We start from the raw sequence: 72,089 nt of genomic DNA, 5'->3' as shown, positions 1-72,089 counted from the left end.
GTGATTTTCTCATTTTCTTTGAATTCCGAAATATGTAACCTCCGACCTTCTCTAGGTCTATATTGTCAAACTTCAGAATGAGTCTAATGAATTCGCGTATCCGAAAGAAATTTAGAACGAATCATTTATTTAGTTCACTGTATAACAAGCTATCGTTCTTATTACATGACTGAATAGATATCATAAGTAATTCCCAATTATACTGTTCGGTCGCCCACACTGAGAATTAAACATGCAACTTGCAAGGTAATTACATGTTCAGAGTACACTAACTGCTGCTTCACATACCCTTGCAGAACTATATTACAAATTTGAGGAACCTAAAACCTACTTATATTTCTATATGTAATGTCAATATTGATTACACACGCATACACACTAAAAACACATCAATATATATATATGCATATATATATATATATATATATATATATATATAATCCTCAACAGAAGATGACCTTATAAAAAGAATAAACAACCACAGACTTCCCGAATAAGCCTGACGAATCATAGAGAGGATGAAACGCCGAATATTCAGTGTAGCTTAATCGGAATATATATTTTATATATTACTAACTAGCTCTACTTACGTATTGAGCACTTTTGAAGTAAATACTTAAAGTTCACGCATAAATCTATACTTTCGTATATTGATTTTATGTGAGTAAATGAAGAGGCTATACTTAGCTCCTGAAGCAGTCGAGCACTCCCCAAAGAATTTATCTCACCACATTAAAACTATATATGGAAAGAGTTAATTTCGAAACATCCCCACACCCAGCATGCATAGCTATATTATTAAATTAATCCAAATAAAATGCAATGCCTATTGGCTGATAGGAAGGGACACGGTGGATACTAGAAAGCTGATTGGCTAACTAAAACCCTCAACAGAAGAGGACCATATAAAAACGAGAAACAACCACAACATGCGCGCATAAGCCTGAAGAATCCTAGTGGATGAAACGCCGAATATTCAGTGTGGCTTTATCGCCATATATATTATATATATATATATATATACATATTATTACTTTATTTATTACAATATATATTATCTATTATTTATAATAAACGGTCCCCATATCGTGTAACCTTCTCTACTATAACAACTTAATAATTCATCGTCATTTTGTGTATATGCACTTCAACGTCCCTACCTGTTTATAATTTTATCATTGTTCCATATAGATTAATGGTTTTCCGTTTCAGTCAATGAATGATTAGCCATACCTGACTTTTATATGTATGTATTACGACTTTCGACATGTTTCGATGGACGATATGTGTAAACTGCTTATATTTTTTTTCAAATTTACAATATATCTTACACACATACTTAAGGGTAATGATGTTTCCAGTAGGAGACCCGCACCGTAAGATTGTTTGCCAGTAGATTGTAATCGCTCCTGACTAGTCTCTTCTCATCTGGATTTAAAATTATTTGACATTCTCTTAACAAGTCGTTCATCTATGGAATACACACCGTGGTGGTATTTCAAGTTGTATATTAATTTTCTGCTCTGGAGAGTTGTTTGATGGAGAGTTTCTCTAAAACTGCATATCTCCTCATAATATTGGTTTGCTATATATGATTTCTGCCCGATGCTATTAGAAACAGATTGTTGTTTTCTTTACATGAGACAGATTTTAGAAGTTTTATTTAAGATGGTGTCTAGTAAAGATATGTTTTCGGTACATAGATGCCACTCTTAAGAGGGCAGCTAATCTAGAAATATTAATTTGCTTTTAGAGCATTCGAGTACTATATATAAAGACGGGGGTATTTCCCGTAATCTAGAAATGTTTCCTAGTTGGCAGAGATTATGAATGTGTCATCTAGATGTTTAAAAAACAATGTAAATATTATTATAGTTGATTATTACACCATCTCGTAAAACATTCCTTATAAAAATTGGCTAGTACTGCGGCAATATTTCTGCCGATATATACGACCTTGTTTCTGCCTATGTATACGAAGTCACGAAGTATGTAGCTCTAGACAAAAGGTCAAAATTTCCTCTATATTGTCATTTAGGATGTAAGTGCTTTTATTCAGTAAAATATGTGTAATCGGTCGTATTAGTATTTCTGTAAGCATCTTATTTTGTGAACAGGTTTATTATATCTACACGGCATCAAATGGATTGAATTTCTGATGTACGAGGAATATTTTCGAGAAGTTTTTGTGATTATATTCACCAATAATCTTCTCAATGAATGTCATGCTGCCCTTTTTGATGTGACCAGAAGCATAAATAGAACATTGCCTTTATGAGGCTTGAGAGACAGAAAGGCGGGGGAGCTTGATATACCCCCTGTATATCGCTTTACTGCAGGTCAGTGTTTGTTAATTGTGAAAGTACAATGAAACACACAAAAATGAAAATTAAATATACGGGAATAACATTACTAGCTGTTTATGTGCCTGATTATTGGAAGCTGTGAATACATATCTCAGGATTTATACTGATTTTTCTATTTTCTGATAATTTGAATGTATTGCGTCTACAAATGTGAGTGTTCAGTAATAACAAAATATTCCAACTTTATTTTTCTATTTAAAGTAAATACATAACATATCCAATAAAAAGATAAAGCAAAAACAAGAACGAGTTTTACATTACTTTGTTTAAGGGAATATTTATTTATATTTTATTTAAGTAAATATTTATGTATAAACATAGCTCCCATGAGTCAAAATCATTTTGATGACCTCTTGTCAACTGACCATATTAATCAGCAGATTTCACATGATGTGATGCTATAGGAAACTTCAAACATTTCCTTCAAATTCAATAATTCCAGGAAAACTGAATCTACTTCATAATCTTTCATCATTATTATTGGCCAGAACTATTCTACTATGTTTATATCTGGAGAACAACGTCGCCATGTCATTTAAAAATAAAATATAAGACTGGCTTGTCAGTGTGCAACCTTCTGACACTCGAAATGATCAACTTAGTTTATCGCAAATAATTTCAGCCCAAAAAATCACACCTCCACCTCTCTGTTGACGACAGATCGAAGAGAGAGTAAGGAATACACAAGGCTTCCAAACTTTGGCCCACCCCTTTGGTAAAGCATTGGTAGTTCTGGCCGCGTGGGTGAAAAGAACATTTTCGCAGCTGGTTCTCATGTATTTCTCAGCAACGTTAAAGTGTTTCCTTATGAGTTTGGTTTAAAGCAGGTCTTGCTATGGATTAAATTCTTAATTCAATTTAGTTTAAGATATGATAGCCTGTTTTTGGGGGCAACGGCGGCATTCCAGGATTGTCAAATATAGCAGTACTATTGTTGCCGTGTGCTTGATAAGTTGCCGACAAATTTTCCTAACACCACGAACAGAAACGGACTTTCTTGTGTTTTTTGTTCTTCTTTGGTTTAATTTTGGATGTTCAACGAATGAATACAGTGCACACCTATCTGGGTTAAGCTCCTTCGCTAGATCTAAAAAGAATAAACTTCTACAAAGTCTGCAACAACACATTCATTTACACTAGTAGTCAGTCGATTTTCTAAAATATTATTTAAAATACAACACGACTACGGGAAATTAGGCAACACGTTATGCCATTCCAGTGTACCCCATTTAATTTCTCTGCGTTTCATTTGCATTTCCAAATTAAAAAAAAAAAAACAATTGACCTTCAATAAAGAGATACACAGGGTTAAATACAAGTCTTTATATCTGTATATGTAGTTGTCTCTGCAAAATTGTAATGACATCGAGTAAATCAGCATAGTCGAAAACATAAACGTAATCATTCTAAAGAAAATTGTTTCACCACCACCACAAATCGAAGTGAATCAGTCCAGAAAGGAAAATTAAATTAAATGTTGTACATAATTCCAAATTGGTTAAAACACAAGCATATCACAAATAATTATCTCCCTATGTAATGGAATTTACCTTAAGACTGTAGTGTAGGTAATCAGTGTAAATATCGGTAATTGGGACTAAAAGCGACATTTTCATTCAACCCCGATTGCAGCTCTTTCGATTGAGATAGGGAAGCAAGAAATAAATACAATACTAACAGTATTCTTCAAAACTACTTACTTCTATATTTGAGATCTTTTTTGTTAATGTATTTTTTCAAAGATATTCACGTTTGGATTATTTTTTTCAAATATAGTTACATTATTTTAATGTATAAATTTAACTAAAATTTACTTACATATACTTATTTACCCCTGGGCAATCTATTACGATCGTCGCCGATAAAAATATAAATGTTTTATGCAAAATCATTTACTGGATGTTATTTGTAAGGGATTATTATCCAGTTGCGAATCGTGATATAACAATATATGTCTAATACGTGCATTTAATTCCGGTGTTGACTGGGGGAGGTAGAAGAACTTGATATTCTGGGGAGAAATATTTAAAAGCATGCTTGTTACAGACTGGACTAAAACAGGTGTATCGACACTGGAGAGAAAATACGTATCTGACAGGAACGATTTGTGTTAATAACATGCCGCACGAAAGGGCATGTAAAACGAAGATGCAGACTAATAAACAAAAGTATAATAACATCTTTTTTTAAGTAAAATATAGAATTCAAGTAAAAACAAGCTGAGCCGAATTTCTTTTCTTTGCCACTTTGCGAGACTTTTGTGCAATATCTCGGTTACACAGACATTATTCGGCGGCATTACTTCCAGACTGTTTTCTCTAAAAATGATTAAAATGAAAAACGGTTAACCACGACAAAAATATATACACGCAGAGGAGGAAAAAAACAACGAGCTATGCCGATACGGAAAACTTGGAGAAAAAAAAAACTTTGCATTTATCTGAGTAATATTGTCATATTTAGGTTTTTGTCTATTTACTTTTTTCCGTCGGGATATTTTTTTCGTGTTTCGGCAGTCAAATATTTGTTGTGTACGGTTTTTTATTTGGAAATTCGTTTAACGTCAATATTAATTTGAGGTAAGTTCTTATATTGCGAAATGATTATAGTATAGGGAAAATACTTTCATGAGCAGCTGCTGTATCGAATATTCAGAAAACAAGACCCCAAATTCGAAGCAGCTTAGATAATTGACTAATTTACTCGTATGTTTAAGCCATTGTCTCAGATTTTTTATCTGTAATTTTTGGAGTTGTTTTCGGTATATTGTCATTTTGAGTCATATACGTTTTACACTAAACGCAAAGTATTAATGTCCAGTAAACGTTCTAGATAGGTAGAATTTTTTAGGAGCATTAATCGCATCTTTTCCCTAAATGATGTTAAAGATCCACATACTACTTTAAGTTTTAAAAGTCGTCTAAAATAAAAGTTTCTAGAAAGTAGATATTGCCAGTAATTTATTTTCGATAATTGAACGATTTCTAAAATTATACAGATCGCTCGCACAAACCTTCAGAATGCACTTTGTATTCTGTAAATAAAGGGAAACGTGTTTTGCCGCAGAGCTTAAACAGGAGAAAATTGTGAAACGTAATTTCCGATACTGAACTCGTTATTTATCAAACACATCTCTTTTTGTTAGATATATACAACTGAGCAGAGTGTAAAATTACTTTCAACAAAATACCGAAGCAACGAGTTGAATTCTTGGAGCAAAGGCGTGATTTGTTTGATGTTAAATCTTTGACATTTAATCAACCTAAAAGGGCACTGATATGTATGATAAACTCTTTATACTGATATGTGTTCCTTATCGACAAGTGAAAGAGACATTTGTTTTATTTGAAAGGTTCACGAAAGAATGTTCAGCATCGACATCTTTTAAGCTGCTTTCATTTCATTCTGATTGATTTCATCGTTGACCTGTGTGGTTGTCAAGTAAGTAGACCAACACTATTGTACTTGCCACGAACGCTATCTCTTATAAAACTACAAAACACACACACGTACAGAGACACACAAAAGTAAAAACAAACGAAAACAACACAAACCAAATCGATCTCTTATTTGTTATACAGAATTCTATTTGCATTTTGGAACAGAAAACTGAGATATTCGTCACAGAGAAAACAATACCAAATTGAAATCAAGTATAGCGAATGGATTATATGTGAGGAATACAATGAACACTGCATAAACGAACCAAACCCGCATTATTATAACATTTTCAGTATATGCATATTTATATATAAATGATAAGAAGAAAAACATACAACTTAATATGTAAGATAATACGCTAATTGTGCAACAAAACTAATAGTTTTATTTAATACACTATACATTATTTTGTCTCATGAATAGGAATAGCTATGTGTTTGTTTGCGATAGAAAATATCTTAGGTTGAAAGTTATTAAACGTAAATTGTTATGGATTACTTCTGTTGATTTTTTATTTACTCACTCTTTTTTATCACTGACTATATTTTAATTTATATATATATGTATACATATATATATATATGTATATATATATGCATATATATATATATATATATATATATATATATATATATATATATATTTATATATGGGTAATATGGGTGAGTTAGATCCAAATAAGGCACAATATGCTTAATCTGTTTAATTGAGGTACACAGAAAATGGCTACTAGGGTTGAATTATAAATATTAAGAAAGTGGGTATGAACACGTACAACAAAGGGCATTTCCTCAAATATTACATACTTAGTAATTGTTGGCAGATGTTTTGATGGCCAAAATTTACATCGGTATGGTTTGATTTGGCTTATCATATATTAAACCAAGAGTACAAATTGATTTTATCATATATTGTGAAATAACCAGAACATTACATAACTTGATATTTTTTATAAAACCACGAGTTTTATTTAATCTACACAAGTCTTTAAAGCGGTGAGGACACGATTTAGCTTTTATGTGTGGATTACTGAGGAAGTGTTAGAACAACAAAATGTGCCTTATTTGCTCGGTGGGGGAGCAAATAAATACATATTTTCTTGCCCTTTTGGCCAAGATCAAAGTGTAATATCCGCTCCGGCAGATACTGCAAGCTAAGACCATATGTGGGGGTAACACCACATTTCAGACCTTGGTCAATGTAGGGATCATCCTACAAACCCAGAGTTACTATCCAGCTCCCATTTCCCACATCTCGGGAGCAGGCCCACTTTCCCCTCCCCCTCCCATCTCTCCACATTAACAAACGGCCTTGTGCCTAATTTGCTCAGTGGGGAAGCAAATAAATACTACTGCAAGCAAAGACCGTATGTGGAGGAAACCCCACATATAATACCTTGGTCAATGTAGGGGCAACCCTTCATACCAACTGTGTCTATCCAGCTACCCTACTCCCCACGTAGCTGGTCCTCATTTCCAATTCACTCCTCACATTAAAAATCGGCCTTGTGCCTAATTTGCTAAGTGGGGAAGCAAATAAATACCGACCCCACATATAAGACCTTGGCCAATGTAGGGGCAACCCTACATACGAATTGGTACTATCCAGCACCCCTACTCCGCGGGGAGTTGGTCTACATTTCCCTTTCACTCCTCACATTCAAAATCGAGCTTGTGCTCGGTGAGGCAGCAAATAAATATCAACCCCACATATACTGACCTGGTCAATGTCATTATCCAGCTCCCCTACTCCCCGCGGGTTGGTCTCCATTTCCCCTTCACTCCTCATAAAAAAATCGGCCTTGTGCTTAATTTGCTCGGTGAGGAAGCAAATAAATACCAACCCTTCATACAAATTGTCGCTATCCAGCTCCCTTACTCGCCGCGGAGTTGGCCCCACATTTTCCCTTCATTCCTCACATAAAAAATGGCCACTTGTGCCTCATTTGTTCGATGGGGGGCAAATAAATACACTTTTCTTGGCCTTTTGGGCAAGATCTAAGTATTGTACCTGTCGTGGCAGATACTGCAAGTAAAGACCATATGTGGGGGGACGACTCTACATATAAGGTCTTGGTCAATGTAGGGCAACCCTTCATTCCAATTGGGATTACCGAGCTCCCCTACTTTCCGGGGACTTGGTCTCGATTTCCTCCTCACTTCCCACATTAAAAATCGGCCTTGAGCCCTATTTGCTCAATAGGGGAGTAAAAAATACAGTTTTCTTGGCATTTTGGCCAAGATCAAAGTGTAGGATCTATTCCAGCAGATACTGCAAGCAAATACCATATGTGGGGACCGACCCCACATATAAGATCTTGGTCAATGTAGGTGCCACCCTTCATACTAATTGGCACTATCGAGTTCCCCTACTATCCTGGGAGTTGGTCCCCATTTCCCCTTCACTCCTCACATTAAAAATCGGCCTTGCGCCTAATTTGGTCGGTGGAGGAGCAAATTAATTCCTACCCCACATATAAGACCTTGGTCAATATAGGGGTAATCCTTCATACGAATTGTCACTATCCAGCTCTCCTACTCCCCGGGGAGTTACCCTCATTTCCCCTTTCACTCCTGACATTAAAAATCGGCCTTATGCCTAATTTGCTCGATGGGGTAGCAAATAAATACCATTTTCTTGGCCTTTTCCCCAAGATCAAACTCTAGTATATGTTCTTACTACAGGCTGTACTTACTTTTGTTACTTTGTGATATAAAGTGGGGGATCACTTTCCTGTATGAATTTAATTTAAACTTATCACCCACTTTATAACCAGTCAGTCTCAAAAACATTCACGTCATTCCCCCAGGCCATTCAATTTGTCTCTGAAGGAGTCCAGTTATTTTTAAGCATTCAAGTCATTCTTAAGGTAATTCAATTCATCCTTAAGTTCATTAAAGTAATACTTAGTCATTTACTTTTATGTATTTTAAGTCATTTCAACCAATTATTCGGTCAATTTAGTTTATCTTTAAGAACTTCATGTTAATCCTACATTCACGCATTCATTCATTACACGAGAACATGAGACTAATGGCCATCGGCCTTGTTCTTTAATACGTTCCAAACAATATTCCTAACCCTGCAATACTTCTATTCATGACATGATATTAAATGAAATGGGAAGTAGTAATGTTAATTTCAACCAGTAATAATAAATAATAATAATTTTTTAGCTACATCTAGTTATAATATCCTTGTGTACCTAATTCTCACAAACCAACTGTTGAATTTATTCGATATACCAATTGTATTGGTTCATTATGTATCATGTGTTACGTCATGTTTCCTATATTTATTTGATAAGCTTTATACATGTGTTTCCATATCATTTAATGTCAATTCACACAGTCCTTAACCCATTCTAGCAAACGCTTATATACTTCGAATGCATTAATTAATAATATCCAAGTTACGCATATACAGATTTTAAACTATTGTTACAATGTATTTGGCACAGTCCGACTTTGATGTGATAGGATGCCATCTAAGACTTAAATTGCAGAGATACTATGTACGGAATTGAACGGAAAAAATGTTTGTTTACACTACACTTGAACTTTTGAATTTCAGTACAGTCTGTAAATAGTAACCTTGGAGGGGATTCAACATTCTAGAGGTTCTTGGGAAGAAACTATTACAGTAGAAGGCTTTCTAACAGCTGTCAATCTCTACTGTGTAGGGTCGAGATTTTGCTGTGTGTCAGGTATGCGCAAGGTATTTACTTCAAGGTGTACCAATAAAATATGTGTAAAACAGGCAAATGTATACAAAATTTGGTACTAGTGCACTTATTGATATGTGCTGAAATAATAACGTTAATATTTGAAAAAGCCATTCTTAACATGTGGAGTGGGAGGTTGTTCTCTACCAATTCTCTACTTAAACCTTAAAATTGAATGAAATAAAACCTATCATAAAACTTCAATTAAACTTGGGAATGCGATTAAAAAATAGCGCATCAGCAAGTGCATTAGCACCCAAAATTAAATCGATAGGACAGCGGTCTAAGTTTAGCTGAGAGTGTCGTGGTTTCTCTCTCTCTCTGCCTATCCCTTTCTCTCTCCCTGCCTACTGCTTTCCCTTTCATTCCCTTCCACACACACTCTTTCTCTCTCTCTTTCTCTCTCTATATATATACATATATATTATCTATATATAGTATCTATCTATCTATCTATCTATATATATATATATATATATATATATATATATATATATATATATATATATACATGTGTTTAGGGGGATCGGTGTTGTTATTTTTTTTTTGCATTATTAGAATACAAAAGCATCGAATGGCCTTCGTAAAATACATTGCAGCTTAATGTAAATTTCAGAACTAAGTACCTAATTATTTGTTGATAGGCACAAATGAATGTTTAGTAAATCTGCGAAAGAATTTACACTCACACGGCATTTGGTAAATTGTTTGATTTAAATCATTAATGGATTAATATTAGACAAGATATAGATGTTTGTATAATATTAGAGAGATTTGTCTCAACATAATAAAAATAATTTTCCAATTTAATGATAAACATATTAAAGATTTGAAATATTATTATATTTGTAATGTTTAAGAAACAGCAAGCAACAATCAATAGAAATCATATTGAACATAAAAGTTCACTAGAGAACATAGAATTTTAAATGTGTGATCGCATACTTACAACAGTACTGGTTAGGATAACATAATAAATTATGATTCTTGGACAGAAATCCTACAACTTGATAAATAATTATATGCGGAGGAGTCGCGCCTAAACTTATAACCGATCATTAAAAATAGTATACATTCATGCATTTGTATGGGAACGGTTCCTTGTCTCAAATAAATAAAATGATCATTATAAATGATGTGTGTTGGTATACGTGTCTATATTTACATTAATATGTGTTACGCTCAAATTAACACACTAATCATTGTGATTTTTTTCTTTTGTATATATGTAAATATATTTGTATGGGTATGATTCTCAGTTAAAACAAATTAAACAATCATTTTGCTTTTATGTGTATATGTGTATATATGTGCATTGACAGGATTCACGCATAATCAAATTATAAATGTCTGTACGTGTTTATAATTAATATATACATATAGATAAGTTTCCTTCCAAAACCAATACACTGCCTATTATATTTTATTATGTGGATGTGTATATATATTATTATTTCAAATAATAAGTTCTACACTTATACCCGTTCCTTATTAATTGTATGCATATGTATATGTTTATATACACCCCCACCCCCATATATATATATATATGTATATATATATATATATATATATATATATATATATATATATATATTTTAATTACATTTTCACCCCAAACAAGGCACATTGCCACTTTGGTGTAGGGGGCTACTATCAGGGGGAAACATCTACTGGGGTACTATGTAGGGATTAGGGCAGCGAGATGTTGGTTCACGTTGCACTTGAACTTATGCATGTCAGTACAGTTGGGGAAGCAGTGACCTGGAATGGAATTCCAAAGTCTAGCAGTTCTGGGGAAGAAACTACTGGAGTAGAAATATCTTTTACATCTAGGGATCTCTACAGTGTGGGGGTGGGAATTTGCAGCTTGTCGGGTCTGTCGAGGGTGTTCACGTCGTGGGGGCACAAGTCCTTGCAGTTCTTCAGAGCATTCACCATTATAATACTTGTAGAACAGGCAGAGGGATGCAACGTTTCGACGATGGGACAGAGGCTGAAGTTTAGATGCCAGTTTAGGGCCTATCAGATTTGCGACTCTCTTTTGAACCCTGTCAAGGAGCGAGAGACTAGTAGCCGATGCACCGGCCCAAATATGACAGCAATACTCCATACATGGGCGAATAGTGGCCTTATAGAGGTACAGGATACTTTCGGGTGTTAGAAGTTTTCTAGCACGGTAGAGAGAGCCCACCTTCCTTGCAGCGGCCCTGGCAATGCCCTCGATGTAATTGTTCCAACTCATATTTCCTGTGAACGTTAGGCCAAGGAGCTTGAGAGACGTACTCTCAAATAAAGAGTCGTTGGCCATTGCTATAGGTGGTAGAGAAGGTTTCTTGTAATTATTGAATGAAACCAGTTTTGTCTTGGTGGTATTGAACGTTACCATCCATTTTTGTCCCCATTCCACTACAGATTGGAGGTCATCCTCTAATGTTTCTGCTATTACTTTAGATATATGTTCGTTTGTTTTCCTGTCGTACCTGCTATAGAGTGTGGTGTCATCAGCATATATACCCATCTCAGAGGCAATCTTGTCGGGGAGGTCATTTATGAATATCAGGAACAGCAGAGGTCCAAGGATAGATCCTTGGGGCACTCCCGCATTTATATCATGCATATATGTGGGTGTGGGTTTGTGTGTATGTGTGTGTACGGATATAATAGCTCCTTTACTAATTAACATATCATTATTATTTATTTGCATAAATATATCCTTATATATTTGTATAGGAGGATTGCTGCCTTAATCAGCACCCGACTTGTATAAATATTACGTATGTGTACGTGTTAGTTATTTGTATTTACATGATTAGCGCAGAAATAAATAACCTATCATTATAAATTCATGCATTCTTAGATATTTATATATTGTATGGATAACATTCGCGCCTAAAATTATTAACCGGTCATTTCGTATATTTGAATGAATACGAATTTTCATATTTGTATTGACAGGATTGGCGTTTTAAATAATTAACCGATAATTATTAATTCTACGTACATATACATGTGTTATACTTGTATAGAGATTAACTCATTTACCTATAATTATGATCTTTTTAAAGTGTATATATTCATATTCATGTATGGCAGGTTCGCACATAAATTATAAAAATAAATATACATTTCATGTGGCTGTACTTATATATATATATATATATATATATATATATGTGTGTGTGTGTGTGTGGGGGGGGTGTGTGGGTGTGTGTCTGGGGGGCGTGTGGGTGTATGTATATGATTACTTAATTTAATCACATAAATTAATATACGAAAGTATAAATTATAGCGTAAACTTATTCAACAGTGCTCAATACGTATGCAGAACTAAGTATTAGTTATAAAATATAGATGACAATTAAGCTACACTTAATCCTAGCGTGGATGAAACGCGGAATATGCTGTATAGCTTAATTGCCATATATATTTTATAACTTACTACATATATATATATATATATATATATATATATATATGTGTGTGGGTGGGTGTCTGTGTGTGTGTGTGGGTGTATACAACCACAGAATTGGCGCATAAGCCTGAAGAATCCTAGAGTGGATGAAACGCCGAATATTCAGTGTAGCTTAATCGTCATATATATTTTATAAATTACTAACTAGCTCTACCTACGTATTGAGCACTTCTGAAGTAAATACTTAAAGTTTACGCATAAATGCATACTTTCGTATATTAATTTTATGTGAGTAAATTAAATAGTTATATATATATATATATATATATATATATATATATATATATATATATATATATAAAGAGAGAGAGAGAGAGAGCGAGAGATATATAGATAGATAGATAATTCATTCCCTAACTAAGAAATCAATCATTGCGATTTTTTATTGTATATATGTTTATATGAATAATATTTATGTCCAAACAAATTAAGTTTTCCTTATTCATAGTTTATATGCGTATATGTTTGTATATTTGTATGGACAATAATCGCTTTAAAACTTATTAACCGACCGTTATTAAATTTTAGTATATTTATATATTAATTAATTTATACATATGATTCAAACTAACAAACTATTATTATTGTTTATATGTATCTACGTTTACAAATGTGTAACGATATTAATCACACTTAATCTAATTCCCCAGTCATTAAGATGTTTAGTGCGTGTGCATGTTTACATGTTTATATGATACAATTTCGCGCCGTTAATAATTAATTGATCAGTATATATTTGATTTAAGTTTGTATTGTTACATGTGTATATGTTTATATCTTTTATACTTAAAGTTTAAATAATGTTTTACTGTATGTTTTTTTTCATTCAATTGTAAGGTTAAAGTACAGGATAGGTACAGAGCGCTCTTCCCGTCCCATGTAAAGAATGTTTTTTTTATATAATAACGTTATTATTTCAGCACGGATCAATAAGTGCATGAATACCGAAATGTGTATATTAAAATAAGAAATTCATCAGTTTTAATCAAAATTCAGTATTATTTAATTCAGCACAATTACTATAAAAATATGCATCGAATAAAAATTGAATTTAAACACTGTAAGAATATGTTGTATCTACGAGTTTATACACTGTAAAGGAAAGCGTGTAAAACTAAAATTATGATTTTCAATTCAAATCTCCTCGCATTAAATACGATGCATATTATTCGGTAATCATCACTTTATATTCGTGTTTACAATGTATTACTAAAATATTCGGATATTATAAATACGTGTATCTGGTCAAACATCGAGTATACACATCTAATATTAGGTACAATTTGTAACGTATGCACACAATTAAATGTTGAATACATTGTCAAAAAGTTAGATCAGTAAAACAAATGTGCAATGCATGCATTATACTATCAACACTTGTTATAAACATTGTCAATATAAGCAAACAATTCCAGCGTTAGCGCTCTGCATATCGTTCTAAAACTAAATAAGGGTACAACTATATGCAACTGCGTATAAGTAGATTTATATTATGTCTTTTTTGAATGAGTTTTACATAATGTTAATTGCATTGCATCGTGAAATGTCTGTTTTCAGTTTAATCAATCACAACAGAAAAAGCAATAAATAATAGAAGGCTCATAATTATTAGTTACATATGTAAATAAAAATTGGATACTTATTCCTACAATTATATTTTGTATTACGGCAATAAATACAATTAAAGAGATCTTCAAATATTTAATCATCTGTTATAGTATAAACCCTTTTTCTAAGAATTCAAAACACAACAAACATTGGTGTAAGCAACACTCCGTTTTTTTTTATTTCTCCTGTTGTTCTTGCTTATGGCAAATAGAGAGAGAGAGAGAGAGAGAGAGAGAGAGTGGGAGAGCGACAGAGAGAATTATCGTGGCGTCTACTCGGTTGACAATAAAATCTCCAACTGCATTCTTTTTCCTTCTGTGTCTTTTTCCTGCCAATCTTTTCAAAACATCCACGTAACCAGATTCCTTTCTGTTAGCTTTTTTCATAACAATAATAAGGTCTGTTTATATTTGGGAGAAATATTGAAACAATTCCCGTTTAGCTCGTCAATTTCTGACACTTTATCCGCAGACGCGTGCCACATTTTAATTCATGAACATACATATATGTATATAAACCTATGATGATTGCAACGTCTTGTCAGACGAGGACCACTCCCTCAGACATTTAAAATCCATGAGCCCAAATGCCTGAGGGAGTATCTATGCAAAGATGATGTTACAGAGTCTTAGCTTTGTACGACAGCTAAGTCTCTCTCTCGGTTAAAAATGTTGAGATCCAGCAAAAAGCAAGAGCAAGATAGCCAGCAACAAATTAAAGTGCAGACCAGCTTAATTCGGGTACTGATCTTCCGCTTTATGGTTTTTTAAATAAGAGATTTGCTTCTCCTATAAAGGTTGCCTTCACCACGGCTTACGGGAGCCCTCTATACACCTATACACACATATATACTAGCATGTCAACCCGGCTTAGACCGGGTCATTCGTGTAACGCATCGTGTTTGGTTTGTTTGGTTTGTTTTACGGCATATCACCGTTTTTCAGTTGATGTAATGCTGAATCCAGTAATCTTAGAAATACTTTTAATAAAATAAGAGACAATGAAATAGAGTTTCGTTTTATAGTAAAAATCAACTTTATTTGGTATCCTCGTTAGTAGCGTGCACAAGAGAGAAACGTGTTAGTAGGTGAAAGTGTTCTTGTGTAAAGATAGGTTTAATTTATTGCAGGTTTGTTGAGGAGAGAACACTTGTTTAAAGAAGAAAGAAGGGGTAAAGTTTTCAGTGTATTTACGTGCATATTTCGACGGATCGAATGTATTCTAGAGCCGTGTAACATAAAATTAGCGTTAATCAAAAACATAGACGGATCACGCATCCCCCCCGTAAATTAACAGTGAACGAGGCATGACAAATGACCAAGTCCAGCATTCGACCCCCTCTGCCGGTCATTTAGCCCCCAAAGTCCTCAGGGGACATCAAATCCTTGTGAAAATTAACAAATGATTCAATTTTACGTCTTAACATATGTAAATTTGTGTTTTGCACCATGCAAAAAATAGAAATAACTAAGTCCAATATTTGCTACCCAACATTTAGCCCCAAAAGTCGCCAACGCCGTAACATATTTTAATTTGTGTTCAGCATCTGGGAAAACTGCTAATGAATTAACATACACAGAAAATTTTGGACAAATATGGCAAAATAGTCCCAAATATAGAGTGATTTAATTAGCCCTTAAAAAGCCCCTGAGGGATACCGAAGAGATATCGCGAAGCAAGCAAAAATATATAGAACTCAGTTAGTTACAATATTGCAGAAAGTTTTATAAATATTCACGGCATCAATTTTTTTAACAATGAAAAAAGTGTCAGTTTTAGCCATTTTAACACAAAGAGAACACCTAGGGGGCAACCAGTGATTTCCCGAAAAATATGTTATGTCACTTTTTTACACATATCATGTTTAATGCTTGTGTAAAATGTACAAACATTTCAAGGCGAAGTTATTGAGAAAAGTGCTGACAGACGAATGGACAAACAGAAGAACGGCCGAACGGAGAAGACTGAATTTTCAGGTACAATCTCTTTTTGTCGGGGCACAAAAAACATAAAAAACAAATGTTATGAATAAGATATAATTGATGAAATATATAGTGGAACTATCGTAAATATATACGAAAAAATTGGACAGTGGTTTCAAACATGAGTTGCAATTACGTAAATAATGCACTATAACATAGTTAAGCTCGGATGTACTCGAAAAATGAAAAAAGTAAATGCATTCTGAAATGTTATCCCGTAACAAAAAAATTGTTATTTTTCTATTTTGGTTGCAATCGGAAAGTTTATTGAATTCTGCTTCAAATAAACGAATGGATGTCTGACGGACTGGATAAAGAACTTGTTTATGTGTGGGCAGCAGTTTTATAACAAACGTAGCCGAAATTGGCAGGCGTTGGATGAAATCAATGACCGAATTAGTTCTCAAGATTCACTCGAATAATCCGTAACAATTCGCTCTATTCTCATCGATATATTATCAGCGATAAATCTCGTGTTATCTAAAAGGCAAACGCAATAATAAAAAAATAAACTTGACAAAGAATGGAATGGATGTGAAATAATTCGTCATGTTAGTTATTTTCTATAATTTTCTAAAAGAATGAGCAATCCTTAAACAAAACATTGCAAAATCAGGTGGAAAGTAATACTCAGGCGTATAAAAATATTGATAGGTTTATTATGAAGAAAACGTGATGAACATTTGAAATGAGGAAAGAGGAATTAATATATATATATATATATATATATATATATATGTATATATATGCGTGTATATATATATATATGCGTGTATATATATACGTATAAGTAAAATTAAATGTACATATATATGGTAATATAGGTCAATGTAAATGCGCACCCCCACCTAACCAAACACACACACACACAAACACACACACATACACACACACACACACACACACACATATATATATATATATATATATATATATATATATATATATATATATATACTCGCAAAAGTACCCGTCGTTGAGTGGGTTCAAAAACAACCTATACAAAATGGACTGTGATCTATAAAAATAGGATCGGTTATGAAAAAGAAGGCTTGTAAAGAGATGGCTCTGAATTTGGGGGTATCAAACCAAAGTAAAATATGATAAAAGTAACAATATAATAGATACACCCCATAATTTATTATACCATAACTGTTCACACTGCAAGACTTATCACAGTATTTTGTGGATCTATATTAAAAACCCTTGTTAAACGTTTTGATATATTTCCATCCTATGCGTTCAGGCGCGAACGAACACCCATACCATATTTCTTCAAACTGAATATATATATATATATATATATATATATATATATATATATATATATATATATATATATATATATATATATACAAACACAGATACATTTTCAAATATTCATCCCAAACATTTCAAAAGGTTCCGGCTGTACTAATAATTAATATACTTATTGTTTTAATGTACAATGCTTCGAGTATACTTAGCCTATTTACATTTCTCTCACTCTGCAATACTCTTGTATCTTCTACCATAATTCTTCTAAATTCCAAATGGTGGCAGCCATATCCCTTCAAATATTGTGATATGGATCCAGAGTCAGATAGGTGAAGAGCCAATCTTCGCGACAATGTGTTAGTTGTTGAACCAATTTAGCTACGAATACTGGAGATACACTCTCCTATTGGGCAGCTAAATTTGTAAACTACATTGGTCCTTTCCAACAGGCCATTTGTTTGCGAAATGTTGTTTTTCATTGCAAGGCTTGTTGTCTGTATGTTTTTTTTAAATAATATTTAATAAATTTGATTTTTTTTACGAATTTTGGGAGTCACAAATCTTCGGATTATATTTTTAAGAATACGCTCATCGATTTTTGAGTTTTTGTGTAACTGGTTACGGTAATATATATTAACAGGTTGATAATTTTCTTGAATATTACTGGTTAGATTCAAATTACTAATGGCTAGTTTTATTTCATTATCTACAAGAGGGTTAAGGAATTGATTATTTACTAACACTGGTTTTATATTTTTTGAACTCATTAAGGGATAATTTTCCTGGAGGAAATCACCTTTACACGATTTATAACGGAATGGACACTCGTTTTTAAAATTTAAAATACACTAATTAACAGATGTAGGTTTTTTAAAAACGCAGGTGATGAATCTATCGCTACTAGAGTCAATGAGAACCTCTAAAAACGAGATGGTAGTATTAGTACTTAGTTCATATGTAAAGTTAATAACTGAATTATTCTGACAGATACCCTTTCAATATTTTATTTCCTCTCTGTTATTGACAATAATTAGTATATCGTCCACATATCGTACGTAAATAGAAGATTTCTCTATTAAATTAAATACTTTGTTTTTACTAAATGTTGATCTCAATACGGAACCCATTGCCACGCCATCCACCAGCCATCTGATAAAAATCGTGATTCTCTCGTCACCATTACTGATCATTTTTTAAAGATTACTGACCTCATTTTAAATGGAGGAAGGGTCGGATTGTTATATATGTTCTCTATGATAATTTCAATGGGTTCATTCACTGGTATATTTGTAAATAGATTTTAAACATCTAGAAGCGGTGATTTTATTATCGATTTCAGTTACTTGTAGAATCTGCATAAGTTCTTCCGTAGATTTTACACTGTATTTACAAGGTAAATACGGTGTGATGAGTTCGTCGATTTTTTTTAGTTAAGTAATATATTGGTGTCGTCACCTGTGAAATTATGGGACGAAGTGGGAAATTATTTTTGTGTGTTTTAATGTTGCCATATAAATATCCAGGTTTTTAATCTGCAATTAATAGGGGGAGTTTAAAATTATCTATTACAGCATTATTCGCGATTATAAGTTAAGCAAAGAAGCATCAAATAAATATATTAATTGTTAGTGCAGCCGGACCCTTTTGAAATGTTTGGGATGAGTGTTTGAAAATGGATATATGCATGTATATATAAATGTGTTTAATATATGTAAAAAAAGTCCGCTCACCTAACTTGTAACAAATTACCAAGTGACTAGGAAAAAATGTATATATAAGTGAATTAAAAAAAAAAACACAATTTCTGCATTTACTCCTACAATATGCCTGAGGATGATAGAAGTACTTCTGTCGAAAGCACTCGCGATTATGGATCCAACATATACAATTTCGAAAGGAACACAAAAAGAACTATTCAGAGATTGGAGAAGATAAAAAGGAACATTGTAAAACAGATTAAGTCCGTGCTATTCAATAATATTTGTCAAAATGAGAACACGCTGCCTTAATATACACAATATATATATATATATATATATATATATATATATATAATTACAGACACACCCACACTCACACACACACGCACACACACAATATATATATATATATATATATATATATATATATATATATATATATATATATATAAACATATATAATCTGTTTATTATACAGACGTTCTTTGGTTATATCTTCATATATGTTTCAATGGAATTGCAATACAATCAAAATGGAGACCGTCACTAGATCAAAAATAGCCTTATTGAAACAGGAATAAAGTTTTCAACTGTTTTCTATAAAATATATGTTTGGGTGATTAACGCTCTGAAAGTAACTGGGGCATATACTTTGTGAGTGTAAGCAGTATGTTTTTTTTACAATAAACATACTATATATACTAGCTCTATTCTACACTGAGCAATATAAAATAATCACTAAACTTCTTTAGATTTCCATCTAGTTAACCAATCTATACAAGCATTATACATGCATTTATATATACATATATATATATATATATATATATATATATTCCTTGTACATATGAATTATTATACGGATTTCGGCATTTTGGATTATTTTCGACCATCTTACAATTACGGGAGTTCCTTGGGTTGTACTTGTGCGAATGGACATTTTATTATCTTTCTTCAATATGCCTTTCATGAATGTTACCGTTATTGGATACTTTACCTTTAACCAGACTATCATTTCACATGAAATCACCTTTTTCTTCACCATACTCTCTATGCTTCACATCTCGTTATTAAGTAAGGTATTTGATTTACTTGCAGTTTCATCAAATACTTTTGTATGCAAGATCCGATCCTGGATTTTGCTAATTCCTACCCTCTGATAAAAAGGAAATTATGTATTCGAAGCTCCGCGTATTAAGGATTATCCCCTTTTTAAGTGTCTGATTTTCAGATTAAATATGTTTTTAACACTTTTTCAAAGGGTTTTTAACATGATTTATTAACTATTTGCTCTTATTATAAGTGGTTCTCCTATTTGGTTTTATCGAGCTTTTACATCTGGTTCAGATTAATTTATAAAAATTAATTATTTAATATTTATAATATACTTTATTTTTACCATCTTGGATCCTTTGGGAGAATTTTACTGTAATTTTATTTTTTTTTATAAGCTCCCGTTTGGTTGAGATTTTACTCCCTCCAGATAGGCTTGAAAAGGAACACATTCCTCTGTCTGCTAAAAATACCTACATTCTTACTCAACAAGAATATACCCAGAAATTTGACCTCGTTTTGAACACTTTCCTAAAACATATAAGGTGGAAGGTTTATCACATGACATAAGCATTAACAATACACTGAAAGCGCCTGTTTCCTCTGAAGACCAATCTCACCAAGAAATTTTAACATATGAACTCCATATCAACTCTCATAGATGACTGAACAAAATCGAAATAATTGCTGCCAAATTTTACCGATTAAACACCACTGCCCACCCGAATACTACCCTTACCTTGAGGAGTTGTAGAATTCCATGTTAAATTTAGCGAAAAAAAATTTGTGTAATAAACAAAAACACAATTATAATCTGGTTATTCGAAAAATTAATAAATTTACCGAAATGGTCATAAAGAATAAACATATATTTGCCCCCGCTGATAAGACTAAAACCTACTATACACCTGTACTATCCTACATATAAAATACTTTTGTATAAAAACTTAATACATCTTACAAAATCCTCTCTCCTTAGACTTAGATTCCCTTAATTCTGAACATAAACATTTACAACTTCTATGAATATTCATAACGTCTCTGAAATAAGTTCTCTGGGTACCCCTATATTAAGCCTCAAGGTTCATAAACGTAATTTCCATGACAACCCCTCCATCAGATTGATCTGCCTTTTTTACTCCGACTTAGGTGATGTAAGCTAAATATGTTAGATAGAATTAGCCTTTTTATTAAAAAAAAAGTAAGTTTCCCCCTTTGGCTAAATTCAGATTCCGTTATAAATTGGTGTGTCTCCCTTAAAAATAAATACCCCTTTACTTCATAACCATTGGCATCCAAAATCATTATCGATTAATTTATCCGATCCTTTAAAATAATGCTCAGATTTTTACTTAAAGAAATTCTTACTTTACTAATTTAGAAATTAAATTAATTCTCCTAGCGATAAAGTCCCTTATACAATTTAACAATAAGATTTGGACTAGAAAGGACACCCTTTATATTTTTTATATCTTGATAGGTGCTAAAGATTCTGATGAAGTTACCGATTTAGTTGGACCCTTCTTACTGAAAGAACTTAAATACCACTTTTAACATATCCAAGGGGGCCTTTATAGAGAGTATATCTTTCATACTACAACAGCCAGGCCAAGTGGGTACAACGTATAAATTAAAAGAATACATAACATTAACTAACTTTGCCATTTCAATAAGTATCGAATCAAACAAAAAAAAACCCTGAAATTGTCTACATGTTTCACTTAATCTTAACACCGAAATTCATACCCTATCATAAACCCAAACCTACGTGTTCATACGTCCATAAATCTTCTAACCACCCTAATCAATTATAAAATTTATGGTACAATCCGTCTCTAGAATAATTTCTGGTCTTTCTGCTGATAAAAACCTCCGTATCAAAATGCTCCTTTCTTTAATAATGATTAAAGGAACTCATGACACAAGAAAGATTAAATACAACCATTATGCGTCTCCTGGTGACGACCTTAAATCTGTAATCACACACAATATGACTCGTAAGAAACCAGTTCAAATAACAAGATCTGGCGCTATCAATAACAATGAAGCAGTCTACATATATAATCCAAACCAAAATATAAATCGTAATACCTCTAACTCACCCAGTCTCATCAGGAGAACAAATATTTGGTGTAATCCTCTATTTAGCATAAATGTGAAAACTAATATACCGAAGGAACCTTTAACATTGTACACAGTTCTTTAAAATCTCCACCCATATATAGTTCTATTTTCAATAAAAAAAAACTCAATCAGCATTTCGTATTACAACAATGCCTAATTAAGCACAAAGAATCTTAACATCAAATAACAAAAAAAAATAATTCGGCCCCAACGAAAACCCTTTCACAATTAAACCCCAAACAAACTGAAATTGTAATACCAAACATATTTCCCACTCAATAATGATTGCATCCATAAAGATGTTATATATCCATGCACAATTACTGAGCTCCACGCAATCCTCCCATAACAGATACTTATATTTCGTCTTCAAGTTATCCTTCTTCCCATCCTCCATCTGGTATAGTTACTAATCCAATATACAACTCGAGCACCCCCTCTATCTATAACCATACAGCTAGCAATAATAATAATAATAATAATAATAATAATAATAATAATAATAATAATAATAATAATAACAATAATAATGAGAATCATAATATTTCTCCTAACAGCCATCCTTACACTAACAACACTCATTATCCCCTCCAAAACATTCGTCGTACTATCATTGTTCCACCCTTTGTTGAACACAAAGAACACAATTCAAACTATTTAACCAATACAAATCAGCAGACCTCGAGCTTTTAATAAATTGCATACCTATATCGGCGTGCTTTTACATTTATTAAAAAAAGAATATCAAACAACATTTGTTCTTTTAACAACCATCATTCTAATGATAACCAAGGAACTTCTCCAACCAATTTGATTTTAAAAAATAATTCTAATAATACCCCCTTATCAATCAAATATACTATCATAAATAAGATAACTCTTATACTCCAGGCTCTAAGTTATCTCGCCTCTGCACACACAAATCTATGCCTCTAATTACTTTCCCTCAAAGTAACAATAATATACATTCTAAAAACGAACTGTTCCCTTTCTGTAAACATACGTCCAAATTTAATTATGGTAATTTTGAAATTACATAGCTAATACTTTAACCTTTCAGATATATATACTTTTTCTTTAACGTTATCGTTTTTTTTTCTACATATTTTCTTAATATTTTATAACTAAATAATCGTTTATTTTAATTATTTATTTCTTCTTTGTTTGTCTGTTTTTATCTATAAATTCCATTTTAATCTTTACATATCCTTATGGATCACGTATATCAATCTAGCTACACATTCGTATCCTGTATGCATATTTAATTATATTTTACTATATGTTTTTACTTACATACTTACTTGCTGTATCCGAAATTTCAAGATACCGACCTTTCTCTCCCCTTAAAAACTATTTATTTTTATATTTTATATTTCTTTTCGTTTTTATCTATTTTTTAATTTTTATTTATTCATTTATTAATTAATTTATTTTTCCCATGTAGTGTCTTTTAATAACTCTTTCTGACATTTTCTTAATTAATAACCTGTACATTTCAGTTGACATCTTTTTTGTCCTATAATTTTCGCGCCTTTGAACGTCATCTTGTCTGGGTCATCTAATATTTTCTTTTCTATTTTATATTTAATTCTATCACTATTTACTCTCTTTTTCTTCTCCACTGATTTTGCTTAATTACACTTTGTATCGGAAGCCGTGTTAAACGCATATCTTAATTTTCTTTTATTAATATTATTGGACATTTCACCACTTCTCCTTGTACATATTTCTGAACTATTCCATGAATTCGGTTTTTATGATTACCTTGGACAATCTTACAATTACGAGATTCACTTTGAGTTTACTTGTGTGTAAATGGAAATTTAATTATCTTTATTGGATTTACATTTTTTGGATTTTACAGTCATTGTATACTTTACTTTTCAGCATACTATCATTTCACGTGAAATCACATTTTCTTCACCATATTCCCTCAGCTTCAATTTTTGTTATCAAGTAAGATCTTTGACTTAGTTGTAGTTTCATAATGCACTTTTGTATGAAAAATCCGACCCCTAAATTCTCTAATACCTACCCTCTGATGAGAAGGATAATATTTCTTACAATGCCCGCGTATTAAGAACTGATCACTTATTAAGTGCCTTGTTTTCAGATTAAATAAGTTTTTAACACCTTTTCAAAGAGTTTTTACATGTTTTATTAAATATTTGCTCTTATATATATATATATATATATATATATATTTAAATAAGAGAGTAGTCACCAACAATGTGTATTTTTTAACATTATTTTATTATTCCGTGTCTTGGTTTTTCATTGAGAATTATGTTTGGATCATTGTAATAATGTTTTTAAGTCATTGAAATCGTTTACGCGCGTTTCAGACGGTCTATGATGCGTCTTCGTCAGAAATTATTTTCAAATGTGTAAACATGGCGATTTTCGTAGTTAGTTTGAAGGTTTTCCAAGGGTGGAGGCTTGTAAGTGTTTATTATACGTTGGTATGCTGGATTTTTATTGCTTTTTTATTTGTTTTTTTTTCCAGGGAGAGTTTGACCTCGCTGTAGTCAGTCGCTATCTCTTTCTGCTAATGTGTTTTTCTTTTCCTTTAAGGTGCGGTAGGGGGGTGTATATATGTGTGTGTATGTGTGTGTGCGTTCGTGTTTATGTTGGTGTGTGTGTGCGCGTGTGTGTGCGTGTGTGTGTTTTCTTTTATTGGTTTGGGAATGTATATATTGTTTTATAGTATTTTGGGGTTATTTGCTTCCTTAGGAAGGCGGCTGTGGTCCGAGGGCGTTACTAATGTGTATGTGGGGGGAGGGGGTACTGGCTCTTCTGAAGTAAGGGTAGGGGGGCTTTCATTCTATGTTGATATTTATTTTTTGATTCTTGGATTTTAGTATTGTGATTTTTCGTTTTAGTCTTATATTATGTTTGTTTAGAAAGAGGGGTGTATTTAAAATATGGGATTTTTAATGTTTCTATTTATTTGTCTACCTATGTGGGTATGGCAAGACCCAGGATCGGTTCCTAGTGTGGGGAAGATTTTGTTTCCCCAGAGGCGGGCAGTGGAGGGGGTGTAAGTATGGGAGGGGGATGATAGAAAGGATGATCGTCGTTTCAGTCATGAGGGGGTTCTCCTCCCCTGACTGAGGAGGGAGCGAGGTGTTGGAACAGATATAATACTATGGTTCTAGGTGTCGCCTAGTGTTGTTGGTTTCGAGGTTAAGTAGGGTTGGTATTGTTCAGTGTGTTGTATTAGAGATAGGGGTGTTATGTCTGTGTGTGGTTGTATGCGCGCACGTGTGTGTGTTTTAATCTGTCGGTTCTGATCTATGTTTGTGTGTGTATATATGTATGGTCTGGGTGTGCATGCGAGTGTACCTTGCATTTCATGTTTTGTGTGATGGTATTAGGTTCTGTTCAGTTCAGAAGTGAATTTGGTGATGACATTTTTTTCCTGTGTAAGTAAATAAAAATAATTGTATGTTTGGAAGATTGACATTATTTTGAAGCTGTTTCCGCTGCATGTGTGTACGTGTTTTGAAACATAGAGGTTTCTGTTATCTGCAATTTTGATGTTGTTCTTATGTAAGACCACTCTATTGCTGACATTTTTGGTGGCGCCTATGTAGGATTTGTTGCATGTTGTGCATCTTAGTGCATATACTACATTTCTGGAGGTGCAATTTAGATCCTTTTTTATTTTGAATGTTTGTGCTGGGTTTTTGAATGTGTATGTGTTACCTTCTATTATTATGTCACATAGTCCACATAACGGTTTGTTGCATTTTGTAACTCCTTTTGTAGTATGTGTGACGAGTTTTGAGGAAGTTAGGATGTGCTTTAAGTTTTTGGGTTGGCGTTTGCTTTTTATTATTTTTGTTGTTTTAAGTGTGTTGTTTAGTTTGTCGTTCTGATTGAGGATGATAAGGTTATTTTATTATCTGTGTGAATAGTTCTGTGTTGTTTGTGTTGTGTGTAGAGACGTATGCTAGAATGTGTTCTTTGTTGTGTTCTTTTGGGGTTCTTAGTTGGTCTATTGGAATTTTTTCAGCCAGTCCAATACCTTTCTGTATTAGAGGTACTGGGTATCCTCTTTTCCGCAGTGTTATTTGTAGTTCATTCAGTCTAGTTAAACGGAGGTGTCTGTATGTTACTATGGTGCAGACTCAACGTGCTAGGGAGTAGGGTATTGATTTTTGACAGTTTTTAGGATGGTGGCTTTTTAAGTAGAGGTATTGTTGAGTGTCTGTGGGTTTGTGGTAGATGTCTGTGATTATGTTGTTGTTTTTTATTGTTATAAGGATGTCTAGGAAAAGTAGTTCTCTGGGGCTTGGTTCTAGTGTGAAGTTTATTTTTGGGTGTAGATTTTGTAGCAAAGTGTGGAGTTCTTTGATATCCCCCCATGAGGTTCCACACACCCATATATATATATATATATATATATATATATATATATATATATATATATATATATATATATATATATATATATATATACATATTAGAGAGAGGAGAAATATTGGTAAGAAATTATGTATACTGAGCGAGGGGTACCCGGCGTTGCCCGGGTGTTTGTAGGGGTGTGTTATGTTATACAAAAAATAACCCGGGGGGGTAGGATCGAAGCCGAAACCCTGAGGCGAAGTTTGAAAATACAATCGGCCAGCCAAAAGTGAAAGATGTTTGAAAGTAGTTACAAACATCTTTCACTTCTGGCTGGCCGATTGTATCGGCCAGCCAGAAAAGAAAGATGCGTTACGACGACGTTACGACGACGACGATGACGATGTAAGAATTTTTATAAGCGATGTAAGAACAAAAACAAAGTTTTAATTAAGCCGGGGGGGTAAAACACAAAAGAAAGTAACGCAAGTCAATTGAACGATTAAAACAGAAAAACGAACGAGCATTACGTGAAAAATGGCTTAAATAATACAGGGTTCAATATTTAAATTTAAAAAATCGGAAAAAAACAAAACATCTCACCACGATTCGAACCTAAAAAGTTTAGATAATTGGCCAAGGTCTTAACTACCTCCGCTAAAGCGGCGTATATAAAGTTTGTTCGGTTTATCAACTATTTAAAGTAAATCAGGTCACGACGTCAGGACGTCATCTGACGCATGCGTTGTTGACACTCCCCCCTGTCTATTTCGGGGTGAAAGAGTTAACGTTTTTTCTCGTTTTCTCTCTAGACATCCCTCTCTCTCTAATTGATTGCATCTCTGTCACTCTCTCTCTCTCTGTTTGCCTCTCTCTCTCTCTCTCTCTCTCTCACACACTTCGGATTCCTTACTCTAAAGACTGGAAAATGGCGTCTGGCTATTTTTATTTTTAAAAACTTCGTTCGTTAATATTTCTTGTAAGCGTATTTATTTGTAATTAACATGTTTGTCTTGTTATTTTTCGTTTAACTATCGTATCTACCTATTTTGAATGGGGTAATAACTTTGGTAACGTTGGCATAGCGTAGAAGTTAATAGTTTAGATTTACTTAATTTTTTTACCGACACCAACATTTTTAAATTGTAAATTAAGACCGCCATTTGATCTTGCTGACGTCAAGATCACGTGACATGACTCAGCGGGTTTTAAATACAAGTTGACCCAAAATAAACGCCCGCCTGTATACTTTATGTAGAAGAGTTGGCGGCCGTATTTTTTGGGGGCAGTTATAAAGCGAATTAAAAATATGTAATGTTTAACATTGAAATGTCACTTTTTTGCCCCCCCTGCAGAAAATCGATTAGTTGACGCACTTCTGATGATCACTTTGGGCCAATTTTTCGATATTTGTCGTCCGGAAGGTGAGGCTGTCATATGAGATCAATTATTGTGATTCTTGGTTGTGTCTGTTGAAAGTTTTTAGCAGACACACAAACATACACACAAACAATCACACATATATTTTCGCTTTTATATATATATATATATATATATATATATATATATATATATATATATATGTGTGTGTGTGTGTGTGTGTGTGTGCGCGTTGGCGCGTGTGTGTGTGTGGGTGTAGACTTATTGATCATTTTGCAACAAAAAGATGAAATATACTCTTAACCATTCATGTCAGCTTTTCATTACCGGCATTTTTTTATCTTCATGATTCTAATCAGTAGGTGAGGGAATGTGTTAGGAATCGAGATAATGATCCGACGTCTAAGAATCGGTATATCAGATGATTTTGTATGGGTTTTATATCTTATAGTGGGGAGATCGTGTATCCATTAAGAAAAATTAAAGTTGCCGATAAACATAATAGCGGCATGAGAAATGCCTTCAAAAAGTATTTGCTTTTTTCGAATATAAAAAATATATCATCGAATATGACTAACTTCCATGAGCAAATGATATAAACATTATATATGTACTTGCTTACATGAGTACACACACACACACACATATATATATATATATATATATATATATATATATATATATATATATATATATGTGTGTGTGTGTGTGTGTGTGTGTGTGTACTTATGTAAGCAAGTACATCCATAATGTTTATATCATTTGCTCATGGAAGTTAGTCATATTCGATGATATATTTTTGATGCTGAGATTTGCGAAATAATATGTGATCGCTTTTCGGACAGAAATGTGTCCGTTAAAGGATCTAACTTAATAACTCGAGTTGAGCCCAAAACAATAAATGCTAAGGTGTTATAATGGGGTTCAAAGTTTAAAAATAAGTGACCCAGTTTTATTGCTCAGCATACACCTCCAAACACCCGGACAACGCCGGGCGGCCATGCTAGTATGTATATATATATATATATATATATATATATATATATATATATATATATATATATATATTCAGGCAAACATTATTAAAGAAAACATGTATATATATATATATATATATATATATATATATATATATATATATTAGTGTATTTAGGTAGCATTCCTTTATTCAGGCAAACAACAGAGATAACTTGCTTAATGATTCTTTTTTTTATTTTTTTGATCTTTCGTGAGATTTTTTTTAACTTCAATATGGAAGGAATTACAAATGTTTCATGGTTCACACGAGCGCTTTCGATTCTTTCTTTCTATATTGGATATACAAAACACGATTTTCTCGTCGATTAACGATGCATGTGAACAGTACTAGCTCAATATACCAGCATTTTACTAATCATCTTAGCTGTTCCCACTCTAATCTAAGAAACGTCCTCGTGGACAACACAAGGATTTTTCAAGGAGAAAGTAATTGTAAAAAATTAAAAATACTTGAAGCACTATATATAAAAAAACCAGCACCCATCTATAAATATCATTAATTTTGAAAGTAACAATATTGTGCTGAAATGTTTAGCATAACAAGTATACGACTGGTTTTACTAACATTGCTATTTATCATCCTAATTTTTAATCGAGTTTTTTATCACTCGTAAATGTATATTTTTATCGACTTTTCATTGACTCTTTTTAGCATTCGTAACTATATATTTCACTTCTATTTTTAATATTTTATCTTCACCTGATTATGATTCAAGAAACAATCGGAATCGCTCGTGTGAACCATGGACCATTCTTTTTTAATTCAATTTTCACGCCAAACAAGGTACAGTGCCACTTTGAAGCAGGGGGCTACTATCAGGGACTTTATTAGCGGCGGCATTATGAAGGGATATAAGTAGCAAGATGTTTGTTAACATTACACTCGAACTTCTGCATATCAGTGCATTTGGAAAAGCAGACTCCCGGAAGGGAGTTCCAAAGACCCGCAGTTCTGTGGAAGAAACTATTAGAGTAAAAGACTTTCTTGCATCTAGGATCTCTACTGTAAAGGGATGAGACTTAGTAGCTTGTCGGGTTTGTCGGGGGTAGTTACGTCGGGGATGTACAAGTGTTTGCAGTTCGTCAGAGCATTCCCCATTAACGTATTTGTAGAACAGGCAGAGGGATGCAAAATCTCGTCGATGAGGCAGAGGCTGAAGCCTAGATGACAGTTCAGGACCTATCAGGTTGGCGACTCTCTTTTGAACACTGTCCAGGAGCGAGAGACAAGCAGCAGATGCACCAGCCCAGATGTGACAACAGTACGCCATGCATGTGCGAATGGTGTCCTTATAGAGGTATAGGATACTGTCAGGCGTAAGTAGTTTTCTAGCACGATAGAGAGAGCCCACCTTCCTATCAGCAGCCTTGGCAATGCTCTCAATGTATCTATTCCAGTTCATATTCCCTGTAAACGTTAGGCCGAGGAGTTTAAAAGAAGTACTTTCAGGCAAGGTGTTCTTGGCCATTGCTATTGGTGGTAGAGAAGGTTTCTTGTAGTTATTGAAGGAAACAAGCTTAGTCTTAGCAGCATTAACTGTGCCCAACTATTTTTGTCTCCATTCCACTATAGATTGGAGGTCATCCTCTAGTGTGTCTGCCATTTCCTTGGATATGTGTAGATTGGTTTTCCCCTCAAATCTGTTATAGAGAGTGGTGTCATCGGCAAATATACCAATCTTCGAAACAATTTTATCAGGGAGGTCATTTATAAATATCAGGAATAATAGAGGTCTAATGATAGACCCCTAAGGTGTTCCCGCATTTATGTCATATTCTTTAGATGTACGCCGTCGAGGACAACTTTGATTATTCTATTACTTAAGAAGAATTTTATTACATTATGAATTCTTGCAGTGATTCCATATGATCTAATTTTCCTTAGAAGACCATCGCGCCATACCTTGTCAAAAGCCTTATATATATCAAGGGCCACCGCTCTACCCTCTTCTGTTTTGTCCAATGAACGATATATACGTTCAGAAACTACAGTTAAGATATCTGCTGTTGAACGGGCTTTTCTGAATCCATATTTTTTGTCAGTCAGGAATTTAGCAGCTGTTAGGTGCTGAACTAGGGCTTGATTAACTAAGGACTCAAATATTTTGGTGAAAAGCGGGAGGAGGCTAATGAGGCGATAATTTGGTGGGTCAGTTCTTTCGCCAGAATTCTTGAAGACTGGTACCACAGAGGCGGTTTTCCAGCAGTCGGGAAAGCAAGATTCGTTAAGGCATTTATTTGTAAATACCTTCCATCTTGAAGTTAAAAAATATAAGGGAAGTTCAAAAAAATGAAAAAAAGAAACATTAAGCAAGGCATCTCTGTTGGTTTTAATAATGTTTGCCTGAATGAAAGAATGATGCCTAAATACACTAATATATAATTATATATATATATATATATATATATATATATATATATATATATATATATATATATATATATACTAGCAGTTCCGCCCGGCTTTACTTGGGCCTTATGTACTGTTCATAAGTTTATGTGCATACGTATATAGTAAAAAGTGTGATTATGTAAAGTACCGCCTTTCTGTATAATAGTATGTCTTAACTACTATAGAGAAAATACCGATAGACATTTTCACTTTTACAGATATACTATCCTTAGAGCCCGGCGTTACCCGGATGTTTGGACGTTTATGTTGAGAAAAAAATACGGCGAATTGTTTACAATTTAACCCTATTATAATCCTAAACTATTACTTTTTGGAGCTCAAATTCAATTATTCAGTTAGATCCATGTGCAAGGAACGTATATCAAATATTTCAAGTGTTTAGAGCCAAAATTGTCGGAGGAATTTTATATAGTTCTCAAAGGTCCAATCGTTGAGCTTTGACCAGTTACCAGAGAAATTTCTTGCGACCAATCGATCACAAAGATTTGCCCAAATCTAAGTACCCTGTTATGAAATTTCCAGTATGTAGACTGAAAATTGAGAGAGATATGTGTAGAGAAATGTACACAGACAGACACACACAAACACACACATAGGCTCTTTAACTTTTATAGATATACTAGAATTTCATCCCGGCGTTGCCCTTTTGTGTAAATGGGTATGTTGAGCAAAAAAAAATAAAGGAGGGGTAGTAGCAATGCAGGCTCGAACCCTTACCGCAAAGGAGGAACATATTGTGGAAAAGCCTGACGTCTTTGTTGTTAGGACCACCGCCCAAAACGAAAGTAATGCAGGTTTTAATAAGGGCTATACAAAAGAAAGGAGAGGAGGACTTTCAAACATATCGGCGAAAAAAGCGACCCCCCCCTGTAGTAAATTGGCCAGTTGAAGGAGAAACAATTAATATTTTTAGCCAATTTTCCGATATTTCTCGTCTCCAAGGTCGAAGTTAAAAACGATACTGCTTTTGTAAAAGTCCGTCGCCTCTGTCGTAAGATTTAGACACACATGCAAACATACATACATTTACATATTAGTAACAAAAATTTTCGACCAAACAGATTAAAAAGCTTGCCCTATCTCTGAATACCCTCTATGTAAAATTTCACATGTTTAGACCAGAAAGTGTCTAAGTAATTTGATAGGAACCGCAGAGATCAGTTTTTTTTTTTTAATTTAACCCCTATTATGGGCCCTTAACATTTATTGTTTGGGGCTCCCGTCAAGTTATTACGTTAGATACGTGTCAAAGGTGCCTATATGTAAAATGAAATGTGTTTAGACCCAAAATTGTCGGAGGAGTTTTATAGGCTTCCTAAAGACAATATAGGGTAACTTTGACCAATTAATAGCCACTTTTCTGCCTAACAAAAGAATTACACAGATGGTCCCAACTCTCAGTACCGTGTATATCAAATTTCGAGTGTGTAGACTAAAAATTGACAAAGTTATTGCGTAGGGAATATACACACTCAGACACTAACACAGACACACAAGAAGACACGTTCACTTTTATACATATACTAGCAGTTAAGTCCGACGTTGTTCGGGTGTTTGAAGGTGTATGTTGAGCAAAAAACAAAAACAAAAGCCGTCACTTTTTTTTAATGTGACCCTATTATGACCCCTTTATATTTATTGTTTTAGCTCAAATTTAGTTATAATGTTTGATCTATGTCATAGAAACCTATATCTAGAATTTTAAAATTGTCGGGGGAGTTTTGTAGGGATTGCAAAGGTCAAATCGTTTAACTTAAACCTCTTAACAGCCAAGTTTCTGGTCAAAAAAGGATCACCAGAAGTTTCCTACATCTCAGTACTCTGCATATCAAATTTCGAGCCTGTAGACTTTAAATTGGCAGAGTTATTGTATAGGGAAATGTACAGACACACGACGACACACAAACACATAAGCACGTTCTCTTTTATGTCTCTCTCTCTCTGTCTCTATTTCTCTGTGTCTGTCTCTCTCACTTTCTCTCTCTCTCTCTATATATATATATATATATATATATGTGTGTGTGTGTATATATAAATATATACATATATATATATATGTATTTATATATATATATAGTAATTTATAAAATATATATGGCGATTAAGCTATACTGAATATTCCGCGTTTCATCCCTACTAGGATTCTACATGCCTATGCACGAATTTTGTGGTTGTCTGTCGTTTTTAGATACGCATCTTCTATTGTGATTTTAGCCAGGCAATCAGCTTTATAGTATCAACCTCACCGTTACTATAAGCCAATGAATATATACTTACAAAACAAAGGCCCATTTGACTACTGGTTGACCTGATTCTTTGTTTGTGTTCTATTTAGCTTGGATATCTAGTGTCTAGACCTGTTTTAAAGCTAGGTAAGTTTTTTTTTAATGTTAGTTTATATATATATATATATATATATATATATATATATACATGCACAAACATATATATATATATATGTATATATATATATATATATATATATATATATATATATATATATATATATATATATATATACACTAGCAAAGTTCCCGTCGTTTACTGGGTTCCAAAAATCCTTAAAAAATGGGCTCTGATTTATGAAAGTATGATAGATTATGAAAAGGAAGGGTTATAATGAGAAATAAAACAGATAAACCCCATAATTTATTATGCTATGCCTATTCACACTGAAACACTTATCACAATATTTGGTGGATATATATTAAAACACCTTGGTAAACTTTGTGACATATTTCCATGCTATAGAGGTCAGGCGCGAACGACCCCCACATAATTTTATCATACCATATTTCTTCCAACTGAAACATAATTAGCAAACTATATTTATGCAAATATATATAAAAAGTATTTATTATAGTGTGTGCATATTTGTATTCTATGGAGGCCAGGCGCGAACGCAGACGTCACAATTTTATTATACCATCTCTATTTAAGTTAAAAAATATTATCAAAATATTCTTATGTACATCCATATCAAAAACACTTGTAAACGTTTTTTTCCAATTTTTTTTTATTTCCATAATTTGTGGACCAGGCGCGAACGCAGTCTCCACAATTTTTATTAGCCACTGTTCAGCCAGATCAAACATACTCCTTCCTGTACCTTGATACACCTTCTATTATTATATTCAATCATTTTAAAAAGTAGTCAACGATATAGGAGCCTATTCGTGACCAGACACACACGCACACACATAAACTTACAGACATACAGCTTTATATATATATATATATATATATATATATATATATATATATGTGTGTGTGTGTGTGTGTGTGTGTATGTATGATAGTGTATGTATGCATGTTTGTTAATTTTACTTTTTTATTTATTTATTTTCTATTGTTTTGTTAGTTTTAGAGTTATTTTGTATCTCTATCCTAGAGTAAATTTTATCCTTTGTACACTGTTGTTCGCTATTTCTCTCCAAAAGTTATATATATGTTGGGGTTCTGTAAAGTACAGGATAGCAAATTTTTCATGAAGGCATAATCTACATGGGTCCTCTCGGTCTCTACAGGTAATTGCTTGTCTTACTATTTTGCATTCGACTACCGGCGCACGGTCGTTTTCCTTGAGTTTCCAGTATTTATTTGCTAGCTTTGTTTTCATAAGGTGTTTTTTTTATTGTGGAATATACTTTTTTGATCATAATATCGAATTTTTAATCTAAGGAATCGTACCTACGTAATATTTTCCTTATTCGGGGTTTCTTTCGCGAATATTGTGGCCTAGTAAACTGTGCTTTTTGTTTGGCATTTATCTTGAAACGGGCAACATGTGCGGTATCTACAGTTGCATTTATCTTGTTCGTTATTAGTATCTATGTTTATTTCTTGTGCTGTTTTTGTTGTGCGGAGTTGGTGTATTCGTATTAATGTTATTATTATTATTATTATTATTATTATTATTATTATTATTATTTCTGCTAGTTATATATGTGGATTTTGTGTTAGTTTTATTTTTTTTCATACTGTCTATTTTTTATTATTTATTTTGTTGTTGTTGTTAACATTGTGTGTGTGTTTTTTTTTATATTCTTTTATTATGGGGATTTAATTATTATCTCTAAATTTGCGCATCAGCTGTAGAATTTGTAGGGTATTTTTATTGAAAATGTTGTGTAAGGTGTTGGTTGCCGTAAAGTGCTTTTCGATAAGATCTAGAAATTACTTGCCAAGTTTTGTTTTTGAAATCTGATTGTATAGTCCAGTATACCAGATTATATTTCTTTTTCTTCTATTTTTATTTTATTATAGGTATTGGTGTTTTGTTGCTTATATTTGATATCAATATTTTTTTATCCACTATTATTTTAGGACGGTTTCATAGATATAGTCCGAACTGTTAAATGCATTTTCATCGCTTGAGTTATTGCTGAGTCTACTTATGATCGAGTAAGGAAAACTGTTTTATAATTGATGGTGTGTGATTGGGCATAAGGTATGCGTATATTAGAGTAGCGTTATCTTTTAAGTAGAGTTCCCTTGTGTTTTGTATAAATTAAACGTGACATCCAGGAATTTTATAATTTTAATGTTAGCTACTACGTCTACTTTTAGGCCTAATATTTTCATTTTCTTTGTCTATGATTTTCCTAAATTTATCTCCCTTGACTTTGTTGGAGTCTTTTATTATAGCTATATCATCTTCTCTATATAGGCTGATATCCTTAGTATCAAATATGCTTGTGACGATATATAGAATGAATAATCACACGAGATCTGATGCCTCTGCAGAATCCCTATCACCAATCGCTAAATCAAACGAATGTGTCATTTTAGTTATTATCCATTGGTTATTGTTATTTATTAGAACTGATTTTCTACATTTTTAATGATGTTGATTTCCTCCAAGGATATATCAGTGTATGCCTCGGCAAATTCTTTGGTAATGTTAAAAAGGTCTTCGGATATCGAGTGATAGAAGTGTATGATGTCGAATGTATATACATTTTTTTTGGTTTTCTATATTTTTAAACCAGGTGATTGCTTCGGTAGTATTTGCCCACTGGTTTGATTCTAGGTCTTGTTTGATTTGTTTGTTTTTTTTTTCCTTAGAACGTATTGATTTGCTAATTCTGCATTTGTTTAACTAATCAAACAATACCTACAATTAAAGCATATAAAAAGCTCGGAAGTTAGGAAAGTTACATAATATATTGGAGTGGAAGTGACGTTTATGAGAGAAAAACAAGAATAGCAATACACCGTGAATTTGAAGGACATGTAAATATGGATTCCGGCAACAGTTGTCAATTCAAGAACAATAATGACATAAAATAAAATATTAAACGTGACGTTTTATAATACTATCTTGGGGATAATATAGGCAATTAGACTGTGAAAGATGAGGATTGCATAAATGCATATTAGCTCATATGCATTTCTATATATCAGTTAACAGAAAGTATTTATAGCCATAAAGGAATATACCAACACACACACATAAAACATACATACGCACATATATCTATCTACTCATCTATCTTTCTATCTTTCTCTCTCTCTCTCTCTCTCTCTCTCTCTCTATATATATATATATATATATATATATATATATATATATATATATATATATATATATATATATACTAGACAACCCGTGACCCGTTGAGTCGCTATGCTATATTAGCTATGGAATTAATGTATGAGCGTGAAATTTGTAACGTAATGAAAATAGTTTTTTTGTGATATAACAGAAACATCACTAGAAAGTATATTAAAATATAAAAAGAATATAGATATATTTATATGAGACTTCCAGTTCATAATTATCTATGGTTGAAAAAAAAACCATACGGCCATAAAATTATAAGTGGTTTGCCATACTCATAATATACCATAATAATTAAAGTTAAATTCAAATGTTGATATATCTTTTAATTTAAACGCGGAAAAACAATTGGTACGCTTAAAACGTACATAGTAAAACAATACGTTTTATTGTAGCGTAAATCGCCGTTGTAAAATTCTCTTATGGTTGTCAACGGGTTAAAGAAGTGTTATTTTTAAGAAAATTGCGTTATAAAACTTAAATACGGAAATGCACGACGTAAAAATAGCAGAATTGTTTATTTGTATAATAAAAACGCGAAAAAAAATAGCGCGCTGACAACGTACACAGTCAAATACATGTTATTGTCGCGTTAATTATTGTAAATATCATACATGTCGATGATTATCCGTATTATTTGTAATCACGTTTGCGTTTTTCCCCATATATTGTAGTTTTTTATTCAATAAATTTGAGAAATTTGCTTTTCTAGGGATTTACGTTTGTTACAACGAAACCGGTCTGGCGATTTGTATTCATTTATGTACGCTGTTATAGGTTTATGTTTATGCACGCGTGCCCAAGCGGAAGTCGTAAACCGGATGTTGAGTTACAACACTCGTTACAAGGACATTTGAGTTTTCTTATTATATATATATATATATATGTATATATATATATATATATATATTTATTTATTTATTTATTTACCAGTGGTGAAAAAGCCGGACTAGAGTGCTCACGAGGTGAAAGCTTAAGTAAGTAACTTAAATAATAGATAAAAAAAACATTTTTAATAAGTAACACACAAATACAAGCACCCGCATAAATATGTGCATTGGCTGTACATATTTATGCGTGTGCTTGTATTTGTGTGTTACTTATTAAAAATGTTTTTTTTTACCTATTATTTAAGTTACTTACTTAAGCTTTCACCTATTTTATTTTATTAAAATAAACCTGTAACGTATAATTTCTACCTGCCCGGCTAATTTATTTATATATATATATATATATATATATATATATATATATATATATATATATATATATATATATATATATATATATATATATTATATTTAATTATATATATATCATAATACTTTCAACATAAACCTGTAAAGTATAATTCATTAACTTATTTTTCCTTTTCTTTTAGAAACAATAAATATCTTTCAATCTCTCCCCGCCCGGCTAAATTACTTTAAACCCCATTTTCAACCCGTTCCTTCACTAACATTAACTCTCCAACATGTTGTCATGGTGATCCTTTAAATTAACTGTTACTTGTGCCGTTATCAATAAAAGTAGCGTCTTTTAAGTTTAAACCGTTAAAAAAAACGTATATAAGAATTTACACAGAATTAATATTTAATTATAAACCCTCTCTTATTTAATACACTCCTACTACTTTAAACTCCAACGTCCTCTCCCTACCACTCCCCCTTCTTTTCTTACTCCCCTTTATCTACGATTTTTCCATTCTTATTTGACTTTATAACTTAGTCCAACTATGAATTCTGACGATGCTAGTTGGATTTTTCCTCTCTTTGAGGATTTTCCTCTAGCTGAAACAATCTGTAAACTCATTCTGGACTCACAGTAATAAATTTCCTATATATATATATATATATATATATATATATATATATATATATATATATATATATACTTAAACAAAACCAATTCAACCCTCACCTGAGATCTGTATTTACGAATATCCGTAAGCGTAGAACAAACTGTGCATGTTGAGTCATTTCCCCGAGCAAACTCCTTGGTTATATTGGAACTAAGTGAAAGTAATCTACACTCTTCTATCACCTCTAACCATTTTAACATGCTTGGTTATCTCCTACTTTATCGTAAGTATTAAGACACATCATATAAATGGACTTGAAGTCAGTATTCCAATAAAGTTTTCCTTTTCCTAGAGTCAAAGACGACCAGCCCTTTCTGTGTTATAGGCGTAAAAGACAATGTTGTCTTCATCTTATATTCTCTTTACAGGTCTATCTCGATCCAGAACTGTACATTAATCAAGAAAGTCTCCCACATATAAATACAACACTACTTTTATACTAGCAAGCATTTACATGTGTTCGTTACTTAAATGCCCACCTAAGTTATTGGTTTGGTTTCTCTACTTACACAGACATAGCTGGTAGAATAGCACATAGTTTCTATATATCCCGGTACGCAGCACAGCCAGTATAATATAATTCCACTTCCTGCAGAACAGTGTGGAAATTAGGTAACAGAATTGTTTAAAGAGCCAATGTAAGAACATGTTCCAACACTGAAAATCTATAGCAAACCTCACTCCCCACAGTGGTTTACTTTTACTTGCGCAGATTTATTTGATATACGTCTAGTGTAAACAGAAAACATGAATAATCTGCAAGTAACTGTATGAAAAACATACCTATAGAAACTGGACTAAAATGTAAAACATAAACTGATTATTGTAGAAAATCTACACAGGTGTAGATTTTTTTTTTTACACAGTGGTCACCACTTATTATGGCCCGGAAGCCACTCAGGGATAAGGGTTATTGCAAGTACAGTACGTTAGTGTGGAGATTTAATGAAGTGTTTACTTAAGGAGGCGGTTCATTAGGAATTTGTTAACGTTGGACTAGAAGACATCTAAGTTGTAGTCAGGTGGGAAGCAGGCAGATAGTACAGGGTTCCACAGGCGTGCCGATCTAAGAAAGAAGCTTTGTTCATGGAATCTACGTTTTGATTTAGGCACAGATAAAGAGTGGGGGAACTTTTTCACAGTGGATCAGCTAGACGAATATTTTTCGTGAAGGATTAGCGAGGGGGGACCAAAGATTGGAGTTCAGACGAGTACCTGCCATGACAATAACGATAAAACAAGGATAGGCTCGCAACGTCACTTCTGTGGAAGAGATTGCAGGGTAGAGAAAAGGGCATCCCACACTAAGCCACGAATTCTATTTTGTACTCTGTCAAGGCAGGATGCGCTGTTTTTAGCAGCTCCTGTCAAGATATGGCAACAGTATTCCATCCTTGGGCGTACTTGGCTTTTATATAGATAGATAATTGCATCAGTAGTGAGATATCTTCTTGAGCGATAGAAGAATCCCACCATCTTTCAAGTGACACTGACAACAGACTTTAATCCTGTGTTCCATTTCTGATCAGGAGTAAATGTCAAACCGTCAAACAGACGAGAGCCATCCATCCTAATTGATGCCAGATGGGGATCAGAGCGTTGATGATGTAAGGATAGGAGTTTGGTTTTAATGTACTAAAGGTAAGCAGACACGTCTTCCCCCACTGAACCACCCGCTCGAGATCAGAGTAGAGAGAATCAGAGAGAACTTTGTCATTTACAGCCTTTGATGTGTTGCCGTAGATGGGCGTGTCATCAGCATAGATGTCAACGAATGATTTAAGTATGTGGGTTAGGGAGGTCATTGATGTAGATCAGGAAGAGAGTTTGGCCCAGGATTAACCCTTGAGGGACTCTATAATTTATACTGCAGGCGTCTTATTTTCGTCCATCGACCACTACTCTTATGAGCCTATCGGAGAGAAATGATTTAATGATTGAGAAAATATTTCCAGTTATACCGTAGCTGGAAATCTTGTAAAGTAGACCCTTGTACCATACCTTGTCGAAGGCCTTTGGTATATCAAGAGCAATTTCCCCAGAAAGGAAGCCTTTGTCAAGAGATTCACTAATCCTGTGAGATATAACCGTTAACACATCTGCGGTAGATCTTGCAGAACGGAACCCATATTGTGTGTCACTAAGAAGGTTGTTGAAGTAACGGATAAACACTCAACATACCCAACAATCGTTAGGTTGGTTGAACGGCAACTGAGAAGGCAAATATGTTTACCACACGGTTTGCCTTAAACTGTACATTGGACCCACCAACAATTCTATCACTGTTTTTTTTTCTTTTCGGACAAAAACATCAATTGATGATGTGAAAATAATCTACTATCAACTAAGACATATCAAACGCATGTAGACCTGATCTCATCCTGACTACATTATTACAAAAAAAGGTCCCGTTCATGTTTTCCAGTTCTCTTCAAATTTTCAACAAATATCTTAATAGGGCTTGCTTTCCTGACTCCTGGGAAACTGCTTCTGTGGTACAACTATGCAAGACTTCTTTGCAAGAACTGGCCCATTTAATTATCTACACCTTTTGGCTTAGTAATTTTTTGTCTATAATAAATTAAGCTCTAGTCAACTCTATTCCGTTGCTAAATTCTGTCCGAACAAAGCAATATGGATGTCAATAATCTGTTAGCGTATATACCATAATCATGTAAAACATAAGGGAATGTATTGATATGAAACAATAATCTTCTCAGACATATCACATCGTATAGTATCACTGGGCGATTTCTTAACATAATTAAATCCTTTTTAATTAAGAAAAACTCCAGGTCGTCCCCAATGGTCATACGTAAAAACAATCTATATATCAATAAAAGTGGAATTGTCTGTGAGTTTATCTCTGAGTTTACATTTCCCTACAAACTACTCCGTCAGGTTTCCGTCTACAGTCTCGAGATTTGGCATAAGGGGTATTGAGGTTTGGGACAAATGTTTTTAATCGGTTTTCAGACTTAAATTTGGCAGTCAACTGGTCAAAATACAACGATTTGCCCTTTGAAAACCGTACACAAATCTTTGTATAATTCTAAGGCTGAACACTTGAAATTAAAGATGTAATTAACTATTTTTTAAATTTTATTTTAACACAAAATAATAAATGTTAAGAAGTCAAAATGAGGATAACATTTTTAAAAAATACTTCTATGTTCTTCTCCAAATTACTAAGTCAATTTTTGGTATAAACAATTTACCTTTTAAATAAAGTGTATTCAGACATACTGCAAGCATTTTTATCGATTTTGGCATACGATTGGCTTCCAAGGTGTAAAAGTGCAAAATATTTTACCATCGTGGTGTGTAGCAAACAATTTAGACTAATTGGGACTAAACATTTGAAATTATACAGATAGAGTATTTTCACATGCAGCAAATACTTAAATCAGTTTCTGGGTTTAAATTTTACTGTCTAGATGTCACATTTGACTGAGATCAGTTTTGATAACTCTCATAGACTCCTCCGCCTATTTTGGATCCAAACACTTGTAATAGTGTATACAGTCAAACATGTTATTATATATATATATATATATATATATATATATATATATATATATATATATATATATATAAAGTTATGAAGAAGATATTTGGCATGATAAAAGCTGGGCTGAGCTGCTCGGATTATATGAATGAGTGGGTATCTAAGAGGTACATCATTGGAGCTTTATTATTCCTGTTATTTATGAATGCCCTTCCTGAAAAAAGTGTATCCTATATGAGGTAGGTGTATTAGTTGATGGCACAACACCTTATTACAGACACGAGGGAAAACCGAAGAATCACATATTTAATGCAATGATGGAAACTACAGATTAAGACTTTCAATCTGCAGTTGACTTGGGATAAAAATTGATGGAATAATTTAATGCAACTAATACTTAGCTTGTTTCGTTTAATAGTTATAATATACCTTCTCAACAAACAAGAGGTATAGCTAATACTATAATACCAGTAAGTGCTATGTTAAAACTCGTCGGCTTAACGTTCAATGAGAACACGATTTTCAAAATCGAAGGCATTGCCGCGGTTTTGGGCTCCTTTTACTGTGTTAAATATTCTTACGCTTGAAGGTATCTTGTAACTCAACGAGAGATTCGCCAATGTATGGATTATATTGTCACGTATTGGTTGGTCTGTCTTCTACAATCTTATCTATTCTCTCTCTCCCTCTCTCACTCTCTCTCCTTGCCCCTTTGTCTTAGACAAGGTTCAAAAAGAGTTGTCAGAATAATACCACCCGGATTGTCACGAAAGTTTTAGCGTATTATCAATCGATGAAATGCTTCACCGTTCTCCCTGTTTTGCAAGTAGATAGATACTATAAAAACTGAAGAACACCCTAAACTTACTCCCGACTAAGCCGACGAGCAGAAAAAAAAACATCACTATAGAGTAGACACCTGAGATGCCAAAGAGCCGTCTACTCCTATGGTTTATTTCCCAGACCTGGTATACTTTGCAGTTCCCTTCCAGGTTGCTGAGGGAATTGAGAGTTAACAGGAAACGATGAACGAAATAGATGTATAGCTGCTGAAATCCCTACTTAGTATTCCTGCAATCATGAAACATACATTAAAACATTAAAACCATTCATAAAATTTGCTGCGTATAATAGTTTTTGCAGTGTAATACATAAATATCTATCTCTTTATCGACTTATCTCTCTATCTATGCATCTCTCTATGTATCTATCTCTCTATAAACCTTTCTCTGTATATATATATATATATATATATATATATATATATATATATATATATATATATATATATGATAAAATAAAAAATTACAGCATTTAAAATAAAAAAATCGCACAAATGTAAGTGTTAGTAAAGGGACGAAGCAGAAATATTTTAGTGTTTATATATACATATATATATATATATATATACATATACACACACATATATATATATACTAAAATGTTTCTGCGTATATATATATATATATATGTATATATACACACTAAAATATTTCTGCGTATGATACTTTTTGCAGTTCAATATATAAATGTCTATCTCTATACCAACTTACCTCCCTATCTATGCCCCTATCTGTGTATCTATCTATCTATAAATCTTTCTCTGTATATATATATATATATATACATATATATATATAAATATACATATATACACAGAAAGATTCATACTTAGATGGATACATATATGATAGTAAACGTAGTTTGTTTTCTCTTCTCGTATATATATATATATATATATATATATATATATATAGTAATTTATAAAATATATATGGCGATTAAGCTACACTGAATATTCTGCGTTTCATCCAACTATAGGATTCGTCAGGCTTATGCGCGAATTCTGTCGTTGCTTCTTGTTTTTATACATGTTGAGGATTACTAGTTGGCCAATCAGCTTTCTAGTCTATAACAAACTAATCACAGAAAACATTACAAAAAACTACAAAAAACTAGACACAAACAAATGCGATTACATAGATATAATAAATACGGAAAGTAAACAAATTACCGATAAACTAAAAAGTAGCGATAAAGTTGGCAAATTGAAACCTAGAGAGTCATACATTCTGCTTAAAGACCACAAACGGGACTTTAATAATAATCCCAGCACCCGCCTGATAAACCCAACTAAACCAGAAATAGGTAGAATTAGCAAAACTATACTTTCCAGAGTAAACAAACAAATCAAACAGGGCCTAGAACTAAACCAGTGGGCAAATACTACCGAAGCAATCACCTGGTTTAAAAATATAGAAAACAAAGATAAATGTACGTTCATACAGTTTGACATCATAGATGTTTATCCCTCGATATCCGAAGAACTTTTTAACATTGCCCTAGAATTTGCCGAGGTATACACTGATATATCCTCAGAAGAAATCAACATAATTAAAAAATGTAGAAAATCAGTTCTAATAAATAACAATAACCAATGGATTAAAAATAAAATGAAAAATTCATTCGATTTGGCGATGGGTGCCAGAGACTCTGCAGAGGCATCAGATCTTGTGGGATTATTCATTCTATATACCCTCACAAGCATATTCGATACTACGGATATCGGCCTATATATAGATGACGGACTAGCTATAATAAAAAAACTCCAACAAAGTCAAGGGAGAAAACTTTAAGAAAATCATACACAAAGAAATGAAAAAATTAGGCCTAAAAGTGGGCATATCAGCTAACATAAAAATAACAAACTTCCTGGACGTCACGTTTAACTTAGATAAAAACACATATGAACCATACTTAAAAGATAACGCTACTCCAATTTACATAAACTCTAAGTCCAACCAGCCACCATCAATTATAAAACATATTCCTAACTCGATCGTAAGTAGACTCAGTAATAACTCAAGCGATGAAAATGCATTTAACAGGTCATCCAATATTTACGAAACACCCCTAAAAAACAGTGGATACAAAAATATAGATATCAAATATAAACAACAAAACACCAACAACTATAATAAAATTAAAAACAGAAGAAAAAGAACTATAATTTAGTATACGGCCCCATACAATCAAATGTTAAAAACAAAACTTGGCAAGAAATTTCTAGATCTTATTGAAAAATACTTTCCCGCAACCAACCCCTTACACAAAATCTTCAATAAAAATACCTTGAAGTTATCTTACAGTTTTTGCGAAAATTTAGAGATGATAATTAAGGCACATAATAACAAAATACTAAATGAAAACAATGTAAACAACAACAAAATAAACAATAAAAAAGCAGACACCAGGACAGAAATAAAAACAACACTAGCAGCAATAATAATAATAATAATAATAATAATAATAATAATAATAATAATAATAATAATAATAATAATAATAATAACAAACCAACCCCGGACAAGTACAAACATACCATAAATAAAAATACTAATAACGAGCAAGATAAATGCAATTGTAGACACCGCACACTTTGCCCAGTCCAAAACAAATGTCTAACAAAAAGCGTAGTATATCAAGCAACAATATTTGCAAAAGAAAACCCGAATAACAAAAAATATTACATAGGCATGACTTCCTTATATTTCCAAACCCGATACTATGACCACAAAAGACCATTCAAAAATAAAAAAAAAACACCGTATAAAAACAACACTAGCGAATAAATACTGGGAACTCAAAGAAAGCGGACATTCGCCGGTAGTCGAATGGAAAATAATAAGACAAGCTACCACATGCAGACATTTAGAGGACCCATGTAAATTATGCTTCCATGAAAAATTTTCTATCCTGTACTTTAAAGAACCTCAAAATCTATTAAACTGTAGGCGGGAAATAGCAAACAACTGTGTTCACAAAATAAAACTTACTCTAGAATAGCGATACAAAATAGATTTAAAACTAACAATAACAATAGAAAACAAACAAATAAATAAATTAAATAAACATGAATATTCATAAACGATCACACGCATATATGTATATATATATATATATATATATATATATATGTGCATTATTGTGTACACATAGGTATATTTATATGTATATAAAAAATAAGAAGTAGAACGACCACCTAAAACCACTAACCTAGCTCTAAAACAGATCCTTTGTTTGATAAAAGGCATGCCCATTGGCTGGTAGGAAGGGGCGCGGTGGATACTAGAAACTGATTGGCCAACTAGTAATCCTCAACATGTATAAAAACAAGAAGCAACGACAGAGTTCGCGCATAAGCCTGACGAATCCTATAGTTGGATGAAACGCAGAATATTCAGTGTAGCTTAATCGCCATATATATTTTATAAATTACTAACTAGCTCTACCTACGTAATGAGCACTTTTGAAGTAAATACTTAAAGTTTACGCACAAATCTATACTTTTGTATAGTAAATTTATGTGAATAAATGAAATAGTTATATATATATATATACATATATATATACACACATATATATATATACTTATATATATATATATATATATATATATATATATATATATATAATGATTGTATTGGTAGGATTTCTACATATATTAAATGTATAACTTCGTGCTTGGGCAATTAAATTATATTATTTAAGAGGGTCGTGTTTCAACGACTTTTTTTTCTGTTGCGTTTTTGTTCGTATCATTCAAACAGGAGCAGTCGCTGGTAGAGCCTTCAGTTAACTGATTTTGATCGGAAATAAGTTTGCAAGCGGCGAGTTATCATCTGAAACGAAATGCTTTTCTCACACTATATCATAAAATGGAACTGATAAAATGTTTTTTCTTGTACTACTATATTGTTCGAACTTTCTTGCTTCGCATATAACTGTATAAACATAAATGTATATATGTACAATCTGAGATTGTATTGCAAATAGAATTTCTCACACTGTACATATGTAGATTGTGAGAAATTCTATTTGCAATACAATCTCAGATTGTAAGCTTACTACGCACAATTCTAATATGCAGCGTGTGATTGGTTAATTTATATGGGGAAAGATAATTCCATAGCACCTTTTTTGGGAGCACCCACTTTGTTGTCACACTCCTCACAAACACCCGCAAGAGAGAATCAACAAAAGTCGGCTGCGAGAAGAACTTCTTATTGAGAATTAAGCCGCAACAATTTCATGGTTATATCACATAAATGATTGATTAAAAGAGATTTCAGATCTCTGCAAGCAGAGACACATTTGTTGTGCCGAATCCTCCCAATAAGAGGATGCCATCATTTTAACATTTTCATCATGTTTACGTCACCTGAATGTTTGAACTTTACTCAATTCAATTAGAGTCCCAATAGACACGATTTATGCCTAATTAACGGCACCAGCACTCTTGCCAAGAACGCTATGAATTATCATGGATGTTTCGAAGGAAAACCACGCTACTACTCCAAGTAAAAGAGTTAACTACTGGCTCCCAATTTGGTAGGCTTAACTGACCCACCGTTTTGCAAGGAGAGTACACGGAACAATATCCTTTCTTTGATGTTATAACTGAATAAATTTTGAGTTAAAAGGTATTGTTTTGTAATTGTGGAATTATTTTTCCCCCGGTAAGGGAGTATTTATGTGTTAAATTAATACCTCACAAAATATATATATATATGTATATATATATATATATATATATATATATATATATATATATATATATATATATATATATATATATACATATATATATATATATATATACATTTTATATATATGTGTATATATGTATACACATATATATATATATATATATATATATATATATATAAATATATATATATATATATATTTGTCTTTCCATAAGCAGTAGTTTGTGGCTACACAGTCATGTGCATGTTTCGGTCTATCAGTATTTACCAACTAGAGAACTCATCATGAAACAACCCTTATTTCGGACAACGGAACTAAAAAAAAAAAGACAAATGTAATTTTCAATACTTCAATATTGGCCACTCTCGTATGAACCTCGTTAAATTTCACTGGTTTACCTACCTTTGGAAAATAGCAACCTCAAATTATATATATATATATATATATATATATATATATATATATATATATAATGTTCGTAACCTTTGTAACGGTGTTGTAACGGTTACAGGGGTGTACATAAACATAAACCCATACGTAATACGAGAGTAAATGACGAAAAAAAATCAGAAAGTATCAACAATTGTTTATTTGGAAAATGTAAACGGAAAATTCGGGACGCTGTAAAAAAATATGTTATATTGTTGCGTAGAGTAAAAACATGTTTACAAATAAATTACCAATAATAAAACGCATAGTTTTATTGTGTACCTTTTCAGCGCCCCAATTTGTTTCTAGCCTTAACTTATCAAAATACATACCCGTTAGCATTTTGTTTACATCGTTCCTTTCTCTATTTCAGTAATTTGAACGCAATTTTCTCACAAAATACCCTGTTGACAACCGTTAGAGCATTTTATAAAGGTGATTTTCCCACCACATTTTCATTTATTTATCCTCCATTTGTAGCATACCTTTCTTAAATAAAATATTCATACATTTTCTTCTACACTACCAAAATAAATAAATCACCCCGAGAATGTGTGTTTTTATTTGCGTTACTAATTAATAAGAAACGACAAAATAATTTGTATTTTTCAGCGTCCCAATGATGATTGTTTGTTTTTCGCGTTTAAATTAAGATATCCCCAAATTTTAATTTTACTTTGAGTATTACGGTATGTGTTTAGATCACACTTACCTATGAGTGTGGAAAACCGTTAATAATTCAATTGCTGTAATTTTATTTCCTCAAAAATTAACAATTACAAACGGAGCGACTCACAGAAACCTATCCATGTTCGTTTTTTTTTTCTTTTTAATATACTTTCATAAAAATGCGTCTGTTATGTTAAAACACGATGTTCTTTACGCCACAAGTGTAACCCGCATAATTTTTTCCATAGCTAATACAACATTCCGACCCAACGAGTCACGGGTAGACTAATGTATAAATATCTATATATATATATATATATATATATATATATATATATATATATATATATATATATATATATAGAGAGAGAGAGAGAGAGAGAGAGAGAGAGAGAGAAATTATTAGAATAAGAAAATTACAATATACAAATATATACGGATGTATAGTTTTCATTAAAAAACAAAACGCTTCAGAAGTCCCTCTGCAGAAAAAAATATTGTTTTCATTGATTGAATTTTACTCCCGTGTTTCACCAGATAATTTACTTTACGGACATGTATTTCCATTTTAGATCTGAATATATTTTAAAGAAATGTTCAAAATAGCTTACGTTACTCTTTTAGACTCACTAATTGCCACCGCTATTGATATCTTTGGAAGTTTACAAACATAGATATTTGTCTTGGCTAGGAATTTCCTTTCATTTTATCTATAAAATTATACATTTTTCAATGTTTTTCTCGCATGTTTTAAAAAATTTAGCTTAATGTAAAAAATAGATATTTATATTTACCTTTTACAAATTGTTTTTTTGTCTGAAGAACAATCTTACTTTAAAACTCAATTTTTCCGGCTAGCTTTATGATATGCATATAAATATTTATGTGGAAGCCTTGCTGCAAATCATTGCTACAAACTCGTTATCATCCACTCACCCAATTACGTTGTCCTCCTTCGTTTATATTATATGTTAAACGATTGTAAATTTGGCATATTGTTTTCACTCCTTCCTTTTTCTGATAGTAATGCATTCTTACAATACTAACCAGTAATATATTTCTTACGTCTTTCGGGTTTTCTCTTTTCGTTTTATTTATCTTTCCCCCTCTTTTTTAACTGGTACTTCCTACTTCTTTTGATCTATTTCTACTGATCTTTGTAATCCTGTAAATATTTGTATCCCTTTTTTTAACTCGCCTTTATTTTAGATCGAAAATTTCACTTAATATCACCCCTCTTACATAGACTTTTAAATTTAATATTTAATTTTCATAAATATAAAACACATATATGTCACTGTGTCAGTTGAAGAATCAGATGCTTTGTATAGCAGATACACTTTATCTGTGTCGCATTGCAAGGACCTTTTTTTAATAAACCAAATGCCCCGAAACAATACCATCATAAGTGTAGCGACTATGTAATATTTGTCTGTCTTACTAAAACACAATATTTTGCTCTTTTTACTGAGCACGCTTAATAACCTCGTTTTAATTCATGGTTTTCATCTCCCTAATGTTATTAACTCGTATACACCCCCGCCCGCATATATATATATATATATATATATATATATATATATATATATATATATATATATATATACATATATATATATATATATATATATATATACATATATATATATATATTAAGTAATGTGATTTATAATGTAAAAATTAAAAAAAAATTTTTTAAATTTAAAAATCAAATTTTATTTAAATTAAAAATCAGTTTCATAAGAAGGAACAACAACAAAGTCAATCATCTGTACTATCGTTTCGGAAATCCGTGCTTTTTATTTGTGGTATACATGAAGTCGCGTAGAACAATTATACATAGTTTTTTTGGTAAGCACGGTCTCCTCATCAGCAAATTTAGGAGGATTTTTATTGAGTTTAAGAGACACCAAAAATAAACCTAGCATTAAAAGTAAGGCAGATGAATCTGAAAAATTGAAATACAAGGTTTGGATTTAAAACTTATAAGAAAATTAGTATAGGTTAGAAAAAGAAATGAGTAGAAAAAATATATTTTTTGAATTTACATAATAAATTTGATTTAAAAATATATAGAGATTGTTACCTTTTAGTTTTTCTTTTTTTGAAATCAGGAAATGTGTTTAAAGTAGTCATTTAGATGTTTGCTATAGCTTTTTATTTAATTGAATGATGAATTTTAAAAGGGCGACGCTCGTGCAGTAAATTGTTTCCGTTAGCGTATTTGTGATTTAAAGACGCTACAGTTAATATATATAGAGAGAATATTTATTTTGCAAGTTTTTAAGGAGAGATAATTGTCATGTGTTATTGGCTTTATTTATTATTTGATTTACGGGTCTAAGGGCGGTAATTGGTCTAACTTAATTTATTAACAAAAAAAATCTATTTTTACTAATGAGTAATTTTTAATGATTTAAGGTGGTTTATATTTATTAAATTTAAACCAACGTTTATGATTACATGTTAGAAGCTCGTGACTTGAATTTACTAGTTTGGTTGTGCTTTTTATATCTTCATATTTTAAAATTTTAAGGGGTTCTTTTGTACATAGTGTACAAAATTTATCTCCTGGTTTATATGATTTGCAAGTCTCAATTATTTGCCATTTTAAGTTGAAAGAAATATTGCTATTTTTTAGTTGCCAAATATAGTTGGATAGAGTAGTTTGGTTTGATAGAGAGTTATTTTTAAAAGAATGTTTGTGCGTTGAAATTCTATGTTTTATTGGGCCAGATGTGGAACCAATATATATTACCTCTTGATTATTATGATTATTTTCTGTTAGGTCTATTGTGGGATTATAATGTCGAGGGTTGATTAGTAATTGATCGGTAGATTGATTTAAGTTGGTGTTATTATTTAATCTGGTAGTTGAGTTATGGCTGTTGATAGGTTCTTGTATATTTGGAGTTTTTGATACTGTGCAGCTATAGATAACATTTTTAATTTTACATGAGCCTTGTAGGGGACATTTAACTATCGAGCTTATTATATATCTAAATTACAACGAGCATTTCCTGTATTTTAATTACACTAGTAATTTCACTATTACATTAAAATACACTTAGCTCTTTAGACTATTATTCTAATCTCCTTTAAATTATATGTATATATATATATAATATGTCCAAGTTTAATTACTAAATTATGATATACATACATATATATGTACGTATATATATATATATATATATATATATATATATATATATATATATATAGATAGATAGATATACATATATATATATATCATAATTTTGTAATTAAAATTGGGCATATTATTATATGCAAGACAACGAATACATTTCAATAAGTATATCTCGTTTATCTGTAGATTTTTTATGTTTACACCTCTTCTTAGAGGAAAATATTATACGCAAATATTATAATGGTTTATAACTAATTTGCTTAATAAAATAAACGTAGAAAATAGTAATTCAAATTATGATAGAAAATCATGATAAATATTATAATTTTTTTATAACAGTGCAGTTCCGTACCAGTAGACCTATTGCGTTAAATTATTCTGATATATATATATATATATATATATATATATATATATATATATATATATATATATATATATATATATATATATATTATTATTATTATTATTATTATTATTATTATTATTATAAATATTATTATTATTATTATTATTATTATTATCAAGTAGATAAATTTGTGCACTCTTTTTTTTCAAATAGTCGTGTATTTTCTTAGTAACCGAGGATGTGTGCGACTGACTCGTTTATTATCCTAATGATTGGTTACGATTCCTTTTCCAAGATTTTAATATTGTTTCGGTTCCCATGATGCTGTTGGATGGTATGCTTGTAATCTGCTTGTGACCCGATTTTATGAAAATATTAGAGATATTATTTTTTTAAAGCTGTTGTGATATGCCAGTTTTTTTTTGCTTTTTCTGTTTGTATATTAGACAGTGTTATCCACGTTTCTCTCATATAACCACGGCAAACGTGCAGGCCAAGAACACGAGCTTTTAACAAACCAGCTATATTCATATTTGACCTTTCGCGCTGGTGTGTTAATATGAGAAACCATTTTACAAGTAGAAGGGGGAAAACTAGAGAAAATTAAAAAAAAATGAACAATGAACTTATTAAAGGTTAGCAATAACTTGCTGAAAGAATCCCATAAACTGTTATACTAAGGTATTCTTTGTGGCCTAAGTGAGAGTGATATGAGGTATCAAGAAAAAGGGTTTCATATATATATATATATATATATATATATATACTAGTAAAAATACCCGTCGTTGACTGGGTTCAAAAGCAGCCTACAGAAAGTGGACTCTGATTTATGAAAGTATGATAGCTATGAAAAGGAATGGTTGTAACCAGATAGCTAGTAATTTGGGGGTATCAAAACCAAAGCAAAATATGATGAAAGTAGAAATGAAATAGATAAATACCATAATTAATTATACCATACCTGTTCACACTTCTCACAATATTCTGTGGATGTATACACACCCATTCCTGTGTCTCGATACATCTTCTATCATTATGTCATCGGTTTTTGAAAATAGTCAACGCTATATGAGCCTATTCGTGCCCATACACACACATACACACACATACATTCAGCTTTATATTATATATATATATATATATATATATATACACATATATGTATATATATGTGTGTGTTTGTGTGTGTTTGTGCATGTGTGAATGCAAATGTATGGAAAGAATACGAAAAGTATAAACGTTTATAACTTTTCTTTATTCGTTTTTAATTGGTGACGTGCAAGAATATAAAATAATATTATGAAAAAAAACGTTAAACTTTTTTACAGGTACATCATTTTCGACCGATCCTTCAGTCGTAATCAGTTTATATATATATATATATATATATATATATATATATATATATATATATATATATATATATATAGGTGTGTGTGTGTGCGTGTGAATGTGTGTGTGGGTTGGTGTGTGTGTGGGTGTGGGTGTGTAATGGTATGGCCCGCAAATTTCCAGGAGAAGAAAGGAAGAACAGAGAACAGTTTAAAACATGTAGTACATGAAAACTACGGAAAGGTTACAAAAGGAAAGGGTCGGTAATTCACCGAGCATTTGAGCGCCTCTCTGGAATTAGATCTCTCGCGGATCGCCAGGAGTTATAGTTTATATATACGATGGATTAGTCTAGTTTGAGGGTGGTTACCTAACAACAGCCTCCTCCCAAGCTGATTTCTCCGGTTGTTTAATCAATATATTTACTTTTTAGGGCCGACCAGCATATGGTATGCGTGCTCTCTTTTTTCTGTTTTGGTTCTGACATGCCTTTTGGAGGTTCCACGTCAAAACAACCATATATTGTATCAATTGCCTTTCTGTCTGCCTCTGAATTTTTCTGCTTGAACCTAGGAGATGCATTTCCTGATTTTGTTCAGGCGCCTCTTATGTTAAAACTTTTGGGCCCTGGATGATGTATACCCCTGCCCGACTCTTCGTAAGACCGTGCCCTGTTCTCCAAAGGAACCGTTATTATTACAATGTGTAAAATATACTTTATCTCCGCGAAAAAAAAAATTATGTTGGCATTGTAGAGGCTCTGTATTGTTTTATATGTTTAGGCAGCAGTTTATAAAATACTGATTTTATTCTCCGCCCAAACATGAGTTCATCTCGTGTGTTCAGATTTTTCATTATTCTATAGACCTGCAAAAATTGCTGGAGGTTGTTTTCTGCCGATGTGTCGCACGATTTTTTAACGCATATTTTAACATGCCGACAAAGCGTTCGGCCTGGATGTTACTCCTCGGGTAGTACTGGAAGGTCGTAATATGCTAAATTAAAATATGTTTCAGCTTAGTGGTTTGGATGAATTGTGATTGGCAATTAGCGGATAATATTATTAACCATGATTTTCAGTTCACTGTTAATACGTAGTCTCGCGATTAGTGAGCCTTCAACAGGTCCCAATTGGGCAGTAATTAATCTCGTCAGATCGTCTGAATGTTGAGATATTTTGCCACTTAAAATAATTAGTCGTATAATCTCTTATTATTGATACTTATTATTTATACTAATTGAATAACACAAAATGTGTGTTATTTATATATATTTCAAGTAGATTTATGTATATTTCGTCGAATTATAATCTTTAAGTTTTTAATATATTATTATAAGAATTTAATTTCCAATAAAGTATAAATTAACAATTACAGTGCACCTATTACATACATATATAGCTCTATTATTCTAAGAATTTAATTCCCAATAAAAGTATAACTTAACAATTACAGTGCACCTATTACATACATGTGTTGCTCTATTATTCTAAGAATTTAATTTCCAATGAAATTAAAAGTAATCAATTATATTGCACCTATTACACACATATAGGAATTAACTAATTCCCTGACAATATATATTTCCATAGGACTGAGAGTGATAATTTTCTGTTACGCCCCCTACATCATTATCATATTCACACACTATTTCATTGATTTTTATTTATTATCAACTATACACAGCAAAATATACTTACTTTAGTACACGCTTATGTTCCGTTGTGTGTAGCTATTGATGTGATTTTCTTACGTTTTTTATATTATGGTGAAGACACATTTATTGCATTGAATTAAAGATAAAAGTGTGGCTTCGTATCAGATCATATTCTTCTTTCACGCATTTAATATTACTAAATTTCAATATATCATATATTAGGTATATTTCAAGCATTTACTGTTAATATATTTCAATACATGATATATCATGTATATTTCAACCTTTCTATATTACTATATTTGAATATATTATATTTTATGCATATTTATATATGTATATATATATATATGTATTGTGAATATTTCAAACATTTAATGTTAGTATATTTCAATATATTATATATTATGTTTATTTCAAGCCTTCAATGTGACTATATGTCAATATATTATATAGTATATATATTTAAATCATGTCATGATACTATATTTCAATATATTACATATTATTACTATTTCAAACATTCTATATTACTATATTTCAAGATGGTATATATCATGCATATTTTAAGCATACTATATTAATATATTTCAATATATTATATATCATGCATATTACAATCATTCAATAATACTATACTGCAATATATTATATATTATGTATATTTCAATCATTCAATAATACTATATTTCAATATATAATATGTTATGTATATTTTAATCATTCAATAATTGTATATTTCAGTATATTATATATTATATACATTTCAAGCATTCACTAATACTATATTAAAATATATCATATATTATGCATATTTCAATCATTCAATGATACTATATTTCAATATATTATTATTATCTATATTTCAAGCATTCATAATACGATATTTCAACATATTATATATCATGTATATTTTAAACATTCTATATTACTTCACATTCTTATCATATTTTACATCTTTTAAAGTTTGAAAATCAGTATAGTCTGTTGTGCTTGTGACCTGCAACCTGTTGAATCCCTAAATATAAAACATCGTAAACTTTAAAATCATTTGGATGTTATGTGATTATTATTTGAATTATCATTATCTGCAAATATCACTTTAAAGCACGGAAATATTATATTTTACTAATTTGTATGTTTTCATTCTGTATTTATTAACACGAATCTAAACATTTTATTATGTATCACCGAGTTAATTGTCGATACGCAAATATCTATCGATATATGAATTACTCTAGGTATCTGTAACTGAAAAAATACAGAGAAAAATCGATTTATAACACGCATAAATGGACCACTTGAGATCTAAAATAAAGTGCACATAAAGCATTTAAATTCATTAATAAGATCAAGGGTAAGATAGCGAGTAACGAAAAATATTCGTCGGATTCAAAAGGTGTTCATATGAAGACAATCTCGCAATGAAAATATCTTCAACGATTTGGAGAATATAATTATTTGGTTTAATATAATAGACACAATAGAAAACTCATATATGAGAAATGAGGATGTTATCTTTAAAAGATATTTAAAAAATCCCGTAACTACAACAAGAATAAACATGATGATATTGTTTTGAAAAGCAAATAGAAAAAAAACAACGTTTAAGCATAATGTATTTATCTGTAAACAGCAAACGGAAATGTACATTTTGTATAGAAGTTATATTTTTGGAACCAACTTAAAATATAATTTATTTTTCTAAAGTAATTTGAAATATGTTATTTTTGAAATAGACATTATTGAGTTACGTTAATATTAAACATTAAACATTATTGAAATGTATTTGCCTGTAACTTTAACTCAAACACTATTATAACAGCGTAATATTGTAAACATTCTCACAACATTACAGTGCAATTGTGCAAATGCTTATATCGCAAAATAAATCATATTCGATGCACTTACAAATTTACTGAAATAAAACTTTTGTAATGCAGATAAATAATTTAAATAATAAAACCCTATGTGCTATCGCCACAAGAAAAAAAACGCTATGCAAAAATAAACCAGAAAAATTTTTTAAATTGTTCAAATTGATATTGAAACCCCTAATATGAGTTTCATTATAAAATCATTATATTATGATTGGTAATACACTATGATTATATTAAAAGAGTTGCTCTACATCAAGAGCGGAATTGTTTTCTTAACGAGCACTGAGAATACTGAACACATCCTTTATGTTAATCAATCGGCCGACATTCACGTCTATGGAGAATTCAGTTTTCCCAAGTTGAATTCCGAGGCCACTCAAACAAAACGGATGGTGAGCGGGGTAATAATCTGGTTACTCCTTTGACTATAAACTAGCAAAGTTATTCATGAACCAACCTGTGTGTCCGACACTGACAGTCAGTATGCAATCTCTTAACTTTTTCGAAGATAGTGCAAAGATCTGTTCTCATCTTTATTCCCTCTCCACTGGGATTTTCCGACTAATCGGTCTTCTTAGTAAAGATAAAATCCATGTATACGTAGTTGTTAAATATACCTTTCCATCGCATATTAGTGACGTAGACTGAACATTTAAATAAACAAAAATTGTTTCTGACCAGGTGTATTATTAAACCTTGACAACTGTCACACAGGATATTTGCGATGGAGATGTAGATATAATGACGTATTGCATTTTTTAAAGTATTTTTTCGAATCTGACAATTCTAAATAATTTACTAAAACATTTGCACCAAATTCAACCCTTTGCGATAAAGGAAGCGTACTCACCCTTGTTTTGCCTCATGTCGCTACACTCAAACTATGCAACATACAATACGTTGTGATTACCTGATATATCTCAGGAATATTTATATCAGATATATTTCTGCGTAAATGTACATATTTTACATAGCATACGACCATACGTAATATAAACCTTTTTCGTACCCTTTAAGATATTCAGCTGCTATTTAGCAGAGACACATCTTTTTCTTATTGCTTCTTACGAAATATATGTAGTGAAAAATATTATTTAGATCTTGCTTCAACCATTAAAAAAGATAAATTAAGAACTCGAGAGGCGTATGCTCCGTCGTTGACGTCTAAAATAGCTGCTAAGAGGTTCGGTTCTTATTAGTTTTGTCAGATATATGCCTCATGTGTATGCCATGAATAATTTGGTGAAATATGTGGTAAATAGAGAATTAATCAACCACCTCAGAAAAAAATCCATTACTCAGCAATATGCAATGTTATTTCTATTCTGCTAGACCATACAACTGATGCACTAAATGTAATATCACATAATGTAATTATATCTCTTGTGGGGAGATTCGTCTTTTAAGAAATTGCTCCTGATATATCAAATACATTTGACATAATTATGAATTTTAAAAAAAAGACCTTAACAAAATTTCTAGTTCGGGAATTGTTGATAATATCCTTGCAGTTATTAATAAATTTCTCTCTGACAAGTTTATCAGACTAGTAATTTATGGGATGGAAATCAAAGGTCCTTGCATTGACGCTGCGGTCTCCGTTGGTTTCATCTTAAGCCCGAATTACTTCCTTTTCTTCATTAATGATTTCCCAAATCACTTACTCAGATAATTCGTAAGTATTTATGAAATCGACATTACAATCTACAGTAACACATCTAAATTTCCTAATGGTTAAGGTCTGTTTTTCTCTCACTTCTTATCTAGAGCCCATGATGCAATGGAGAAACAGATATCTAGTAAATTTGTTAGCGTATTAAACAAATCTTTTCTCTTTCCATCATCAACATCTTGGTGTAGTTGAAACAAATATGTAAGGCGTAAAGGGGAAATGATATATCTTGAAGTGTACATCGGTTTGTACGCCGGGGAAGATGCTGAGATGCATTAGGCTTAGAAATGCATACATATAAAGAGTTTTCTCTCTCTTCAATTCGCGTCTACCTTGTTGACAACTTGTAGTCGTTATACTGCATAATAACATATACAAATTTGAATAATTTGCAAGGGATAGAAAAAAAGAATTATTACTAGTATTTATTTATTTCTAAAACGGGAACACCCAAAAGTAAAGGACCAAAACTGAGAAAAATGTAAACTATGCTATATTTAATTTTTTTTTAATTTCCTCTAAAGAAAATGTCTTACTTAGAAATTTCTAAATGTTGCATCAGCCGGCACCATCGGGAAACGTCAGAAACTGTATTACTTTGTGAGACAAGCTATTGTACAGTTACACAAGGAAGATGGCACCCTTAGAGATATTTCAAGAAAGTTAAACGTTCCAAGAGTGTTGTAGGCAGAGTTGTTAAACCCTTCAATGATACTGGCAAACTAGTTACTGCTTTGAAAACCGGCAGATCACGTAAAACTTCGACAAAAGAAGATCGAATAATGCAGCGTATGTCATTAAACGACTGTTTTAAGTCTTGCACATAAATTATAAGGTTCATGAATAGTGCCCTATGTGTTAATGAGTAAAGACAGGGTTTTTCTAGACGACTGCAAGAAATAGGGATGTTTACTCGAAGCTCAGGGAAGAACCCACTTGTTAGTTCGAAGAATAAGAAAAAGAGATTAGAGTTTGCAAACAAGTATATAATATGGACATATGAGAATTGTGCAACTGTATTTTTCAATGGTGAATGCAGTTTAATTTACTTGGAAATGATGGACAAATGTAAAGAGACGTATTGGGGAAAGATTAAGTGCAAAGTGTGTCAAGACAAATTTTGGGGGTTGAAGCGTCAGGGTATTTGGAATGTTTTCTAGCCAACGTACAATGGCTCTTGTCCGGTTACAAACTAGTGTAAACGAGCAGATCTGTAATCTCATTGTCTAAGAATATTTTGCAAATAATACAGAATGAAGGTTTCGATAGGGTTATATATGCAAGATAATGCCCCATGTCACAAGACAAAAGCCGTGATGAGTTTCCTTAACAATCAATATTTGGAATTTATGGATAGGCCACCGCAGCGTTTTACATAGATCCAATAGAAGCTCTTTTAAATACCTTAGGAGTGATAGTTATGGAAAGATATCCAACTTAAACGGAGGATTTGCGGGTGAGCTTCGAGAAGGGTAGTCTAACACTAGTATCGAGGATTGTCAAGAACTGATTTGTTCTTACCGTCGAAGATGTGCGGCTGTCATTGAGAGCAAGGACTGATTTACAAAAATTGATTGCGCATGTATTTTTTTTTTTGTTTTTGTGTTTATTGTTTTTTCTCAATTTTTTCCCTTACTTTTGGATGTTTCTATTTTCAAAAAAGATAAATAATTGCTATAATCCGTGTTTTAGTCTTTGCAAATCTTTTAAATGTATGTATGATATTATGGATGATAACAACGATAAGTTGTCACAATTTAAGCTTTTCAATTAGTTAGTTCTTACATATACTATGTTTTAAATTTGTGCCCCTTATTTCTGGGCGCTACTATATATATATATATATATATATATATATATATATATATATATATATATATATATATGTATATATATATATATATATATACATATATATGTATATATATATTGTTTGATATGTAACGTAATGAAAACATAGTCACTAGTATTGTCTTCTCTGCGCCCCGCTCTCGACCCAATGGTTCTCAAGTCCTTCGCCACCCTTACCCAAGGCACGCCTCCACGCTGGTCTATCTTCGGCTAGCTTCTCCCAAACATTAAGATCGACGCCAAGAACGATCAGATCCCGTTTGGCCACGTCTTAAAGCGATAGTATCGGGCGATTCATTTGCCAGTTCGCTGTAGAGGATATCCTTAGGGCGACGGCCATCGACCATTCTGCGCAGGTGTCGAAGCCAGACCGACCGTCGTATCTTGAGTGCCTGGAACAAGGAACGGCTACCAGTACGTCTTAGCACCTCTTTGTTGGTGATTATATACAACCAATTAATGTCCATGATATGTCGCAAGCATCGGAGCTGGTAAACCTTCAATCTTTTCACATGACGAGCATACGTGGCTCAAGTCTCTGCTCCATACAGTAGGGTATTCATAATTCATCTTCTGCTCAGTTCTTCTGCACCACGCTTTTGGAAATCACGAAGATGAAGACAGTGTGTTCCTTCATACACGTTCTGATGGCGAACTTTTTAAATTGCCTCGCCTACGATCTAACACCAAGATTCGAATATTCCTAATACTTAAGGTGCTTTTTGCAGACGATGCTGCATTGGACTCCAGCGGCTTCTTGAAAAATTGAGCGTGCTTGTGCGGAGTTCGCACTGGTCATCAGTGTGAATAAGAAAGTTGTGATGCACCAGGGTGACGCATCACCAATCACCATCAATGGCCACGGACTAGAGATTGTCGAAAACTGTCCGTATCTTTGATTCCACATCAACAAGGGAGTATCCATTGAACAGCAGCTACAAACGCGCTTAGGTAGCGCAGCGTCTACTTTCAACCGACTACGTGAAAAAGCATGGTTCAATAAATACCTCACCCCTCTCACAAAATGTTTTATATAAATATATATATATACACATATATATACATATATATACACATATATATATATATATATATATATATGCGTGTGTGTGTGTGTGAGTGTGGGTGGGTGTATGTATGTGTGTGTGGGGGTGTTAATGTAGAAGCAGTATATTCGTAAGCCAATGTCTTATTTTCATCAGTAAGGCGCCTGCTCCAAATCTTTGTGTGGTTTACTTAATTAACTAGTTTTGTTTTTTTTGTGTTGTGGGTGGGGGGAAAGCAGCTTTCGTCTTTTATATATTTTTTAGCGTCTGAAAATTTTTTTATTCGTCGTTTATCTCGATGCTAATAGCTAATTGAAATAGCTATACTCATTTTCTATTTATGTTCGCTAGTTCTTTACACATGCAAGAGTTTTGCCATTTTCATTTTTTTCATTCACTCAACTGTGTAACATAAGGCTCTCACAGTGAATTCGCATTACATTTTTATGAACCTAATCTTATTAATTGTTTTATTCTCTGGCTTCAATTGCACGATTGTTCTAGTCACTCATTTAATCATTACGCCGACCTTAGAATTGATCATTTATTTATCAATTGAATACATGTTTGTGATAAATTAGAAATACATCTTACACAAAAACAAAATACCATAAAAGACGAACAAAAACTCTAAAAAGTGAAATCAAGGTATATTAAAATGTACATATTTATCTATTCTGTCTATGTGGTCGTACATCTTTACAACAAATACCTTGATATTGGTAAACGACTAATTTGTAAGTCTCTTAATTTGTAAAACATAACTGCTTACTTATAAGAGGATGGTTCTAGTTATGATTCGTAAAGAAATTCTGCATCATTGCGTTGGTTAAACATGTTCATTCTGCTTGACAGACGTGGTTATATTCAAAATGAAATTGTAGTTTATGCATGTATGCATATATGTAGTCAGCTATCTTTTAAAAAGAGAATTATAAAAAATAACATCTCCTATTGTGTCCATCATTTAATCAGAATAGTATGCAGACTAACATTCACGAACCAGGCAACCCATTAGTTGTATTCATCAGTATTTTTACAATGTACAATTTTATTTCTATTTCTCAACCTATGCATCTATTTCTATCTCTCTCTTTTCTCTATCGTTATCTCTCTTTCTCCCTCTCTCTCTCTATATATATATATATATATACATATATATATATATATATACACATACGTACATATTTATATTTAATTTTTTGTTTCATTTTTAAATTTAAGTATTTTTAAAGGATTGTGTAATATATGTGCATGTTCCACTTCCTGTTATATTCAGATGAAAAATATCGTCTTAAGAGTGTTTGCATTTGGGATCAAAGTTGTTTCTCTATGAATAGTGTTTAAACCGAAAGCACTGATGGTTTAGCTTATTATTTAAATTCTGAAAATGATTATCTTATTCTACCCATATCGTGATTGTCATTTCTGGACAGAAGAAACCATCTTTACTCGCTTTATTGTTGATTATTCATACATGTTCATGTACTTTTAAAATATTGTTATTATTATTTTTTATTTGAATTTTTTTTTGTTTGTTACTATATATATATATATATATATATATATATACATACACACACACATTTATACACACCTACATGTGGAGATGCATCAATGTCTATCTACCGTAGAAACGAAGGGGCCACTTCAGACCAGTCCTGCTCGTACATGGTCTGTCCCAACGGTCACAATTAAGCTGAGATTGAGGGCGGCACCTGTGCTGCTCTACTGTTGACGTTCATATGACGCATCAGGCTTCCACTCGATTCACAGACAACACAGAAAACAGAACCTTTCTGTCCCGCAGTGCATTCCTCATCATAGAATGATTGATCTCTATGTGATCGCTTGTTGCTAGCGAAGCCAGCCTCGGATAAAGTCTTTTTACCGCATAAATCACAGAAGTGGTCTGCATGACAGCCTCAAACAGATCCTGTAGATCAAACAGAATTTTCTTCCGGATATCACACTTCATTTTTCATGCTCATATTTTTCTTCTCAAAGCTATCACAACCATGATACACCAAGGAGCGCCACTTTGTACAATTATTGGAAACACTTTCCCAACTGAACACGTCAATACCAAGAGCTTTAAGATTATATTAGATGTTATCCTTAAAAAGCGTTTCCTCGGTTTATGTTGTGGACACTTTCCTTGTATAATTTAACCATAAAACAGGCTCCTTGGCAGTCTCTCATCGTTCATCCTTGTCAGATGTCCAGCCCACCTCATCAGCTTAAGTATAATCAACTTCTCGATACAAGGTACCTCCCCACGCATGAGAACATCCATACAGGTATGAGAGAGTCCACTTGGTGCCTAGAATTTGTCTCAGGAATTTCTGGTGCACTCTCTTCATGGCTTTTCTGCATCTACCATAAGTTGCCCAGGCCTCAGAAGCGTAAAGCAGAGATGGTAATATAAAAGGTTGATAAACACTGATATTTGTATGAAGAGTGATACCCCTGTCAGACCACACTTGCTTCTCTAAGCCACCAAAAGCCTTATGGCACGCTGTATCCTATAGTTAACCGCAGCATCCAGGGTTTCGTCTCTGGAAAGAGTACTACCCAAATACACAAATGTGTCAACTACGGCAAGTGTCTGGTTGTTGACAAAAATAGTTGGTTCCACATACAAACTAACAGGTGGATTTGTGAGCATGACCTTATTATCCTTAAGAATAATAGCAGCCCAAAAGACGCACATCCCCCTGAAAACAGATCAATGATACTGAGCATATCCCTCTCACTACGGCATATTAGATCGAAATTATCCGCTTAAAGCAAATCACGAACCAGGTGCTGAAAGGTCCTTGTGGAAGCATGAAAACGTCGAAGTTCAAAGACCTTACCTGTGGTTGAGAAATGAAAATAAACACCTAGAAAACAGTCCCTAAAGACATAGATAGAAAGCATAGTTGACTAATAAATAGAAATAATGTATGCGCTGGAAAAACACCCTGTTTCACACCCTTGTCAACTGAGATGGGTTGTAATAGGCATCTATTATATATCTTCATATTAGTGTGGAGCTCCCTGAGTAATATTAGAAACTGAGGTGGCCATTCCAACTTCCCCAGAATTACCCATAAGACATTTCTGTTCACCGTATCAAAAGCCTTGATCAAATCAATAAAAAATCTGATAAAATGGGCACGGAATTTAGTACATTTCCTCTGCAACTGCCGAGCAGAGTAGATCATGTTCGTGGTTCCTCTGCCCGGACGAAAGCCACTTTGGCTTTCTGGAATGACAGATAGACAAATACACATTTACAATCTATTGAGTAGAGCTCTGGAAAATACTTTGCCAACTGCTTACAACAAACTTATCCCACGATAACTTCCACAGTCAGTGCTTGACCCGTTTCTCTTGTACAGTGATATAAGAATTGCATCAACCCAATCCTGATAAACGGGAGCACTCTTGCAGACATCAGTGATAAGATGAAGAATTTCATGAACACGTCTATCACCCCCATGTAAGAGGACTTCCACAGCAATACTATCAAGCTCTGGAGCCCTCCCCAAGTTCACTTCTTTGATTGCATCTCTAATTTCATTCTAAGATGGGAACACAGACATTTCATGGATAAGTTTCTCCTGTGATATACATTCATTGATGTCGTCCTAATCAACATTAGAAGAATTGTCAAAAACCTAAGAATAATGCTCAGTCCAACGAAGGCGAATCTTGTTAGGCTCTTTATAAGGGCAATACCATCACTTGAGAGTAGATGAGATGGAGATAGTGAATGAGAACAACAATTTTTTAAGCAAATGGTACATGTGTTTGGAGTCTTAACAATCAAAAACCATCTGGATTTGGTTGGCGAGTTTAGCCCACCACTGATTCTTCATTTGGCGGAGTGGGTTTTGGAGAATACCCTTGTTTGCTTTAAGTGACTGTTGGAGGGACTCACGACCTGCGTGAGAGGTAGATAACAGTTTATGATGCAGCTCATTTTTAGTACTTAATAGTTGAGTAATTTCAGAATCATTACCATCAAACCAATCCGGATGTTTTGATTTGCGGAAGCCAAGAAAACCTACACTTATTTCATATAGTGTATTTTTAAAATGTGCCCATGACCCATCAAAATCAGTAGAATTAACTACAGATCGAAGCTTTTCGCATACACTTGGATCATCAAGCTTGGAAATATGAAACCGCCTGGGAATCTTAACACCACTCGACCTACATGTCTCCTCATACGGATTTTCAACTTCCCGCGTACCAAAAAGTGATCTGTGCCGCATTCAGCTCCACGCATAGCACGCACCCAACAGATCTCCTGCCTACCTGGTTTTTAACGAGGATGGATCTAAGTAAACATATGGGCCTCCTTGTGGATGGGGAAGTGTTACAGATAGCAAAGTCAAACCGAGTGCATAGATGGAGAAGATGCTATTAACCTATTATTGTGATGTTCCTTGCCAACACTTGCATTTAGATCACCACTGAGTAAGATATTCTCGGATAAAAAAGTAGAGGAAATGGTACGACTGAGATATCTCTAAAACTCTGTGATGGTGTCTTCATCATGACTCATGGCAGGGGCATACACAGATGAACTCGCCATATACCTGATGTGTGCAAGAGGGAAGCGCATAATCATAATTCTGTACCGTACACAGATTGGCTGTTCAATCCTCTTCACCAAATCGGAACGCACTGCAAAGCCAATTCCACCTTCTCGAATTAGCCCCGATGTTTTTCTTTTCAAAAAAAAGGTGAATCCCGAGCCCACTTTCACCAATTGATCCTCACCTCTCAATCGTTTTCCGGCAATTCCTCAATGTCTATACTGTACCTAGCGAGCTATCTTGCATCAATAGTTTTCCTCCGCTCAGGTATTTCGCTATCTAGGATATCTAGAAAAGTTCTCAAATTACATGTAGCAACAGTTAAGTTATTTGTCTCCTGATAAAATTTTGATTTTCCTTGTTTATTATTTTTAAAACTTTATTTTGTTTCTCCTGCAAATATACAGCAGCCGCCGATCGCAGTCAGCCGACCAGCTATTAAAAGCAAACCATATAGGTCACCTTTTCTAGACCTTCTCAAAATCATGGGTGAGCAGTGCATCTCTAGAAAATCCTGCTCAGCAGCCGGATAATGCACCAAAGTTGCTTCCGCCCTGTAAGCGATTTAGTCGACGATTTTAGATAAATCACTGCCCGTCTATGTGCAGATTTGCAGCTATGCACTTCCAGCCCGCTAAGCCTGTGCACGTCGCCACTCATCTATCGCCATAGAACATTTTTTTCTTCGAAAGATATCTGCACATAACGATTGCGACACAAGATGATTGTACTACACATATTGTAAACTCCCGAACCCTACCACTGGTTGCAGAGTTACAAACTGAAATAGTAAGATGATTGAGCAGTGGCAGAGTGTGCATGTTTTATAATTACGGAGTTTCAACCTCTCGGGCAGCTGGCCATATACACACATACTCTCGGCGGACATGGCAGTGGTGGAGCTGTTGTGGTAGCAGTTGTGGTAGTGGATGCGGTCCACGTGAAAGTGGTAGTTGTGCTGTTGGTTTTAGCAGTGTGATTATTGCAGTTTAAGTTGTGGGGACTTTGGTGGTGGTTTTAATGACAGTGGCGGCGGTGATGTGTAACACCAAAGAGGGGCCACATCAGATCAGTAGGGTCGATGTGACGTTTTTTGTTAAATGTGATAATCAATCTCGGAAGAACACCGGTTACAGAAAAAAATAATAATTTTTTTTTAGTTAATATTTTTATGTATCAAAATCTTGTTGTTGAGATACCATACGGTCGGGGTATAAAAATAGAAATCGCCTGCTAAACTTCAAAGCGAATGCTTACTTAAAACATTTTTTTAACCAAAATACGCCCGCGTTTGAACTAAACGAGCCAAACACAATATATTCCGAATCAGAGCTTTAAAATGTCGGTCGGCTTGGAAATGCGTTGGTTGAAAGGTGAAATGTCGTATCGTTTTTGATCTGAAAAACACACACACACACACACACGAAACAGATCGGGCTTGATAAAAGAATTCATGACGTCAGCCCAAGGTTCGACATGAATTGTTTTTCAATATGACTTATCTAAAAATGTCTTTTGGCAAATTGTTTTGGGCGATAAAGGGAATTCTGACATGTAAAGAATATTTTTTTAAAATCACACGGATGTTTTTACAAAACAGATAAATTCAAAGGGGAAAGAATATCAAACGGATGTTTTTTTAAATAGATGAAAGCTGGTGATCTATTACAAGCCAAACAATAATATTTCCTCTGATTATCAGTTAGTAATATGGAAAAATACATTATAAAGAAGGCGGGGTCAGACAAGTTGGGGAGGTGTCAATTTGATTTTGGAAATTGGGGCCGGAAACATAATACCTGCCACAGGCCAAATTGACAAATGAGAAGGAATCTGGTGGATTGTTATCGATCAATTTGATTGGTCGAAGACGAACGTAGGCGTCGTCATTATTCAAGGGTTTTACTATATAATATCTGTAAAACTCGATTTAATCAGAGAGAGAGAGAGATAGGAGATAAGAAGAGGGAAGACAGAGAGAGATCTCTGGAGAGACAGAGATAAGGTGTCGGTAGAGGACTCCAGCCACCCTACTTCTCTCTCCCCCTGCCTGGTCGCCAGAGAGCTCAATTTGCAGCTTTATTGAATTCAGAGGACCTAGGAAGAGACCAGCCAGAACACCTTAGTGATAATTACAACGGTCCGCGACTCCGACCGAGTATTTCAACAACAAGAAACTCCTTCACAAATCTAATTGCTTACTTCCATTTAATTTTCAATTGTACATACGTCTGTAGATAATCATTTATAAATTTCCTGAATACATTATATATCAACCAACCTCCGGAGTTTGTTTGCTGATGTGCTGTTGTTCCATGTAATTTTAATTCTTTTTACTTGCCATTTGTGACCCCGTTCCCGTCAACGAACACCCAGTCAACAGGACGACCAACTAGACGATGAAGAAGAACAGGCCTTGAGGACCGTGCAACCGAAAAGAGTCCTCCAACGCCTTGACGAGGACTCACTGGGTGACGTTACGTGCCAACGGGTGGCAGACCTGGTTGCCCAGTCGACATAATTAATTACATGGTGACTGGTATAGTCATAATTGGGCATCGACCTAGGGTTAAGATCATAACTGGACAGCGATCAGAGGTTCAAGGTCGTGTAAGGTCACGTTCATGTCACAGGTGTTCGCAGTTGCAATGGTGATTGAGGCATGGGTGGTGACAGCAGTGGTTATAACAGTGCTGAAGCTGGTGGCAGTGGTTGTGGGCTTGCCGTAATGTTCGTTGTTGCAGTAGAGATGAATGCGGCGGTAACGGGAGAAGGCAAGTGTTGTTGCTTACGCAGTGGAAATGAAGGCAGTGATTTTGGCGGCGGCGATCGTCTTTAGAGAAATGTCAATTAGCTATTAATTAGTCAAAAGTTACTTCTTCAGGGTATTTTTATAATTACTCAGAAGTTACATGTCCACGTCATTTTTGTTATTCAAATAAAGTACCTGTTTCGGTGTATTTGTGTAATGTTACAACGTTACAACAAATAGTATTTTTGAAAAAACCAAACCGTTTTTAAACTTATTCAGAAGGGACTACATGTGTTTACTTAATCTGATGTATTAATATATATACTCGGAATATGATTGCGTTTACACCGACACCAATTATATTTTGTTTTAATAATGTTTATTGTTAGCCATTTAGAATATTACACTTTCCCCGTAAGGATATCAGGATTCTAACGTCCGAAGCGAGATTCAAGTAGATAATAATGGTTTCACCTGAATGTGTTAGAATTCGTATTAATTTCAATATGAAATCTAAGTAGATAATAATGTTTTCACCTCAAATGCGGAGATTTGAAGGATCATTTAACTGCAAAAACAATACAATATTTTACTTATTTGGGCATATTTATGTATAATAAGAATGTGATAACTAGGGCTGGGATAACAGCATATTCTTTGACAATCGATTGTGTCCCATTGCAATCTTATATGTTTTTATATAGATTGATGTAGTTCTCTGCTGGTTAACTGTGTCTAAGTATATCGGATATATATTTAGGAGTTAAAACACCGAAAATAATCTGCTGTTTTCATAGCCTTAGTGATTGCATAACAACGACACCAATTTTGTTATTAATGCTTATTTGGAATATTCTAATTTCCTTATAAAGGGATACCAAAATGGTAACGGCGAAGACATTGCAGTATTAATATATGAATTATTATTATTATTATTATTATTATTATTATTATTATTATTATTATTATTATTATTATTATTATTATTATTATTATTATTTTAGAGTTATTTGAATAACGTCTCGGTCGATGTAACCTCCGGAAATTTTTAGGTAAGAAAATAGCAAAACATTGCGACTTACATACCTGGAAATTATGGGTTTTGCAAAATGTATTAATAAATAATAAACTCATGATTTTGTGGCGATAGAAGTTTGACGATGTGCACTGGTAAACATATTAGCTAAAATATGACGAATTATTAATGCCCATTCATCATAGCATTTTGCAATTCGATGTGTAATTATCATTCAGGCTCAGGCATTTCTAATCCATAATTCATTACAATATGAAAAGAGTGTTCACACCCGGCCGTTTTTCAATCCAGTAGAGCGAAATATACGCCATTAATAACAATTATGCCATTCGTAATAGTTGCGTGCCAGCATATAAAATTCTCTTTCATTGAAATATAGAGTGTTGCAAATCTTATTTACTCAATGAACTGTATTCAACGAATCAATCGCATGATGCTCCTTCTTTGAACATCTACTTAATGACCATGCTTATGCTACGGGTCTGAAGGTGCCAACGTAGTCGTTTGATCTTGATACTTCATTGATATATCCAGCTTATATTTTCGAAATTTTCTGCATTGTGTTTGAAACAACAAAATTACCGATGAAGATGAGGAAAAAAAACAAGATTGGCAAAGGAGTCTTACTCCGAAATATATATTTTTTTAAATAAACACCTGTTTATTTTATACAGCAATTTCGCGTTGCAGTTTTGTCTTCAAATGTATTTATACATGTTTTATTCTTCAAATTTCACACGGCGCTTCTAACGGATATAAACAAAAAAAAACTACCCAGATTTTAAAAATGCGCAATCACGCGTCACCTATCCGGCTTCATAAAACCCTGCAGTTAACAACATCACGTGGACTCTTCATCGAACTCCCTTCCACTAGATTATGTCGAGGAAGAAGAGGAAAAAAAAAGATTGACCAAGGAGTCTTACTCCGACATATATTTCTTTACAAATAAATACCGTTTATTTTATAAAAAAAATTGTTTTGCAGTGATGGCTTCAAATGTATTTATGCATGTTTTTCTTTATATATATATATATATATATATATATATATATATATATATATATATATATATATATATATATATAGTGGTCCGGTGTGAACGTGTTTTAAAAGCACACGGATGTCTTTGTTCTATACTGCGCTATCAGAGAATCATCAAACATACGGCACGTCGTGATAACTGCCAAGAAGGAAGGGCTTTGATAAACAGCAAGTGTTCTGTGTTGTATAAATGACATAGCTTGCGAGACTTTCTGGAAAGTGCCGGAAAAGTTGTGA

This window comes from Euprymna scolopes, chromosome 14 (genome assembly GCF_053919585.1).
Source record: "Euprymna scolopes isolate OS-2025 chromosome 14, ASM5391958v1, whole genome shotgun sequence".
Lineage (NCBI taxonomy): Eukaryota > Metazoa > Mollusca > Cephalopoda > Sepiida > Sepiolidae > Euprymna > Euprymna scolopes.
This window is presented reverse-complemented; position numbering follows the sequence as displayed.